At 42.1% G+C, this 60,948-nt stretch overlaps 3 protein-coding genes across 3 annotated transcripts; 2 read left to right on the plus strand and 1 right to left on the minus strand.

Annotated features, from left to right (window-relative positions):
* Positions 1 to 1,206: 1,206 nt before the first annotated feature.
* ZP1 (zona pellucida glycoprotein 1) lies at positions 1,207 to 22,664 on the plus strand. The gene is made up of 12 exons (XM_063316673.1): positions 1,207 to 1,393; positions 3,311 to 3,429; positions 4,991 to 7,940; positions 14,591 to 14,734; positions 17,346 to 17,530; positions 17,634 to 17,731; positions 18,191 to 18,318; positions 18,408 to 18,597; positions 18,903 to 19,053; positions 19,674 to 19,758; positions 21,733 to 21,849; positions 22,448 to 22,664. The coding sequence occupies exons 1-12, from the start codon at positions 1,207 to 1,209 to the stop codon at positions 22,567 to 22,569; spliced, it is 4,476 nt and encodes a 1,491-aa protein (XP_063172743.1). The 3' UTR covers positions 22,570 to 22,664.
* A 5,020-nt stretch (positions 22,665 to 27,684) lies between these two features.
* On the minus strand, positions 27,685 to 42,082 carry PRPF19 (pre-mRNA processing factor 19). The gene is made up of 16 exons (XM_063289166.1): positions 41,889 to 42,082; positions 37,771 to 37,920; positions 36,797 to 36,873; positions 36,064 to 36,205; positions 35,889 to 35,962; positions 35,741 to 35,803; positions 35,313 to 35,354; positions 35,099 to 35,173; positions 31,501 to 31,576; positions 31,132 to 31,241; positions 30,800 to 30,955; positions 30,499 to 30,568; positions 30,259 to 30,344; positions 29,020 to 29,190; positions 28,314 to 28,419; positions 27,685 to 28,144 (listed from the first exon to the last, which is right to left on the minus strand). Exons 1-16 carry the CDS (start codon positions 41,905 to 41,907, stop codon positions 28,047 to 28,049), a joined length of 1,515 nt encoding a protein of 504 aa, XP_063145236.1. The 5' UTR covers positions 41,908 to 42,082; the 3' UTR covers positions 27,685 to 28,046.
* A 1,024-nt stretch (positions 42,083 to 43,106) lies between these two features.
* Positions 43,107 to 52,001, plus strand: TMEM109 (transmembrane protein 109). The gene is made up of 4 exons (XM_063289167.1): positions 43,107 to 43,349; positions 44,671 to 44,939; positions 46,456 to 46,558; positions 50,785 to 52,001. The coding sequence occupies exons 2-4, from the start codon at positions 44,703 to 44,705 to the stop codon at positions 51,204 to 51,206; spliced, it is 762 nt and encodes a 253-aa protein (XP_063145237.1). The 5' UTR covers positions 43,107 to 43,349; positions 44,671 to 44,702; the 3' UTR covers positions 51,207 to 52,001.
* Positions 52,002 to 60,948: the final 8,947 nt, after the last annotated feature.

The raw sequence follows: 60,948 nt of genomic DNA on the forward strand, positions 1-60,948 counted from the left end.
CTATTTTGTTAAAGAAACAATACACTGACTCCATGGTCCAGAAGAACTTAGGTGGCAAAAAATCAGTTATTTTTACACTCATTTATAGTATCTCACACTACCCTACACAGTGAATAAATATTCACTGAAAGGGATATAGTAAAGGACATCCCACCAGTTAGAAAATATAGGCTAAAATACTTATTTCATTTTGGAACTAATAATGTTTTCTCCTTCTAATGTTTGGGCTCTGAGTGGTATTATTTATATAGCTAAAAAGTTACCTCCCATTCACAAAAGGGAGGTATCAGCAGATTGGGTTACTCCAAAATTTGCAGAAAGACAAAAAAGATTTAAGGAAGAGGAAAAACTCAGGGACAAAACCTAAAACAGCCTAATCAGGACTAAGTTTGTGCTCAGGAGGTACAACACTAAATGCTAGGGGAAAAAAGTGGAAAGCTATGGGTGGCAAGAAGCATGGTGTCGAGTATCTTGAACAGGATAATTCTACATTATAACATTGCAGGCTCCTGTTATTAAATTTAAAAAAATTAAACTGTAACCTATGAAAATAGTTAAACTTGCACCTCTCATAACAAATCTCTGGCAGATCTATTTTTCCTGCAGGGTTCCTTTTTTCTTAAACAGCTGTGCTGTGTAATGGAATGAAATTCAGCTGGAGAAGCTATTCCACCCTTATCTTATCTTGCTAAATTTCTATTTGCCATAAAAACTTTGAAGAAAACGAAAGCATGCAGTCTCAAAAAAAAAAAAGGAACAGCATAAGAAAAAAAAAAGAAAACTGCTAAGTGATACAGAACACCTGCTCCTGGAGTGTATGCAAAGCTTATTTGAAGATAGCCCTATTGAATCCAGTGGAATAGGCTTCCAAGTTAGTATGTGTGGGATTGTCTCATGCATAATCAGCAACAGTTCATAACATCACCATTTCTTACCAGCCCAGACCAAGAAAGAGTGAGAGAAAAAAATGGTAGAGAAGTGACTGGATGAATTATATATATGTTTCTCTTTTGGTTGAGTTTTGTTCTTTTGACTCTGCCCCTCGCTTGGCCTCTGCAGATCCCCAGGTGCAGGCACTGCTTGCCGAGTTTTCATTTCAGCCAATCCACCTCCCCCATCGTTCCTTTATAGTTCCAGTTCTCCCTCAGTTCTGTTTTTACCAGCAGTGGCAGCTTGATAGTTATTTGGTTTTTGGCCACTACAACCATGGGGTTGGGTTGTAGTGACTCTCTAGGTTTAGCAATCCTGGTGATTCTGGGGCTATGTCATGGGCAAGCAGACTTCTGGAGAGCTGGCACCTTAGCCATCCAGTATCACTATAACTGCGGAGAGCATGGTGTGCAATTGCTTGTGCTTCCCAGTCACGGCCGAGAGGTCCGCTTTAAAGTTGTGGGTAAGGACAATCTTCTTTTTTCCTCCAAAATACTAAATTGGAGCTGTTCTAACTCTTGATTCTCTTGGAAGAAGAAACTTGGGGCTGTAGGAACTTTATATTTACAACACATAGTAACTCTTTTTAGGGTGCATGTGATGGCTGCTCCTGTATGTTCTGTGCTACTGATCAAGAGGAAACTAGTCAATTTTCTTCCTGGGAGTGAAGAGTTGATGTAAAGTTGACTCAGAATATCTAACTGCCAAGAATAAGCTTTCTACAGATTAGAGCAGATGTAGGATTTCCTAAATATCTCTACTGAGATTGTAGGGGAAGAGCCGTGTTGGTCTAAAGTAGCCAAAAATCAGGAGGAGCCTGGTGACACCTTTTCTGACTAACAAACTTAATTAAAAGGCATAATCTTAAGCCTTTAAAAAAAAAAGTCAGAAAAGATGCTGCTGGAGTCCCCCCTATCTCTAAATACCTTTGTATTTCTCTTCTCTGGTTATGTCTAAAGCTGCATTGATTCAGCATATTATTTACTCCCTCTTGAGATTATGCTTGCCAGTCTTGCTAGCTCCCTTGCCTTTTGATTCCGGTTGCATTCCACTAAGGACTTAAGGCAAGATCTCCACTAAAAACTTATAGGAGTTTATAATTCATCCTGTCATCATCTGTAAGCCATACTGAGGAAATGTTCTCAGAGTGACATGCGTTCTTCCTCTTCTCTCCACCACTTTCATTTTATTCTCAGTTGTTCATTGGCCAGGGTAACCCAGTGAGTACTATGGCTAGAGGGATTTGAACCGACATTGCCCTGGGTCTAATCTGACATACTAATTATCCTACACTCTTTTCTGGAAACAACTGTAATGAAAAGGGCAGGGGAAACACAAGCTAGTGGCAATTCATGATTCACAGTCAATCAGCTTTTCTCTAATGTAATTCTGGATAGATAAATCTAGTGTGAAATTTTTAATAATGGAGGAAATCTGACAAGGAAATTAGAGCACAAGGAAAGATGAGCAACTTATATATATGTATAAGAAGTAATTCTGCAATATTTGGGGAGTGAAATTAGAGGTTTAGAAACGCAAAGCCAGTAAACCTATTCACAAATCATGGCTTTTTAAAAGAAACATCATGATATGACTTGATAAGATTTCTGCAATTTCTTGATATAATTTAATCTAGCACATAATTCAGATCAGTTCACATCCTTCTGGTAGAATTTGTTTTCAAATAAATGCATTCTATAAGAATGTCAGCTCGGAGACTATGTCTTGATTCACATATTGTGTTCAGCTTGGGTTACCTAAATGAGATTTATCAAATAAACTATAATTGGCTGGTTCATACAAATGATGAACTATGATTTACAAATTCTCGTGGCTGGGTTCAGACAATATGTTAGGACCAAACCAAACAAATGTATGACTAGCCCAGCCTCCCAATTCTGGGAGGTAACTTCAACTTCCAGAATTGTCTGGCCCATATGGCTATTGGAGGAAATTCTGTAAATTGCAGTCCAAAGTTTTATTTTTATTTAACTCTACTGTAGAAGAACCTCAGAGATAATTGAATTCATGAAAAGTTTACAATTATAGCAAAAAAAAAAAATCAAAAATGAGGTCCTTTAATCTGCTTCTAGACATATCCTTAGATTTCATGGCAAATGACCAGCTGATGCTATATTATATGGAAATAGCTCTTTGGATGCAAGGTCATTTCGAAATTAGCAACTTAGACCTTCTTCCGATGTCATCCAGCCATTGTTGTGCCAGGATTTATATCACTTCAGTAAGGCTGGGTGAGGTTATAAAAACCTTGTAAGTGACCTAAAGAACACACATCTGCAGAGCCTATTAATGTTGCTTCCTTTGGAATCTTTCTGGATAAATAGTCTGTGATAGTTAATGCATTAACTTACATTAACAGATGAATTTGGGACAGCCTTTGAAGTCTCCAATTGTTCCATCTGTCATCACTGGATCACTTCACATAATGGGACTGTCACTTTCTCTGCTGGCTATAGTGGCTGTCATGTAGTAAAGAAGGTGAGACTTTGCTGGAGAATGCTGGGGAATTGCTGTGTACATATAGTTCCGGATTTCTATTTAGAAGAACTTTTCCCAACCTTTGTCCACCAGATGTTTTGGGCTTAAATTTGCACCAACCAAAGGCAATGTTGGCTGGGAATTATGAGAACTGTCCTCCAAAACTTCTGAAGGGCCCTAGGCTGGCAAAGGCAGAAATATAATTTATGCAGACATCTGGGTTACACCATTCTTTCAGCGAACTCAAGAGTAATGTAGAGGGCATGGGGAATGACTTTGAAGGACAGAAGGAAGAGCTGCTACCAAGCCAATCATCAGACAAACAGGGCTTGAGTCCATTCCAAGAAACTAATTTGAGAAAACTTCTCAGACAAACCCCTTCCTAATTCACACAAAGGTAAAGTGAAGGAGGAGGATTCTGTTACTATATCTGTTCTCATAAAAGTAGTTTTAGACCTATGTAGAATTAGTTTCTTAATCTGGTCTACCTTATAGGGCTAACAGGTAACATACAGGCCCCCATTATTCATATATTATAAAGAGGAATAGGTTGTGTTCCAAAAAGCAGTGGAAGTGAAATTCAGTACTTACAAACTACTCTTGTTTGGGAACCCTGATCATAAAAGATGGGAGAGGTTTCTGCCAATTTTATTGTTAAAACATTTTGTGAAGCATAGCAATTAATCTAAAACCCAAAGAGATTTAGGGTAAAGCTAGGATTTCAACTTGGATCCTTTTTAAGATTAGCTTGCCAGTTAACTTAAGGAAGTTTTGGGTGTGGGACTAATATATTGGCTCTACTTTAACAGCATCAGCTAAGTGACATGGTCATAAAGTAAAATATCACTGATTTACAATGGCAGTTCTGGCTGCAGTTAGCAAATCACTATGGGTCATTGAGCACAATGTCATGTGACCATGACTTGTGACTTTCTGCCAGCTTCCCCATTGACTTTGCTTGTGGAAACAGGCTGTGAAGGTCACAAATGATGATTTTATGACTGCAGGATGCTGCAACCTTCATAAACTAGACCAGTTTGGTCTAGTGGTTAAGGCAATGGGCTAGAAACCAGGAGTCTGAGTTCTAGTCCCGCCTCAGGCATGAAAGCCGGCTGCATGACCTTGAGCTAGTCACACTCTCTCAGCCCAACTCACCTCATGGGGTTGTTGTGGGGAAAATAGGAGGAAGGAGTATTAGGTATGTTCACTGCCTTGAGTTATTTATAAAAATAGTAAAGGGATGTAAAATAAATAAATTAAATAAAAATAAATGGCCTGTTGCAAGTGCCCGAATTGCGATCATGTGGCCATGGGGATGCTGCGACAGCCACAACTTAGAAGACTGGTCATAGGTTTCCTTTTTCAGTGCCGTTGTAACTTTCAGCAGTTGCTGAACAAATGGTCAGTAAGCGATGACCTGTTTCAGTGCTGGACACAAACATTAAAAACTCACATTAGAATAACATGTAGCAACACTGCACATAGCTGCAGTAATATATCTGCCTCTATCTACTAAAAGCTTGTAATTATATTGTAACATACTGGATTATCATTTTTCTAGGATGGTACGCATCACCTGAAGGTCCGTTTAGAGGAACTAACAAGGAACAGAAGAGTTGTTGCTGCCCAGGACATCAACATGATCTGCCCCAAGCCACAGGAGCGTGTCACAACCCCAGAGAACAACATACGTCATGTGCACCAGCCCCAGCCTGGTCTAGTTCACCCACTTCAGTCCAGTCTAGTGCATGCAGTGGTCTCTCAGCTGCAGCCTGGCCAAGTGCACCCAGGGGAGTCCCAACCTGGCCTAGTGTTGCCATTCCAGCCTGGCCAAGTGCACCCAGAGGAGTCCCAACCTGGCCTGCTGCTGCCAGTACAGCCAGGTCTAGTGCATACAGGGAAATCTCAGACTGGCCTACTTCTCCCCCTCCCGCCCAGCCAAGTTCACCCACTCCAGCCAGGCCAAGCATACTCCGGGGTGTATAAACACAACCTAGTTCACCCACTTCACCCAGGACAAGTGCACCCAGTCCAGCCTGGCCAGGTGCGTCCAGGGGAATCCCAAACTGGCCTAGTGCACCCTGTCCACCCCGGCCAGGTGCATCCAGGAGAGTCCCACCCTGGTCTAGTGCGCCCAGTCCACCTCGGCCAGGTACGTCCGGGAGAGTCCCACCCTGGCCTAGTGCGCCCAGTCCAACCTGGCCAGGTGCACCCTGTCCAGCCCGGCCAGATACGTCCGGGAGAGTCCCAACCCGGCCTAGTGCGCCCAGTCCAGCCTGGCCAGGTACGTCCGGGAGAGTCCCAATCCGGCCTAGTGCGCCCTGGACAGCCTGGCCTAGTGCGCCCAGTCCAGCCTGGCCAGGTACGTCCGGGAGAGTCCCAACCCGGCCTAGTGCGCCCTGGACAGCCTGGCCTAGTGCGTCCAGGAGAGTCCCAACCCGGCCTAGTGCGCCCAGTCCACCCCAGCCAGGTACGTCCGGGAGAGTCCCACCCTGCCCTAGTGCGCCCAGTCCAGCCCGGCCAGGTGCTTCCAGGGGAGTCCCAACCCGGCCTAGTGCGCCCAGTCCACCCCAGCCAGGTGGATCCAGGAGAGTCCCACCCTGGCCTAGTGCGCCCAGTCCAGACCAGCCAGGTACGTCCGGGAGAGTCCCAACCCGGCCTAGTGCGCCCAGTCTACCCCAGCCAGGTGCGTCCGGGAGAGTCCCAACCCGGCCTAGTGCGCCCTGGACAGCCTGGCCTAGTGCGCCCAGTCCAGCCCAGCCAGGTGCTTCCAGGAGAGTCCCACCCTAGCCTAGTGCGCCCAGTCTACCCCAGCCAGGTGCATCCAGGAGAGTCCCACCCAGGCCTAGTACGCCCTGTCCAGCCTGGCCAGGTGCGTCCGGGAGAGTCCCAACCCGGCCTAGTGCGCCCAGTCTACCCCATCCAGGTGCGTCCAGGAGAGTCCCGCCCAGTCCAGCCTGGCCAGGTGCGCCCAGTCCAGCCCAGCCAGGTACGTCCAGGAGAGTCCCAACCCGGCCTAGTACGCCCTGTCCAGCCTGGCCAGGTGCTTCCAGGAGAGTCCCACCCTGGCCTAGTGCGCCCAGTCCACCCCAGCCAGGTACGTCCAGGAGAGTCCCAACCCGGCCTAGTACGCCCTGTCCAGCCTGGCCAGGTGCGTCCGGGAGAGTCCCAACCCGGCCTAGTGCGCCCAGTCTACCCCATCCAGGTGCGTCCAGGAGAGTCCCGCCCAGTCCAGCCTGGCCAGGTGCGCCCAGTCCAGCCCAGCCAGGTGCTTCCAGGAGTGTCCCACCCCGGCCTAGTGCACCCAGTCCAGCCTGGCCAGGTGCACCCTGTCCAGCCCGGCCAGGTACATCCAGGAGAGTCCCACCCTGGCCTAGTGCGCCCAGTCCAACCCGGCCAGGTACGTCCAGGAGAGTCCCAACCCGGCCTAGTGCGCCCTGGCCAGCCTGGCCAGGTGCGTCCGGGAGAGTCCCAACCCGGCCTAGTGCGCCCAGTCTACCCCATCCAGGTGCGTCCAGGAGAGTCCCAACCCGGCCTAGTGCGCCCAGTCCAACCCGGCCAGGTGCTTCCAGGGGAGTCCCAACCCGGCCTAGTGCGCCCTGTCCAGCCCGGCCAGGTGCGTCCGGGAGAGTCCCAACCCGGCCTAGTGCGCCCAGTCCACCCCGGCCAGGTGCGTCCGGGAGAGTCCCAACCTGGCCTAGTGCGCCCAGTCCAGCCCAGCCAGGTACGTCCAGGAGAGTCCCAACCCGGCCTAGTGCGCCCTGGCCAGGTACGTCCAGGAGAGTCCCAACCCGGCCTAGTACGCCCTGTCCAGCCCGGCCAGGTGCGTCCGGGAGAGTCCCAACCCGGCCTAGTGCGCCCAGTCTACCCCATCCAGGTGCGTCCAGGAGAGTCCCAACCCGGCCTAGTGCGCCCAGTCCAACCCGGCCAGGTACGTCCAGGAGAGTCCCACCCTGCCCTAGTACGCCCAGTCCAGCCTGGCCAGGTGCGTCCAGGAGAGTCCCACCCTGGCCTAGTGCACCCAGTTCAGCCTGGCCAGGTGTACCCTGTCCAGCCTGGCCTAGTCCATCCAGGGGAGTCCCAACCCGGCCAGGTGCGCCCTGTCCAGCCTGGCCAGGTGCACCCACTTGAACCTGGCTTAGTCCGTCCAGGGGTGTCCCGACCCGGTGTAGTGCACCCTGAACAGGTATACCCAGTGCAGCCCGGTTTTCTGCCTCCCAGGGAATCCCAACCCGGCCTGTTGCGCCCAGTCCAGCCCGGCCAGGTGCGTCCAGGGGAGTCCCAACCCGGCCTAGTGCGCCCACTCCAACCTGGCTTAGTGCGTCCAGTCCAGCCGGGCCTGGTGTATCCAGGCGAGTCCCAACCCGGCCTCCTGCTTCCACTGCAGCCTGGACAAGTGCGTCCAGGGGAGTCACAGCCTGGCCAAATACGCCCACTTCAGCCAAGCCACGTACATCCAGGGGAGCGCTTTCCTGGGCAGATGCATCCAGTGGTGCTCCAATCTAGCGTAGGTATGTGGATTTTTCTTTTTAGTTAAATGCTCATTATTGCCAGTATCATACACATGCAGTATTGAGGATATACAATCACTCCATAAGAATAAATTTGGTTTCTGGGTTTAGGGATGAATGTGCAGATCTTACCATACATATGTATGTTATTTATTCGTTTAGTCGCTTCCGACTCTTTGTGACTTCATGGACCAGCCCATGCCAGAGCTTCCTGTCGGTCGTCAACACCCCCAGCTCCCCCAGGGACGAGTCCGTCACCTCTAGAATATCATCCATCCATCTTGCCCTTGGTCGGCCCCTCTTCCTTTTGCCTTCCACTCTCCCTAGCATCAGCATCTTCTCCAGGGTGTCCTGTCTTCTCATTATGTGGCCAAAGTATTTCAGTTTTGCCTTTAATATCATTCCCTCAAGTGAGCAGTCTGGCTTGATTTCCTGGAGGATGGACTGGTTGGATCTTCTTGCGGTCCAAGGCACTCTCAGAATTTTCCTCCAACACCACAGTTCAAAAGCATCGATCTTCCTTCGCTCAGCCTTCCTTATGGTCCAGCTCTCGCAGCCATATGTTACTACGGGGAACACCATTGCTTTAACTATGCAGGCCTTTGTTGTCAGCGTGATGTCTCTGCTCTTGACTATTTTATCGAGATTTGTCATTGCTCTTCTCCCAAGGATTAAGTGTCTTCTGATTTCCTGACTGCAGTCAGCATCTGCAGTAATCTTCGCACCTAGAAATACAAAGTCTTTCACTGCTTCTACATTTTCTCCCTCTATTTGCCAGTTATCAATCAAGCTGGTTGCCATAATCTTGGTTTTTTTGAGGTTTAGCTGCAAGCCAGCGTTTGCACTTTCTTCTTTCACCATCATAAGGCTCCTCAGTTCCTCTCCGCTTTCAGCCATCAAAGTGGTATCATCTGCATATCTGAGATTGTTAATGTTTCCTCCAGCGATTTTAACTCCAGCCTTGGATTCCTCAAGCCCAGCATGTTGCATGATGTGTTCTGCGTACAAGTTGAATAGGTAGGGTGAGAGTATACAGCCCTGCCGTACTCCTTTCCCAATCTTAAACCAGTCCATTGTTCCGTGGTCTGTTCTTACTGTTGCTACTTGGTCGTTATACAGATTCTTCAGGAGGCATACAAGATGACTTGGTATCCCCATACCACTAAGAACTTGCCACAATTTGTTGTGGTCCACACAGTCAAAGGCTTTAGAATAGTCAATAAAACAGAAATAGATGTTTTTCCGAAACTCCCTGGCTCTTTCCATTATCCATCGGATATTGGCAATTTGGTCCCGAGTCCCTCTGCCTTTTCTAAACCCAGCTTGTACATCTGGCAATTCTCGCTCCATGAATTGCTGAAGTCTACCTTGCAGGATCTTGAGCATTACCTTACTGGCATGTGAAATGAGTGCCACTGTTCAATAGTTTGAACATTCTTTAGTGTTTCCCTTTTTTGGTATGGGGATATAAGTTGATTTTTTCCAATCTGATGGCCATTCTTGTGTTTTCCAAATTTGCTGGCATATAGCATGCGTTACCATTACCTATAGCTATCCCCGATATTGTTATCCTTCCTATACAGGTCTTCCATATATTCTTGCCACCTTTTCTTGATCTCTTCTTCTTCTGTTAGGTCCTTGCCATCTTTGTTTTTGATCATACCCATTTTGGCCTGGAATTTACCTCCAATGTTTCTAATTTTATGGAAGAGGTCTCTTGTCCTTCCTATTCTATTGTGGTCTTCCACTTCCGTGCATTGCTTGTTTAAAAATAATTCCTTATTTCTTCTGGCTAACCTCTGGAATTTTGCATTTAATTGGGCATATCTCCCCCTATCACTGTTGCCTTTTGCCTTCCTTCTTTCTTGGGCTACTTCTAGTGTCTCAGCAGACAGCCATTTTGCCTTCTTGGTTTTCTCTTTCTTTGGGATGTATTTTGTTGCCGCCTCCTGAACAATGTTGCAAACTTCTGTCCAGAGTTCTTCCGGGACCCTATCTACTAAGTCCAGTCCCTTCAATCTATTCTTCACCTCCGCTGCATATTCCTTAGGAATATTAGTGAGCTCATATCTAGCTGATCTGTGGGTCTTCCCTAATCTCTTTAGTCTGATCCTAAATTGTGCAAGAAGAAGTTCGTGATCGGAACTACAGTCAGCTCCAGGTCTTGTTTTTTACTGACTGTATAGATGTCCACCACCTTTGGCTGCAAAGGATGTAGTCAATCTGATTTCGGTGTTGTCCATCTGGTGAAGTCCATGTATAAAGCCGCCTCTTAGGTTGTTGGAAGAGAGTGTTTGTTATGCAGAGTGAGTTGTCTTGGCAAAATTCTATCAGCCTATGTCCTGCTTCGTTTTGTTCTCCCAGGCCATGCTTACCTGTAATTCCAGGTGTCATTTGACTGCCCACCTTAGCATTCCAGTCTCCTGTGATGAAAATAACATCTCTTTTAGGCTTTATACATGGACTTCACCAGTAGGTGCTGCAGATCCTCATAGAACTGCTCTACTTCAGCTTCTTCAGTATCTGTGGTTGGGGCGTATATTTGGATCACTGTGATGTTAAATGGCTTGCTCTGAATTCGAATTGAGATCATTCTGTCATTTTTTGGATTGTATCCAAGCACTGCTTTAGCCACTTTACTATTAATTATGAAGGCTACTCCATTTGTTTTGTGGTCCTCTTGTCCACAGTAGTAGATCTGGTGGTCATTTGATGTGAAGTGGCCCATTCCAGTCCATTTCAGTTCACTGACGCCCAAAATGTCTATCTTTAATCTTGACATCTCACCAATAACAACATCCAATTTGCCCTGGCTCATAGATCTTACATTCCAGGTTCCAATGGTGTGTTGATCCTTAGAACATCGGATTCGCCGTTCACCATCAGCACCGTTGGCCGCTAGCCATCCTTTTGGCTTTGAGCTAGCTGTGTCATCACGTCTGGGGCTAGTTGAACTCCTCTGTTCCTCCCCAGTAGCATTTTGACCATCTTCCGACCTGGGGGTCTCATCTTCCGATGGTATACCAACATATCTCTGGTTGTACTGATCCATTTAGTTTTCACGGCAAGAATACTGGGGTGGGTTGCCATTATCTTCCCCAGGAATCACATTTAGTCTGACCTCTCTGTCATGACCTTCCCGTCTTGGGTGGCCCTTCACGGTTTAGCTCATGGCATCATTGAGGTGCTCAAGCTCCAGCACCATGACAAGGTAACGATCCTTTGCTGAAGATACATATGTATACATACATGTATAAGGGCGGGCCATCTACGGGGAAGACGCCCCCGGTGTTTATTACCGGCGGCGTGTTCCAGCCTACCGTATTCAAACCCAGACCCTGGTCAGCAGACCCATGGAGGCCCTGAGCTTCGGCTACTGCTCTGCAACACCAGATCTGTTAACAACAAGGCCCCCCTCGTCGGCCACTTGATCACAGAGGAGGGGGCCGACCTGGCGTGCATTACTGAAACCTGGTTGGGCCCGGACGGAGGTGTTCCTCTTTCGGAGATGTGCCCTGCCAGATTTCGAGTATGGCACCAGCTGAGACCTCAGGACAGGGGAGGAGGGGTGGCTGTTGTCATCTGAGAATCCCTTGTGGCTTTCAGGGGTCATGCTCCACAAGTGACTGGGTGTGAGACCCTGTTTTTCAAGTTGGGTTCTCGGGAACAGTTGGTGTTGCTAGTGTACCAGCCTCCCTGCTGCATAGCAACCTCCCTGCCTGAGCTGCTGGAGGCCATCTCGGGGTTGGCGGTGGAGTTCCCCAGGCTTATGGTTCTGGGGGACTTCAACCTGCCGTCCCTTGGGCGGGCCTCAGAGGCAGCTTGGGAGTTCATGACCACCATGGAGGCCATGGACCTGATTCAGATTATCCGAGACCCAACTCAGGACAGTGGCCTCACCCCGGACTTAGTTTTCTTGTTGGAGCAACGGCAGTGTGATCTGAGGGGAAAGGTACATCTCTCCCCTTTGTCATGGGCAGATCACGCCCTGGTGAGCCTGAGATTCTCCTATGCCACCCCCCTCCGCAGGGAGGCAGGACCTATTCGATTGGTCCACCCCTGGTGACTAATGGACCTGTCAGGGTTTCAGAGGGAGCTGGGGGTTATACCCAAGGATCATCTGCATGGTCCAGCAGAGGCCCTGGTGGCAGCCTGGAATAGGGAAGCGGCTAGGGCCTTGGACAAGATCGTGCCTGTGTGGCCCCTCTCGTCCCATCAAACCCGATACTCCCTGTGTTTTATGGAGAAGCTCAGGGTTCTGAAGAGGATTAAGAGATGCCTAGAGCACCACTGGAGGAAGACAAAGACCGAACTTGACCAAACACAAGCTAGAGCCGCTATTAAGGCCTACCTTGTGGCGGTAAGAGCAGTGAAACGTCAGTATTTCTCTGCTCTTATTGCATCCGCAGAATGCCACCCAGCGGCCCTGTTTAAGATTACCCGTTCCCTTTTGGGGAAAGAGGATCCAGAGATCCATCTACAGGGCCGAGCTGAGGAGTTTTCTGGGCATCTACAGGATAAAATCACTCAGATCCGTTCCAAGTTGGACTCTGAGCGTGAAGCAGTATCTGGGGAGATGCCCAGGGGACATTCCTACTCTGTTATCTGGGAACGGTTTGAGTCTGTTGAGCCTGAGGAAGTGGACAGGATTCTCCAGACTGTAAACGCCACCACTTGTTGACTAGACCCATGCCCCTCCTGGCTGGTGAAGGCAGCTTGGGAGGAGGGGACATGTGGTTGGGTCCAAGCGATAGGTAAATACTTCCTTGAGAGAGAGGGTATTTCCGGCAGCCTTCAAGGAGGCACTGGTGTGCCCTCTCCTCAAGAAACCATCGCTGGACCCTAGTGTATTGGACAACTTTCGCCCAGTCTCCCACCTCCCCTTTTCGGGGAAAGTGGTTGAGAAAGTGGTGGCACTGCAGCTCCAGAGGATCCTGGATGGAACGGATTATCTAGACTCCTTTCAGTCAGGTTTCAGGCCCGGTTATGGGATGGAAACGGCATTGGTCGCACTTATGGATGATCTCTGGTGGGAGTGGGATGGAGGGAGCGCATCCATCCTAGCTCTTCTTGACCTCTCAGTGGCTTTTGATACCATCGACCATGGTATCCTTTTGGGTCGGCTCAGGGAGCTGGGGGTGGGCGGTGTAGTTCTGTGCTGGTTCACCTCCTTCCTCCAGGGCTGGTCCCAGTCGGCGATAGGGGAGGAGAGATTGGCCCCATGGCTGCCGCTTTGTGGGGTGCCACAGGGATCAGTACTCTCCCCTCTCCTTTTCAACATCTACATGAAACCGCTGGGTGAGATCATCCGTCACCATGGGATGAGGTATCATCAGTATGCTGATGACACTCAATTGTATATCTCCATCCCAGGTGAAGTAAGTGATGCTGTGACCACCCTTTCCGAGTGCCTGGGGGCTGTGGGGGCCTGGATGGGGAAAAACAGGCTTCAACTGAACCCTAGTAAGATGGAGTGGCTGTGGATTAATGGTGCCTCGGGTGCCAGGAATTTGTCATCTTTAGTGCTGGATGGGGTTGCACTGCCCCAGACAGACCCGGTGCGTAACTTGGGGGTCCTCTTGGACTCACGACTCCTGCTCGAGGAGCAGGTGGCAGTCGTGGCCAGGAGGGCCGTTGCTCGACTCCGTGTTGTGCGCCAGTTATGCCCTTTCCTGAACCGAGAGGCCCTTCGAACAGCCACTCATGCCCTGGTCATCTCCCATATAGACTACTGTAATGCACTCTACATGGGGCTACCCTTGAAGAGTATCTGGAAGCTTCAGCTGGTTCAGAATGCAGCCACGCAGACAATCTTGGGCGTTCCAAGATTTGCACACGTAACACCTTTGTTGCGTGAGCTGCACTGGGTCCCAGTTTGCTTCCGGGTCCAATTCAAGGTGTTGGTTATTACCTTTAAAGCCCTGCGTGGCACGGGACCAGGATATCTGAGGGACCGTCTCATCCCTATTACATCAACCCACCCCACCCAGTCATGCAGGAAGGGCATGTCACGGACCCCATCCATAAAGAATTCCATCTAGCAGGGTCTCGGAAGTGTGCCTTCTCTGCTGTAGCTCCCGCCCTTTGGAACATTCTCCCCCCAGAGGTCAGACAGGCCCCCTCGCTCCTGGACTTCTGAAAAAGAGTAAAGACCTGGTTTTGTCAGCAGGCTTGGAATGGGGAGGGGAATAATTACACCTGGGGATGGCTAGCACCCTAAGTGATTGTGAGGGACCTGTTACTTTCACTGACTGATTAAAATCTCTTGCCACTTAGATTTTATTATATTCTTATTTTATTGTGTTGCTGTATTGAAATGGTTATAAATTTCAACTGCATTTTATTGTAAACCTCCCAGAGTCCCCATGAGGTGGAGATGGGCGGTGAATAAATTTATAAATAAATAAATAAATAAAGAATTATTACTGTATATTTATTTTCTAGTTCTAACTTCCATTACTGAATACAAACCCCTTCTAGTTTTCAGCCTCTCATGTATTTCTGGCCTTCTCCCTCCCATTGCTCCTTGAATCACAAGAGCTTGTGATGCTAAGCAAAAACAGAAGTATGCTTATCATGGTATGTTCATCTAGTCACTAAAGACTAATTTTGCCATTTTCTAAACAATGCAATTTCTCTTGCCTTCCCAGGTCGCCCTCTAACTCAGCAGCAATGCCAGGTTTCTTCTGGGAGAATACCCTGTGCAGATGTGCAAGGACCAACAGCTTGTCATCAGACTGGATGTTGTTATGATGCTAGGGATCATGTGACTCCCTGCTACTATGGTAACACAGGTAAAGAGTAAAAATATTCTAATGCCTTTCTGCTAACTGCGCCTGGAATCCAGCCACTGCTGTGCTTCAAAAAGTAAAATGTGTTGCTCACTCTCAGGCAATAAACTAGGAATACCGTAGTTTATTTGCTGAGGCAGTTTATTCCCTGTTCACATTCTTCACAGCATTTTATCAAATAAGAACATTTTCATAAAATTGGGATTTATTTGCAATAGCCCTAGGCTGGCCTTGTGCAAATGTCAGTTTTAAGGTTTTTACATATTTAGGATCTGAACAAACATTGTAGTTGGCCCACTTTGTGACTAATGTATCTAGTACTGTGCTTGATATTTTGCTTACCCAGTACTGTAGCTTAAAATTCCATATAATTTAGTATACCTAATTCTGCAAACCATGTAGAAAAGGAATGGCAAAGCCTAGCTGGATCAATGTACTGTATATAGTAAATCCAAAATGGTAATTATAGCATACATCAACTTCAGGTAGTCCTTGTTTAGTGACTGCCTTGTACAACAACTGTTTGCAGTTACGATGTGATGAAGTAACTTTGCAACCAATCCTTGCAAAATTCTGGAAAGCAAAGGAAAGCTGAAGTAAGATTGTAGGCATAGTTGCAGTTTCACTTAGTGATAATTTTGCTTGATGACTGAGTTGCTGGTCCCAATTCTGATCACTAAATGAGGACTAACTGTATAGAAGCAGCATCATGACCCATAGTAATAAATTGGGGGAGGAGGAGGAGGCAACAAGAGAAGGGTAACATTTCTCATGCTAGTTACCTTCCTCACCTACTTCAGAGTACAAAATGAGCTGTGGTTTAAAATGCTGTTTAGGTGTAATGTTACATATCACCATGGTTCTTAAGGTAGTAGGGTTGGCTTAAATAATCTTACTATGTTTAGTACAAATGTGTTACATGGCCCTTAGGAGAGTCTGAAAAACTTCTGCAAATTTTCAGAGTGAATCAATTTAAACTAATTTAAAACTAGCCATGGAGATACTTATTGGCTAATATTTATGCTATTACCATTGCTCCTATTTATTGCTGATAATTGAGAAAGCCAAAGAATACCAAAAAGAAGTCAGTATGTGGTTTACTGATTATAGAAAGGCCTTTGATTGTGTCAGTCATGTCAAGCTGTGGAATGTCCTTAGAAAGATGGGAATCCCAGAATATCTTTGTCCTTGTGCAAACCCTATATATAAAGAAGTATGGGCAGAACATGGCAAAACAGACTGGCTCTGGGTTAGCAAAGGAGACAAGGCTGTATACTCTCCCCTTGTTTTTTCAACCTATATGCCAAATATATAAAGAGAATCAGGATTGGAAGAAGATGAGGGTGGTTTTAAAACTGGAAGAAGAAAGATCAATAACCTGCACTATGCTGATGACACTACACTGGTAGCTGAAAATTCAAAGGATCTGCATGCTCTAGTAATAAAAGTCAAGGAGCACAGTGAAGAAATGGGACTTAGTTTTAAATATAATGAAGACCAGACTAATGACAACAGGTACATAAAAACAGCCTTAGAACTGACAATGAAGATATTGAAATGGTAGATGGCTTCTGCTTTTTGGGATCAACAATCAACGGTACAGGAACAAGCAGTCATGAAATATACCACAGATGAGCACTTGGTAGAGCAGCCACGAAGGCCTTGGGAAAAAATATTCAAATGCTGTGATGTGTCTATGCCTACCAGAATAGTGCAAGCAATTACACTCTATGGAAGCAAAAGTTGGACTTTGAAGAAGCAGGATGGTAAGAGTACTGACACTCTTGAACTTTGGTGTTGGAGAAGATTCCTGAGAATACCATGGACAGCTAAGAAAACAAACGGATCATTGAACAAATCAACCCAAAGTTCTCACTCAAGGCACAAATGACCAGATTCAAATTATCCTACTTCAGGCACATTATATGAAGATCTAGCTCTCTGGGAAAGGTAGAAAGAAAGAAAAGAAGAGGACAACTAGCAGCAGGGTGGATGGACTCAGTGGCAGTGGTGATAGGTGCACCTTTCGGAAGACCTGAAGGACTAGGTTAGGGACAAGTCATCATGGAGAAAATCTGTGTGATTGCTAAGAGCTGATACCAACTTGATGGGACATAATCACCATCATTCTATTCATTGGCTGTAAAACTGAAGCAAACTTTTATAAATAGACATGACAACTTGCTTTACAATGTTTGAATGTGCAATCTAACTACAACTGAGTGGTTGCTAGCATGGAAGGCTTGAACTAGGCTTAAACTATTTCTGACATGAAGGCTCGAATTAGCTTTCTTCAACTTAGCCCCTCCAGACGTGTTGGGACAACAACTCTCCAAATTCTCAAGAAGCATGGTCAATAACTCTAGAAATTATTCACCTGGTCCTCTGCTGATTACATATTGATAATGGTGAAACTTATTCTACATACACATTATTCTTAATTTGAGTTGAGAAGCTTCAAAGCTTCTGTGAATATGGCAGCTAAGCAATGAGTTTTCTGCTCCCAGTCAGATGAGATGAGAGAACTATCAGTTCTGCCTTTTCCTAAAATAAACCATGTACTAAGAGTTCTTGGTTTGTTCATCTTGTAACCCCTGCATTTTGTGCCTTGCAGTCACTGTTCAATGCCTTCGAGATGGCTACTTCATCTTGGTAGTCTCCAGGGATATGTTGGACTATCCAATCATCCTGGAGAGTGTCAGACTCTCGTATGCCCAAGCAGGTTGCAGACCAGTCAGGAAAACAGAATCTTTCCTGGTCTTCCGCTTCCCTCTCACACAGTGTGGCACCACGGTCCAGGTGAGAATGTAGCCTAGGCAAGTGCTAATTTGTCTGGATCTTGAAGGATCTTTTATATGATTACAAGACCATATAAAAACGAATCTGTATGTTGTCCTTCTAGGTGACTGGTGGCCGACTGATATATGAAAACCAGCTCATTTCTGGCATTGACATCCTAAATGGGCCAGATGGCTCTATAACACGAGATAGCACCTTCATGTATGTTGAGCTCTCCATGTACTGATGAGATGGTTTTAGGAGATGAATCTTGTTAGTCTTCTAGATTAATTTTTTTCTACAGATTAGATTTTGGACTTCTTTAGCTTTTGGTTTATGTAGCTATTTTTCCAGACTATTGACCATATTAGCTGAGTATAATGGGAATAGAAATCCAATTCCCCACTTTTGGCATAGATTGGTTGCAGGTTGCCTTTAAGGTGCATAATTTTGCTAACTAAGCTCATCTTCCATAGCTCTTCTTTTCAAAGTTTCCAATGCTTATGTGTGGCTTGACTCACATTTGCTTAGACTGCCATAAAAGTTCATGTCATAACAGGGGTTTGGTAAGTTATAGAAGCCTCAAAAAAGGATAGCTGTCTACTAAAGCTAAGATTAATTTTGAACATTCTACTCAAAGCAAATGATTACAGGAAAACCTCTTCTGTCTTGTATATGTAGGATTCATGCTCGTTGTATCTACAATGCTACTGATTTCCTGCCACTTCAGGTTGAAGTCTTTTCACCTCCCAGCCCAGCTCCAATTTTCCAAGTGGGACCTCTTCGGCTTGAGCTGCGTATTGCCACAGGTACAAGTGCCTTAATATCTGATACCAAGACTTCTGTGCATCTCCTCACCCTGAAAACCATGGAGATGTATTTTGCCTCTTATCCCCAGATTCGAGTTATACCTCATACTACTCAGATATAGAGTATCCGATTGTGAAGATCCTGAGAGAGCCTGTGCATGTAGAGATTCGCATCCTGCAGAGAATGGACCCATCCCTAGTTCTGGTTCTGCATGAGTGCTGGGCTACCCCAAGTTCAAATCCCCTTGAGCAATTACAGTGGCCAATCCTAGTAGATGGGTGAGTAAATAAAGAAAATGTTAATTCTCATAGCATTTTGTGGTTTCATTCTCCTCTTCAATGGCAATGTTTTATTTATCGTACTTAAAAGAGTTATATGGCCACCCAACTAAATCAAAGTAACTGTGTGGCTTACAGAAAATTTACAAAACCACAATACACAAACCAATAAATAATGAAATAATAAAATGGAAATCCAAACAGAAATGACACCATCACCCAACTGGGGCTTCAACACATCATGACCCCAAGGCTTGGAGAAAGAGCCAGGTCTTGACAGCCTTTCTAATGCCTCTTGTTCCCAGGTGCCCGTTTGAAGGAGACAACTATAGAACCCAGCTGCTACCCATGGGGCCTGCTACGTCAGAATTTCCCTTTCCTAACCACTATCAGCGTTTCATCATTTACACATTCACATTTCTGGATTCTGCCCCTCAAAAGGGGCTAGATGGTTTGGTAAGAATACAAGCAAAATAATTCTTACTGTATTCAGCTTTTCCAATGAAATTACCTTCTAAGGGAATGGGGGACAATGTGTACAGTACGCTACTGAATGGGAAGAAAAAAATCTAGTAACTACTTTTCTAAGAAAATGATGTGGTCAGGCTTTTACTACTAGTACAGATCACACATGTTGCTAAGGAGCAGGTCCAAAACAAGTCTCTGGAGGGCACTAACCTGGCTTTTTAATGGGAATTCTGGGATGAGACAAGTATATTTACTTGTAGTCATCTTTTATTACAAATCCCTTTAAGAAATCTTGTTTTTTGAATACTTCTGTCTAATAAGCTGCTTGTGGAAGCTGTGCATATCTTGTATCTAAAGAGGTGGACAAAATATGTAATACCTTACTGTTTGGGCACTGCTTATTGCTTGCTAATTTGGGTAAATAAGGCTGAAGTTGGCCTATTTAGCAAGGCATTAATGAGTACTCTCTGGGAAATACACCTCAATGGAAGTTGTAACCTTGTATCAGTTGAAATTAACTCTGCAGTACTTTCTAATAAAAGTAGACCTGGCAAGATTGAGGCTGGTCTACTCCTCTGTTAACAGACTTGATGTTGTATCTTTTCTAGGTGTACCTCTTCTGCAGCGTATCTGTTTGCCATCCGTCCCATCTTGATTCCTGCAGGGTTGCATGTCAGATGCCAGTGGCTTCAAGTAAGTTAGAATGGCCTACAGAGGTGTTCATGAGGCACATGATATGTAAAATAGTTAACAAAATATATCTTGGAATACGTAACTTGGAAATAGTGAGTAAAAGGCTTGGCACTAAAGAATTGCACCAAGAAAGCAAACATGGTCCAGGGGTTTTTGTAACCATTTTCAATAGTTTAGTATTACCCACAGACTTGACTAGCTCATTGCTTACCCATAAAGTCAAAATTTTGTATGAGCAAGGAAGATCATGTCCAGCTCACGAGACGCAATTGTCGCATTCTACTCTGCCTTGGTCAGGCCCAACTTAGAATACTGGGTCCAGTTCTGGACCCTGCAGTCTAAAATAGACATTGACACACTGGAACAAGTTCAGAGGATGACTATTAAGATGGTAAGGATACTGAAACAACAGCCTTATGAGGAATAGTTAAAGGAGGTGGGTATGTTTTGCCTGCTGAAGAGACGACTGAGGGGAGATATGGTAGCAGTCTTCAGATATACCAAAGGTAGTCATATGGTGGAGGGAGTAGACTTATTCTCTGTCACCCCAGAGGCAGAGTGCAGTACAAGAATTAGAGGGACACAGATTCAGGTGGTTAGATATTAGGAGGAATTTCCTGATGGTAATGACGATTCAGAACCAGTGGAATATGTTTCCTCATGATGTGGTATGTTGCCCTTCACTGGAGGTTTCCAAACAGAGGCTTCATAGTCATCTGTCCAAAATCTTTTAGCAGTACTTCCATTGATCAAGGAGTTGGACTTGGTAACTTTTGAAGGCCCTTCCAACACTGATTCTGTGCATTTTAAGTTAAAAATCCCATGTACACTATAGTCATTAACAGAAGTATAACACATGTGAAACAAAATGGATTAAAAATTGTAAACTATCTATTTGTATCAATATGGGATTAATTCAGTCCTTATGTTTGTTATTAAATCTACAGCCTATAGAAACATGTTTATCTTTTCATTTTTAGAATATTTATTTGTCATATTTCTTTACTGCCCATCTCGTAACAATGACTCTGGGCGGTTTACAAACAGTTAAAAATAGAGAAACAACATATTGTTAAAATAAAACAATATAAATATATAAATACATAAGTGCAAAATATAAAATATAAAATTCAAGATGGCAAGTAAAAATGTTATCACTGGCCCCATCAAGGTGCCAACCACCCCCAAGATTGGCTATCTCCCCTCCTGCCCCAAGCAAGGTGGCACAACCAGGTCTTAATATAAATATTAAAAATATAGAGAATGATCACAAACTCATATCTGGAACCCACTTTGTAGTCTACTCCTTTCTGTTTACATAAGATTATTTGCTGAGCCCCAGGCTCATTTGAGCCAAAGTTTTTCATAAAATGACCAATTCCATATTTTAGGAATATAATTTGATATCCCATTTAATTAATACTAGCATTCATTCTGTTTTCTAATTCCATATAAAATTATTGGTTTCACTTCAAGTGCTGCATCTTTTAAGAATCCTAAGGTTCTAGGAACTTCTGAGGCTGCAAAAGTACCTAGGCCATACATCAATATGTTTCAAGTGTTATATTGCCAAGTGGATGTTGTAGGTAAATCATATTCAAAACACAATCTCTCAAACTCTTTAAAAAATTGATTTTCAATTATTGTGGTTTTATATGACCTCCAATTACTATGAAGAGATTTTTATTCATTCATTCATTCAGCTTGTGAAGCTGCCCATTCACGACTCTGGGTGGCTCACATAATTAAAACACACACACACTAAGCAAAATACAGATCTCAATAAAACAGTAAGCCCATTAAAACCAAATTAAAATTTGGTCCTTTGGACTTTTCAGTTCTTTTTCTTCTTCACCAATCCCCTAATTTTTTTTAGAACTTTCCCTTCTGTAGTTAGATGTAAATACATTGGACCCTGCTGGGACTTAATCATTTGTATGTGTGTTACTGGAGATCTCGCCCTCTGTCTTTTAGGAGGCCGTCGGTTTCTGAAGAAGGAGAATGAGACAGAATCCTTGGACTTAGTAAGCACTTATGGAGGTGTAATTTTTCAAGAGAGTATTCATGAGAAGCAAGTCAAGTGGGAGAGTGGTAAGTAGCTGCAATAATGAGGAGCCAATGAGGGGCCAGGAATTAAAATGGAATCTTTAATATACTTGATATTTTCCTTAAAGCACTAATCTTGGGTCACTACATTCCTTGGTAAAGTGAATGCTTGATATGGATGGCCATTTAAATCAGAATATTTATAAGTGGATTGGTAAATGGTCATCAACTGACAATTATTGATCTTAATACTCCAAAATGTGGTGACAGTCCTGATACCTGTCATGAAGCTGTTATATTATTATCACAGGAGAAATCCCAGCTATGAGCATCCCCTTCTCCCTCATTCTTTTTACCCCAAGCTGGTGCAATGCTGGTAGAATTTGCTAATAATTTGAACCTCGAACCACTGTATATCCTATCATGGAATATGTTACGTGAAGATTTAGTAGGAGAGCTTTTGTAAGAAATGTGGACATTATCGTGTGGCCTATTTTATGCAGTGCCTACTACTGCTGTGGCCCCTACAGAATAATCATAATGCAGCAAGGAAAATGTTTTTCAGTGGCTTGGTCGAGTGGTGGCTGATTCATGAGATGGCAATATGGGAATTATACTGTAAGCAGTCTTCTCTCATCCACAGACATGATCTCCAGTGAAGACCTGGCTCTGGTGCTCTTGGTGGTGCTACCTATCATTGGGATTATCTTATTTGTTGCTGTGCTGATGCTCTGGAAGAAAAGAAGCAGGATGGCAAAGCTTTAATGTTGTTGGGCAGAAAATGTGTAAATAAAACTATACCCAGTGGCTTATAAAGGATCTCTTGACATTCCACTTCTTCATTGATTAGACAGAAAACCTGCCATCTCTGGATGTCACACATCTCCACATTGCTAGTTACGAATGCAAGAAACCCATTTTTGATATCACAGTTTAGGTTTTGTTCCTCTTTTATCATATGGATCCTTTGTTTGGAAACTCTGCCCTTACACAAATACTTGTACTATACATACTAAGAGACAATCTGATTATAATACAGATTTCTATGTGATGCTCTCTAAACTTATTGCCAGTGCCTCAGTTTTGCTTCAAGAGGAGGGATGAAACTAAAAGCACCAGCTATACTAAAGCATGTAAGAGAGATTCTAGAAAACTTTTCTATTATTAACTGGTTTCTGAAAAAGTCCAAATAAAGACAGAATGAGTTATTGCTGGTTATAACTCATGTAAGTTGTTACATGAGTTGCAGGTTTGGAAACATGCCCCCGAGACCATGTGCATGATCGCAATAAGGAAGGAATGGGAGCAGCATCTGTTTAGGGAAAGATTTCCCAGTCATAAAGCAACGCTTGCTTTCCCGTATTTTCCAGCTCTCCCATTTTTTTGTCTTTCAAAACACCTTCCCAACTGCATCACCAGAAGTGGGTGGCAAACCACAGATTTTGCTTTATCTTTTCTACCATTAATATTACATGTTGATTCTTAGATCTCTTTGGAACTTACTTCGGTTCTAAATACTGTATTCATAACTTACAGCAGAGATGGCCCTCTGTTCTTGGAAGCCCCCTTTGTCTACAGGATTACATTTTGGTTTCGGGGAGTTGAAGTCCACAGCTCTTCATGTTGCCAAGATTGAGAAACACTGATCAAGAGAGATAGCTGATGTTGACAACCCACATCCCAGCCCTGGGTGTGAGGGTGCTTCCTGAGATGGAGGTCTTGCCTGGCCTCATGAAGGTGCCAGTTTTGCTGGCAGTGCAATGCCAGTGGGATAACTGTCTCCGCTACCTCAGCAAATGTCTAGGGGCAGGCAGGCTTCATAGTGCAGCTTGCACTGTTCTCCACCACAAACTAGCATTGATGGTGCTGCTTTTCTCCTGGCCAATCTCTCTTAACTGACATTTGATGAATGCGATTTTTCTTAGGCTGAGAGCAAACAATTTTATTTCTGCCCCACTCTCCCACAGACAAGGTGTAACAATTGGCAGACAAATGGACTGTGGACAAAAACATCAAGCTCGTGATACACGTAAAAAATGGGCAGAACTTCAGCTTTAATCGCCCTGTTGTGGCCACCATCTTGACATTTTTGACCATACTCTGCAGACACCCCTGTAGACAAAGCACATATTTATGGTCCTGGCCTGAGTGAAACAGGTTGTCTAAAAGGGGAAGGGAGGGAAAATATTTGTAGATCAACTGCCAACTCAAGGCCACATTCTCAGATGCTTATGGGGTCAGTTTCACTTGAATTGCCTGTTAATGTTTTCTACTACAGATTGTTACTATGGTAACTAATCATTTTGGCTGGGTGAAGAGGTTGAATTTAATTGTCCCCTTTTCAGTTAATTTTTGCACCTGGGGGGAAGAACTTGCCTAGACTTGTTTTAGTTTCAGTTTCCCTTCTGTGTAGGCATGTAGAGAGTTAAGCAGCTCTCACTGAGAGCCTGTAAGAATGCAGAAGCTTTTAAATATGTTTGCTTTCTGTAAATAAAAATTATTTTTATAGAAATGCCTGGTGTGACTTTTCTGATCTCTCCTGGGCCAAAGGCTTTCCTAGCAATCTGCCAACGTTGCCCAATATATGAAAGGTACATAAAATCACTTGAAGATATTTCAGATCTCTGCCTTTCTAACAGGGAAAGGAAAAGGAAAGAAACAGCAAGATGGACATTTAACGGTTTCTATGAAACTTAACTATTGAAAAGGAAACTTTTGGGCTTCCTTTTCAGTCTGAATCTTGCAGTTTCAGCACAACCCCTCAGCTATTCTGAGCATCTCCCTGAAGGGCAAAATTGTTCAGCAGTTTGCCTAACTTGCATATAAATCTCCAGTCAGAGTGCTGTTGGTTTTTGAGAAAAATAGCTAAACTCAGTTTGGCTTACTGTAAGAAAATGAAAGAAACAAAAATTACATAGTGTAGCCATGAGGCAGGGCCTATAGGTGTTAGAGAGATATACATTGTTGTTCCTTGTTGCTGTTTCCCTTGGACAGTATGATCATAGTAAAAATTTGCTTCTTTCAGTTTTGCCACACAACTATACATGCTATGTGAGCACAGCAAGTTGTTAATAGCTGTTTTCTCAGCAAGATCTGTTGTCTAATACCAAAATGCACGTAAGTGTCTTTTGTTTACCTCTTTTGTGTACTACTCTCAAATCTTGTTATTTGATAAGCTGAAGATAAAGGTATTTCTGTATGAAACGTCCTTTTCTTCAGGACCGGTCCTGCTATTAAGCAAAGTAAGATCCTGCCTCTGAAGAAATCCATCATGGCCTAAGATAAGATTTCTTCTGCTGAATGAGTTAAAGTGTGTGAGTATCAGTAGGATATATTACCATTAAATAAGACTTTCTTTAATAAAATTAAGTTGTACTGAACTTAGGTGTCAGTTTCACACCTGAGATATTCATTATCCCACTCTAAAGATCCTGCATTGCATGACCGATTACTTGGCCTGCTCCATGGGCATACTTTTCTCAATTTGTAATGGTAGGTGAGTGGGTGGGCTGGCTGCAGTCAAATGATGTGTCCAAAACAAACAGACAAAAACCTGATAGTGGATGAAAATACAAAACAATGTAAGTGGAATTTCATCATTTTATGCTGTATAGAGAAGTGGGGGATACAGCACCTGAATGAAACCTAGGCTGTCCCATGCACATCAAAATGTTGTGTTGAATGGGATGCACATGTTGGCTATGACTCCAAAATCAATCTCTCGGGAGACTGATTTAGCATTCATATTTATTTAATTTTTTTCCTGCCTTTATTATTTTTATAAATAACTCAAAGTGAGTCTAAATTGAATTCCATTATCATACTAATTAAGTCCCTGCAAAGGACTTCATGGTGGAGATAAGGAAGGTAAAGCTATGGATAAAGCTATAGTTTAAACTGCCCAGAGTCCCTCTCCTGGGGGAGATGGGCTGTAATTAAATTTGAATAATAAATAAATAAATAATAAAATAAAATAAAATAAATTGAGGAAAGTGCCCATTACAGTTGCTAATGACTGGGATCTCCCTTGGTAGTGGGTAGAGACCTAAGGATGATACTGAGAGTTTTTCAAAAACCAGGCTTGAAAGCAGTCTTGAGATGGGACAAGATACCAGGAGGACATTAATGAAAGAGATTGGTCATCTGTCTTTGGCTGGCCCCAATCCCCACTTAACAACGGAGTAATACCATCTGGGTACAAAGATCTTTTGTACAGCTGCTTGCAGCAGATCACTTGATATTTAAATGGATGTTGTATGAATAGAATTCCTCAAGCAGCGAAGTGAAGTAACGTAGATAAGATTGCAGTTAATAGAACTCTGCAATGCTTTAGAAAGCATAGGGTTGCTCACGTAACATCTGTTGGCAACTCCTTAACACAGGCATATCTATCCCTGGGACCGCATGGCAGATTCTTGGTGAAAGAGGTTCTTTGTTGGCTAAAGAGTCCCCATGCCACATTATCAACAGTGCATGAGAAAATACCTGCTTGTCAGTAGAGAGAATGCAGGTGATAATGCAGCCCCTTCTAATAACCTTATAAATGTGTAACATTTTTGAAACGCCCTAGGCTGTTTTCATGAGACTTAAGCTTTTAAAAAAGTTTTCTGGAGAAGTTAATGTACTCTTGCTTTGATCTGTTGTTTTAGCTACTGTCTTGCAGTCACTGTTCAAGGTCTTTGAGCTAGCTTTTCATAAGCCACCTCACTATCAAGTATTTTTGTCTTCCAGTTCATTCTCCAAGAGTATGGTACAGGTAAAGGCGTAGTCCCAAGTTTTCAGTGCAGAAGTTGTAAAAAGTCTTCCATCTAGCCTGAGTAAATGGGATGTCAAGCTTATGGGTGAATATGGCTGTCTCTGGCACTGGTATCTAAAATATACTAGGTGTTTTAATGTCCTGTGACAATTCCTCTGGGAAAGTTCCCAGAAGTATGTTTTACTTGAAGAAAACTCTGTGCTGTGGCTATGCTAACATAACACACATGCAAGGATTAATTTAACCAGTTTGCTCAGTTATTTCAATCTTCTCGGTTAACACAGTGATCTGTAAATTAACCACACAAGCTGGATTCTAAAATGTGGTTAACTACTTTATGGCCTGTGTTTTACACCAATATAACCAAGTGCTGCTTAAAACATAATGTTTATACAGAATAAAATGTACAAGTTTATATATTTAGGGCAGAATGAAATGAAATGAAATGAAATGAAATGAAATGAAATGAAATGAAGGTAATTGGAACATAAGAGGCCCAGAGGAAATGGCTGCTCAAAACCACTCTGATATCCAGACATAGAAAGGTGCCTTATGCAAATCAGGTCCTGACCCACCTAGCTTACTACGGTCTATACTATTTTTTTTTAATCCATTCAGTCATATCCGATTCTTGGAGACTGCCTGGACAAGTCCCTGCAGTTTTCTTGGCAAGGTTTTTTTATAAGTGGTTTGCCCTTGCCTCCTTCCTAGGGCTGAGAGAGATTGGCTCAAGGTCACCCAGCTGGCTTCGTGCCTAAGGCGGGACTAGAACTCAGAGTCTCCTCGTTTCTAGCTTGATGTCTTAACCAACTGGCTCTATACTAGTAACACAAGTGCCAAATTTCACTTTTCAAAGCACTGTGCATGCTCCCTATTTGAGGTTGCATTTCAAGTATCCCATTTCAATGAATGGTAACCAGAATGTTCTGCCTTTAGAATGTGCTGATAAATTGGATACTAGATATTCAAATTTAAGCTATTTGTCATCGAAATTGCTGAACTGTGATACCTTCTCATCTGTGAGAAGTTCAAATGTTGCTATGCATATACATTCATGAAAGATACAGCCACCCTGTGCATGTTGGCAAAATATAGTTCAACATAAGATACCACTCAAACCACAGTTATAGTTGAATATTCTTTTTTAATGAAACTAGAGAGCAGCATACAAAAAACTGCACATCTCCCCATCCCTTTCTTCATCCTCATCCCTGCCACTATCCCTACTAGATAGGCAGCAGAGGATGGGTTTTGACTCAATATTGTTACAATCACAGCACAGATCAAGCTGGAAAAACAAATACAGAAAGGAAAACAAATCCATTTGGTACAGGGGGCAACTTTCCATGCTACAGAAAACTGACATAAAAAGCTATAATGTACCCTATTTTTCATCCCCCACCCACCCAACACCCCATGTTTACCCCATATTTTTTCACTACAGCAAAGAATAAGATCCACCTCCTTCACATCCTGGAAACAGAAGCTACAGGCTGTAGAATTTCAGGCTTCTGTCCATGCCTGTGGAAGCAAGGAACTTAGCATGGTGCCCAAAGGCTACTCCTGTTGTCAGCCCACTATGCTCTGTAGAAAGAAGACAGGAAGTCAGACAAGAATTTTTTCACTGTATGTTTCTCACTTCAAAAAAACAAACAGCAGCAGAAACAGCCCAAGTACAGATGCAAAAGACAGTGCAAAACCCAGTATAGTACAGTGCCTCTAGAGAATGATACCAAAGCCAACAATCTCATACCTGTGAAGTGGAGAACTTCTGTCCATTGCTTACAGATGAACACTTGGACATCAGTACCACCCAGGGCCAGATAGGTACCACTCTGATCGAAGATGAGAGACTTCACCTAAAGAGGAAAGGCACTGAAAATAAGCTTCTAGAACCAAAGCATGATATATTCATATAGTTTGGGTCTGGGATCTCTCTGAGACCATCTACTTTGATTAGAATCTGTCCACCCAATAAGAACAAGCAGAGAGAGCATGCTGTGGATTCCCCCCTTTAAAAGAAATGGGATCCCTGAAATGACCTTCTCTGCTATGGCTACTATCTGAAACAGTCCGCCTCCCAAAGTCAGGATGGTGCCTTCCCTATTAATATTCAGGAAGGCAGTTGAAATACTGCCCTTCTGCAGAGCCTTTGCAGCATAAATGTTAGGCTACGTCACGACTGAACCAGCCAGTGGTTGTATGGGAAGCGTTGACTGTATTTGTTATGGTTTGGATTGTTTTTGAACTGTACTACAACCAAAGTCTATAGTGTGAGGCAGCACACAAGTCAAAAGAAAGCAGGTTCTCATATAGATGCAACAAGCTTCATCCCACCCCAGTGAAGAGATTCCAAAGCTTTGAAAGCAGGAAGAACTGTGTCAGAAGAGATTTCAGTGGCTATTCTAAAATAAAGACGGGTCAAAAATATAGACCTGACAAAATAAGACTAGGCACACCTCAAAGTTATTATCCAGCTGCAGTGTCTTGAAATTCTTCAGCTTACGAAGGTCCCAGAGTTTGACTGAGGAGTCATCCGCAGCAGTGGCCAAGTAGTAGCCATTCTCGGAGAAGGCAATGCTGGTAATAGGACCAGAGTGTCCAGGGAAGTTTGCTACGTTAGTCCGTTCCTGAGGAAGGCAAGTCAGTTAGTGCTATTAGAACAGTGTAGTACCCTCCAAAATAATGCAGCTTGTGTCTTTTCACTGCCTTCACCATGAACAGAAATGTTAGGTTTCATTCTTCATTCAATAATATTCCTGTATGACGTTTTGAGTTCAGCTCAACATAGCATTAAAAGCAATACCTAGGAGAATAGATACTTCACAGACCAGGTTCCAAGAGAGAATTAAAAACGCTTTGAAAGAAGAAAAAAGTGAGCCTTTAGTACATCAACAAAGTGCTTCCATGTGCTTTAGCTGACACATCATGACAACTAAAAAAATGGTTTTTCCTTTAAAAACTGATATGCCACGTTTCAAAGCAAAAGTTTTCCCAGAACAGTTTACATAACCACTTAGATTATATCTCAAAACTTTTTATTGAAAACAATAGTAAATATATATAAACATAATTGTTGCAAGTATCTTTTGATGCAGAACGGTGATTATAGCTCCTGAAGGTAGGGCTTGTTTGGAGCCATCTCCATCTTTGAATCTGCCTCTTCTCAGGAGGAGGAACATTTGACATAGCCCTCGTTCTTCTTCTCCCCCAATGAAGAAGCCAAACAGAGTTCCACTTTCTTGTAATATTAACATGAGAACTGTCTATTTAATGGTATATAACAGGACCATGCCTACTTATTCACAAGAGCATTAACCAACAATCTACATAGTCAGTTTGTATTTCAATTCATTGAGATTAATTATTGGAGTGTTCCAAACAGTATGCATTGCAAGGCTTCAGAACATAAAGTACCTTTGAGATAAAATATAATGCTGAACTTGAAGCAGCAGATAATCATACTTTGCAGAATGTATTAGTAGACTTCTGGGCTATTCTAAATCTCCAAGCACTAGATAGGATACAGATAGTATCTCTTGCGTATTCCCTGTTCACCTTGCTGTCATTTCTCATTCAAAACCTCTAAAAGGATAAGGATACTTTAGAATATGCACGGCCAGTGTCAGCAAATCCTTAATAATCAGGCTTGCCAAGTAAGACTTTCCTACCCTGTCATATTACAAGCCAATCCTTACCTTTAAATCCCAGATCTTAATCTGGGAGTCCATTGTTCCTGTCCCAAAAATAAGACCATCAGGATGGAACTGAGCACAGGTGAGAGCTGCAGGAAAAGAATACTGGATCATCATGCAGCTGAGAAAAGCTCCAACCAGCTTCCTCCCTCCCATATATCCAACACTTTCAATTGCAGACTTCACGCACTCAAGCACATCTCACAGAATACTAAATTCAGATTCTAAATGCAAAATCCATACCACAGCCAGAAGTCTCATCTGTGACCTTGGTGAGAACACGGCCAGTCTGGATGTCAGAGAAAGCCCAATACTATAAAAAGCAAATGTTGAAGTTTTGTATAAGCAGTTGGTTCCAGAAGATCACGTTGTTTACAGTTATGTTGAATTCCTGTTTTTTAAAATCTGATCTATAATTTTATTTTTAATTGTGATGTAAAACTGTTTTATTGCTATTTTATCTGTTATGGAGACATTGGAAAAATATTTTTAAAAGCAGGATATAAATAGGTGGGCTAAAAGATACCTCTGGATTCACTCTCACCTGGTCATCAGAAGAGCTCAGAAGATAATCACCAGTTGCATGAAGACTCAGCCCTGTGACAGCACTCTCATGAGCTCGCACAACCTGCACACAGGAAGTGCCAGGGACTGACCAAATCCGGATAGTGGCATCTGGAGATGCTGAGAACACCAGTTCCTGGAGGGCAAAGAGAAGTCATGTCCTCAAATATTAGTTCTGTAAGACTATGTGTAAACCTGATTCACCCAATAAATGTATGAGAGAACCTCAAGAGAGAGCACACGGTTGCCCATGGTGGTATAAATATAATCAGCATGAAGTTCTCTTGCTTGCGGAAAATCTAGAGCCCTTACCTGGGATGGGTGGAACACTACGCTGGTGACCTTCTTTGTGTGACCTTTCAGAGTCGCCAGGATCTGTTCTGAGCTCTTGTCAAAGACAACGACATTTTTATCAGCCCCACCTGCAAACAAGAGAAAACTGAGAAACCTGAGCAGCTCAGCAAGAGGATCTATTAACAGAAAGCATCCTTCAGTGGTTGTCTTAAAAGAGATATTAGTGGTGTAATATTACAATAATATTACAATTGTAGCCTCACGGAAACAGACTTCAGGAATAGGAAATATGGGTTCTAAGCTACTGCCCTTTCAAATATAAGCATGGAGCAAAAACAAAAAAACAGCACTCTGGGGGAAAAAAAGGAGGCAGAAGCCTTAACATACCTGTGAGGATCCTGTTGGTGTCAGAAGGACACAGGTCAAGAGCAAGGATGCCAGGGATACTGGCACTGTGTAATCCCTGTTTAACAACATGAAGTACTGGAATTAGCATTCCACACCCTCTCATTTTATTCACTGACTAGCAGGCAACATAGGAGGAAGCTTTTACAAAAGCTAGGGGTGCGCGCATGCGTGTGTGTGTGTGTAGTCCATATTTTTGTTTGTTGATGCTCCTAAAAACTAAGCAGTTTTTATCGTGGCAAGAATCTGGGGTAAATGTCCCACTGCAGGGTTGCAACATTAGCAGAAAAAGCAAAAAGGGAATCCAGTATCAATAACAAGGCAAAATAATTGCCCAGTATAATGAAATAGGGGAAGCAAGATTGAAATTACAAGCAAGAAAATAACAGTAATATGTGGAGTCCTTGGTGCTCTCTGAGCCTTGTTGTTTTCTTGCAGACGTTTCATTGCCAGACTAGGCAACATCTTCAGTGCAAAGAGGGAGTTTGATGGAGTAATCCCTGTTTAACAACATGAAGTACTGGAATTAGCATTCCACAAACTCCCTCTTTGCACTGAAGATGGCATCACCGTAGCACATAAACCAACTAAAACTCTCCAAAACATATTAAGCAACCCAAAAGACCCAAAAGCCCAAGAAGAAAAAACAGGAGTTATTTACAACATACAATGCAAAGACCGTAACAGTCACTATGCAGGACAGACAGGCAGAAGACTAGTAGAGCGCATCCACGAACACCAGCTAGCAGTCAGAAGACACGATGAGAACTCCTTAATCTCACAACACATGGAGAGACTCAACCATACTTTCAACTGGGAAACTGTGAGCATCCTAAACCAAGCCAAATCCAAAACGCCAGAGAATTCCTGGAAGCCTGGCACCCAGACCAAGCAGCCATCAACAGACACATAGAGGTAAACAACATTTACATACCATTCAAAAGGGACAATAGAAAAGCCAAAAGACCAGGAGACTCCCTTGCCAGCAATCAACACCCAGATATGCAAAAAGCAACACTAGGATTAACACCAGATGAACCATCAAACAGCACAATACTCCCGAATCAAGGAACTATTAACTCAGGCAATCAACCAAGCAGCAAACAACAGCCCAATCAAAGAACTCCCAAGGAGAGAACAACACCCCCACCAACACAAGCAGGGCAAGCCACGGTATATAAACTGAGAGCAAGGCCCACTCCCTCTTTGCACTGAAGATGTTGCCTAGTCTGGCAATGAAACATCTGCAAGAAAACAACAAGGCTCAGAGAGCACCAAGGACTCCACAGTTCAACCTGAGCTACAAGTATTTGCTTTGATTGATAACAATAATATGTCACTGGATTTTGGTAGTAAAGACCAAGATGTACTGCTATGTTGGGGATGCAGAGGAAGCATGAGCATACTAAGAATTCTGTATTTTTGAAGCTGGCAAAAGGCCCAAGAGTATATAATCTCTCAGACGATTCCAGAGCACAGCAATATCTAAAATGTAGAGAATGGTTATTGATTTAGATGGGCTCCCATCAGGCTGCAAGGAGGAAATCAATCAGCATTCTTAAGGAAATTTAGGAATCTTCTGGATTCTTAGGATAATCTGCTCAATCAATCATATATTTACCACATGTGATTCTTGACTTCTGGTGGGGACATGGTGGACTGAACAGCTGCACCTGTGGGCTCAGCAGGCAGAACTGACAATGCGGCAGTTTTTCAGGCTCAGGCAGGTTTTTCCTGAAGCCCAGGAGTGTTTTTCCGGAAAAGGAAAACACCTTGAATCATCCCACCTGTCCTCCGGACACCTGCTTGCAGTCAGAAGATCGCAAACAGTGTTCACACTCGACTGGTAAGAGCTAGGAGGATGGAACATCACCATTTCCAAGCTGTGTGGTAGCCTTAAAGGGACACTAAGACCAGCCACCCCATTTCTAAATCACCCAGTTTGTATTTCTTTTAAGTACATGTACCCTAAGACAGGCTTTCTACAGCAAGGAAAAGTGGTGCTTATCTCTTGGTGCTTATTTTTACTTTTGGGATCAATTTTTTTAAAAATCCTTTTAAAGTTTTGGACTTTGTTTTCCATCCAAATATTAAGGAGGATTGGGAGTAAATAATTGTCTCCCTGTTATTAATTTTGTACTAAATTTGAAGATATTAGCATTTTCCTACATGTTGAATCAGCTGTTTTGAACTTTTAGTTTTCTGCTTCTACTTTCCCTGGGGAATTGTCTGCATATCTCAGTTTCGCTTATGTAAACACATTCCGGAATTCTTTCATATCTTTGACTTTCGCTGGTTAAGATCCTAGGGGGTGCCATAATCTACTACTTGAGACATGGAGGATTTTAAACAGACTTTCTCTGACTTCCAACAAGATTTTAAACAGATCTGATTCCTACCAAGTTTTTATGCAAGGCATTCAGGACATTGTGGAAAATATGACGTTGAAAATGTGTAATCTGGTTGGGGATGTCATGGATGAAACTGAGGAATTTAAGAGTGACCGAATGTCTATTCTAAGAATGAGATCAGGATTTCTGTTGAAATGCCGGATGAAGATTGGAGTCAAGTTGAAGAAATTAGAGGGAGATATCGAGTTGCAAGCTATACGTGAAATTGGTCTTCTGATGGAACGCCATGGAAGAGAAGGGGTTATTATGTATGGGAGGCTTCCTGAAGAGAGGTCAGAGTTTTTGAGGGGGGGCAGTTGGGCTGTCCGATTTTTTTTTTAAGAAAAAAGCACTATGCGCATTGTGGGGATATGTAAACACTCTAGTTTATTTTGAAGTGGGATAAGGGTTTAAGAATATTTATCTGGATTGCTTTTAGGGTTTGGCTAATTTCATTTATCTTTAACGATTTGGATTAAAATTATTAAGGTATAATAAAAAATAATGAATGTCTGGTTTGGGATTTAATATGATTATGATTAAAATTGTTGTATTATCAAGTACAATGGCAGACAATTTATATGTCTTTTAGTCTGATCTTTATTATAGTAGTCAGGAATGTATAGAATAGTAGTAGGAAGGAAATAATTAAATGTTATCTTTGGGGGTGGAAGTTGATTAGGAGATTTATATATTTTTTTTTCTTTTAATATAAGGGGAGGGAGCAACTAAGGGATTGATTATGGAAAATTGTTGTATATCCTTAGATATAAGAGTAGAACCAGTTTGGTCCAGTGGTTAAGGCAACAGGCTAGAAACCAGGAGTCTGTGAGTTCTAGTCCCGCCTTGGGCATGAAAGCCAGCTGGGTGACTTTGGGCCAGTCACTCTCTCTCAGCCCAACCCACCTCACAGGGTTGTTGTTGTGGGGAAAATAGGAGGAGGAAGGAGTATTTGGTATGTTCACCGCCTTGAGTTATTTATAAAAATAATAAAGGCAGGATATAAAATAAATAAAATAAATCCTTGCTGTTAAAAGTTGGAAGTCACCTCTTTTTGTAATTTTGAAAATTTTTCTCTTGTGTTCCTACACTTTTTTAGTTTTTTAGTTTTTTCTTTGTAGTTTTTTTTCTGTAGCTTTTATCTTTGCTTGAAACTTAATAAAATTCTTATTAAAAAATCATATATTTACCACATGTGAAGCCACCTGCCGGTATCTACTAAGTTCTTCTGGTTTCACCAGCTCCTCTGGCACAGTCTTCCCTCTCTACCATAAGAAGAAAACAAAATTCATCAACCAGAAACAAAGAATTGGATCTTTCGGTTCTTCTCCTAACAGAATTTCTATGCACATCCCAGAATCACCCCAGATTCCCCAGTCCAGTTTAGTAAAAAAGGGCACTTGCCTTTTTACGCTCCGTGGTCAGCACTGTGGCTTTGTCTTGAAGCTACAAGATAGAAAAGCATTAGAAAAATTAGGGTCCAGTATGGCATAATAGTGTGTCAAGAGGCAGGAGGTAGTATCAGACATTGCAGCTTTAATAAAACTTTAACACAAAAAGTTTGTGTTTCAAGCATAAAATGTTAACCATCTTTTGAGAATGAAATGGACTGCTTCAAACATTTTCAAAGGGTTCCAAAATCCCTATAACAGGCAATTTCGTGCCTGAAATTGGATGTTTTGCAAATTGGGGACTCATAGTGGTTCAGAGCAAAACTTTTTGCACATCCCTACTACAGAAGTGGCACAATCATTTCCACAAACTTAACAGCTCAGGTAGATGTATTATAACTGTTTATCTGTAGCAAGTCCTGAGCCCAAAATATTTCTTACTTTCTGGATAATCTCTGGGGTCATTCCTGCCAACTCTCCTAGATCCATTGGTTCACCAGCACCCTGAAAAAAAAGAGCAAATACAGCATTTTAGTCCAGAGGAAGAAGATACAGTATGAACAGAATTATGAAATTATGTGGAACTTACCACAGCATTAGGTTGTGAAGAGGGTACAGCTTGGGGAACAATGAGGCCAGCCTGGGGTTTCAGAGTTGCCAAAGCTGTGAAGAAAGAGATGATTTGGCAAGTTTAACATAGTTGGCATAATGGGGTCTCTTCTTGGGCACCATCATCAAAGACAAATAAACCTTCTGAGCTTTACCTTCTCTTGCAGCAGTGACCTCTTTGGTGAGACGGGCAATGACACGGCAGGCAGCATCGTGTTGATAGAGTGCATGAGAAAGTTCCTGGCGGGTAGTCTGAAGCTGCTGGCGCAGAGTGAAACTGTGCAGCATGACCGCATCCTGAAGGAAGTAATTTAGTACATTAATATTGTACATAAAGATAGCCAAGCATGATGGCTTAGTGAGTAACTGTGAACACACGGTATGACAATACGTGCAACCCATCAATTTCTGCCTTGATCTTCCCACTCTTGTGAACAGGAAAAACAAGGTGAAAATGGATCGTTTTTCATGCCAGTTGAAACCAGCGTATCAATTTTCACGAATCCTGTTTTCTATAAGGACAAAATCTAATTGCAGATACTACATGAGTTGCAGAACTAAAGCAAGATTAAATAGAGACTTGCTCACAATAAAGTAAGAATTCTGGATTACTATATGAAAATACAGGTTGAAGAAGCCTGTGATTTCACCAAACACTGGAGGAGTTTCTTGGACATTTAGCCAGAGCAGCCAGTCTGCTGATTTTTCTGTTCTTTTCCTATTCCAATCCAACAAATTCTTACTTGCTTCTATTCTAAAAAGGACAGAAAGCTCTTCACATCTGAAACAAGGGAGGAATAACCTATGATACAGACAGGATAATTTTAGTGCCATAATCCCAATGAATATAACTCCAACACCTAATATGGAAAAAATATATATATTTACCCATTCATCTTGTAGTGCCTTCAGAATAGCTGGAATGCTAGTAGCAGAAGGAGGCTTAGGCCGAATTGGGTGGGCAACTGTGAATGCAATATATACAAACATTAAGTATAGAGAACCCCCAATATTTACCCTCACAAGCCTTTAAACCATGGCTAGGAAATTTTTGTCAACTTTAATTTTAGTTAATTATTTTTTGGCTTTTTTGGGGGGTAGTAATAAATCCCCTCATGTTCCAACTTTTTTCTTTATCAACAGAACATATTATGGCACTAACACTTTTCAGCAACCTAGCTCCATTTACAGAAGAATACTGTAGTTTTTTGTGGGGAGGATAAACAGAAGGAAAGGAAAGCAAGTGCTCAGATGGACCGAATGGAGGTTGGGGAAGCAGCAGAGAAGGAAGGAAACTGAGCAAGGAGACAATAAGGAGGTAGAGGACAAAGAAAGGAGGAGGTAAGCCGCTGGGGGTGGGGTTGAAGACCGTGGATCACACTGGAAAAGCCAAGAGGCTGCACTTCATGCCTTGCCATTTTAAAATCCAGGGAGCCCTGAAAAAAGTTGCAGACGGTGCATCTGTCTGATAAAAGTCTGACCATAGCTCTTAAAGTAATTAAAGATGGATACCCATGTTCAGACAAACTAGATGGAAAGAGCAACATGGAGATAATGGATGAAGTACAAAGTGAGAAAATACGAACACAAACATAGGTGGGACTTCTGACTAGGGAGAAGTGCTGGATGCACATTTCAGTCAAGATTTATGCATGTAGTTCTGCTTTGAAATACTAGTTGTTCTGAATGCATCTGTTGAGCAATCCTGTCTTTAATTTTACCTGGCCCTGATGTTTTGGAATCACTTCACATCTTTCTATCAGCTAACAAACATTTTCAAGAGTTCCATACAAGGTCGTAAGAGATGAGTCAGATCAGACATTCTGCATTCAACAAACTCTAATTCTCCTGATCTTCCTTACCTTTGATATCTATCAGCTGTTCTTCAGACAGTGGCTGGTTGTTCACTGGATCAGTCCCATTCTCTGCAATATACTTTTCAATCAGTCTTCGCTCATAAACATGGTTTGAGACTGGAGACACACAAGGATGCTCTGGTACCTCATTAGAAACTGCAAGAAAAAGGTGAAGGTAAGAAAAGAATTTCCTGGATTAGGTAATTTACAAACAAGAGGATCAATCTTGACAGACATGTCCTCTATCAAATAATATTAATAAGCAACTTACTATTCTTATTTAAAATATGAATAATACAATGTAACAAACTGTGCTATTTTATAACCAATTTGCAATGAACACACATTCGAAAAAGCTTTCAACCAGACAAAATAAAATACCTATAAAAAGCTGTGCTTAAAGACTTCTGAATGCCTATTAAACAAAGACTTGTTGTGTATAATATACTACAAGTAAATAATGTTTATTATGGCCAAAATACACGAATAGCAAAGTGCAGATATAATTAAAAGTTTGGCATAAAACAGTTTAACAGGTAAAATAAGTTGACAGTATTACATAAAACATTTTAAAACATTTAAAACCTCAAAAAATCTTATTAATTTATTAATAAAGACCATGTTTTTCTAGTCAAAATTAAAAATTTTGGCTGTCACCACCGTAATTTTAGAAATTTTATCTGACAGTAAAATTTTAACATATTAAAAAATATATCTTCCTAGCCTCATATTTAAAATATGTGAGATTATATCCTGCCAAAAATTCTTGCAAAAATCACAGTGCAGTAAAATATGATCCACAGTTTCAAGGCCAGTACATTTACAGGGACAACATCTTTGAGAGATGGGAATCTTGACCAGTAAAGCTGCTGGAATAAGGGAATCAGATGTTTAGAAATCCGTCCCAAGGCAATATTCTGGATGCAACATAGCTGAAGTCCCCAAGTGTTGTTCAAAGCTTGAACACCTTACATTTGCAGGTGGGATATAATTAAAATATGTTACTATTATCAAACAGGACACTCTGAAAAATGGCACAGTTTGTGCATTAACTTCAGTTATGCAAATGCATTTCTGGCTACTACTGAAGTCTAGACATCCATATTCAGGTCTGAATCCAGGATTACATGGAAACTGCAAACCTGAAGAGCATAATCCTATTTAACATAGATTGAATGCCTAATGCTCAATCTATATTTTGACTGATCAGGAACATCTTTGTTTTGTGTTGATTAAGCCTCAATGAATAGCAAGATTCTTTTGATTTCACTGGAAAGAAGAGACAGGATTTGGTGTCACCGGTACATTGGTGGCACTGGTTCCCCAAATTCCAGATGTCAGTAGTTTGATGCATATGTTAAATAGCATGGCGGACAAGCTGGGATGCTGAGGAAAGCCATAAAGCTATGCTGAAGGTACCAAACAGGAGTCTAAATCCAGACGCATCATAGAACAGTGACCAACTTCCATCCAAACAAAGCTCTTTTGACAGATACTAGTACTGAAAGTCATCAAGAGAATATATATGAGCACATTCCCCCCAACCTAGTTCTTAACATAAAGAATGAAGGTAACTAAAATCAAGTCCCTTATTAGGCCCAAAATGGATCTAGTTTATTGATATATTCCAGAAATCCGAAGAGCTTTATGTAGATATTTTCCCCTTTGTGGAAAGTCTAAGATTAAATGGAAGACATGGAAGTTTTAAACTAGATTAGTGATGGGGAATGAAACAAACAGTATGTATTTCAGGCTAAAGAATCTAAATAAAAAACTGACATCTATTTTATGTCCAATAATGTGCCAATGAATCTTTAAATGGGGTTATGAAAACCTTAAAAACATTAGTTCATTTTTATGTGTTCAATGTCTGCAGCTTCTCCTAGTTTTATTTTTAGGCTACAGTATAGATTTTCCCCTTACCAAAAAATGTGTTCTGTAAACCAAATACAACTTCTGGCTTTGGGTATAAAGATATATAGAAATAACAGCAGGACCTTCAACATTTACCTTCACAAGATGGTTACAATCAGTTAACATTTAACTAGAATATCAAGTCCAAAAAGAAGACAAGTAAAATGTTGTTGATTTAATAATATCTAAAAAAACCTACTGTTGGAAATATATGTCATCTATGCAAACGAGACTCACAAACATTTCTTAAAGCCTTAAGATGCAAATGCAATGTATGCCCATATCACTGAATCTGTAATTTATATAATTATAAATACAGTCAAATAAACTGAGAATATAACCGGAAGAAAAATGTACAAACTTTCAGTTTAACAGGTTAAAGAAAAAACTTCAAAAAGAAACTAAGGGATGAAATGTGAGAGACAAATGCTAATTTATTCTCTGAAGAAATAAAATGAACTGATATTGAATGTGGGATACCTGGTTGATAGCAGTTATTTGTGAAAAAGATCTCAGGACTTAGTTAATCATAAGCTAAATATGAGCAAGCAAATATGTAGTTGCCAAAAAACTGAATGCAGGGTTAGACTGTTTTGATGGTAGTTTCAAATTAGTTCTATTACATTCTGATTCAGCCAGACCTCAAATACTGTGTCCATTTCTGGGCCCCAACTCTTACTAAAGATTCGAAGTAAACGGCACAGGTACACAGAAGGGCAACAAGGAAATCAGAGGACTGGAAATGCTTATGAGAGACTGAAGGAATTAGATATGTTTAGCTCTGAGGGAAAAAATGACTGAAGGGAATAAGATAATACTGTTCAAGTACCTGAAGTGATTTAATACAGAAGAGTATGTTAACCGCCTTGAGTTATTTAGAAAAATAATAAAGGCGGGATAGAAAATTAAAAAAAAAAATCTGATGCCCATCATTCTAAAATGCAGGACACTGAATAATGGTCTTAAATTACAGAAAGGCAGATTCTAGTTGAGCAGATGAACAGTGGAACTAATTACCTAGAGAGATACTGGCTCTTTTTCACTGGATGGGTACTAGCTGGGGCTGATTAGTGATTTGTTATGGCTACTTTAATTTGCATTCCTGCACTGAGCAGGTGGTTAGCCTTGATGGCCTCAATAGCTACTTCCAATGCTATGTGGACTTAGCATGTGTACAGTTCATCATAACTGAACTCAGCTACTGCTTCTAGCAGACCCCATTATTTACAAACAATCTGATCAATTCAAAAGAACTCCATAGAGATATACAGTTAAGAAGTATAAGCCTTATCTTCACCTGGTATACTGTTCAAAGACCAAGCACAAGACTCTTTTTATAATAAGATAGTAAAATTCTAAAGTTGAATGGAAATTCAAAATTTAGAATAATTGATTATCAAATACAATACCATCAAGAGAATATTGAAGCCAATGCAGTCTTGCCCACAAATGTAAGTCTATAAGTACTATGCTTCAAGATATGTTATTAAAAAGGTATTTTTAATGGAAACACACTTGGGGTAAAATAACTCCAATAAAATCCCTGTATTAGATTCAAAATGCTAGAGTTTAAATGACATTAAGAAAGCTAATCAAAAACTAATGTTTACTCAAAGTGAAGAAAAACATACATCAGATCATGAGTTCCATGGCTTATCAGACATGTTTAGAATCATGGAACTGGAAGGGACCATTTAGACCATGGAGTTCAACCCTGTGTCCATGCTAGAATCCAATTCAAAGCATAAGTGACAGAAAGCTGTTCAGTATCTGCTTGAACGAATCTAGTGAAGGGAGCCCACCTATATCTCAATAGGTAATTGGTTCTCCTGTCAAGCTGTTATTACTGTGAGGAAGTTTTTTTTTTCCCTAATTTTTAAACGTAATCTTGAATTCGTTATTTGGTGTCCTGCCTTCTGGAGTGCGAGAGAAAAGGCCTTGGCTTTCTTTTCTGTGACAGCCTCTCAGGTCATACCTGCCTGCTTGCAGTACAGGACAGTGATCGTAATTCTATCTTACTGATTGTAAAGATTATAAAAAGATTACAGTCCCTCAGATACATCACTATTCGAAATTGTCATATAAATACTAATGCTGCTGCTGTTCAAAGAGGAACCCCTCTCTCGAGCCTTCCGTCTCCCCCATGTGAGGCCGTGGCTGCGCGCAGGCGAGAGGAAGAACGAGAGCGAAGGAGAAAGCGGATCACTCACTGGAGCATATGAGGGACATGGCGCGAACCTCCTCGGTATAATCCTTATGGCTGCTTCCGGGCCACGAGACCGAGGAGAAAGATTCCGCTTCCGGTAGTCCGGTTCTGCTTTTTTAAACTCTATCACACGCCAGGCCACGGATCGAGCGGGAACCTCCAGCACCGGCCGGAAACGGAATTCCCTCCACTTACTCATGCACTTCAAAGGCACAACCCCGCCGCATGGCCTAACGGTCCGGCGAAGACAACCTACTTCCGGATCCGGAGGACCCTGGAGGAGCGATAAACTACCATTCCCAGCATGCACTTGTCGGGCATGACGTGATTGTTGTTTATTCGTTCAGTCGCTTCCGACTCTTCGTGACTTCATGAACCAGTCCACGCCAGAGGTTCTTGTCGGTCGTCAACACCCGCAGCTCTGGAAATATAGTTAAAAAATAGATTTATTCAGCGTTAGTAACGGAATGGAAACAATGGAGGATGCAAAAAAAAAATTAGCATACCTACCTGATGTATCTGTTCAGACTTAGAAAGCAGCAATAAGAAAATACTTTTCACATGAACTTAAGCTGACTTCGAAAGACTTGGAAACTTACCCTTCGCGATGTTTTGTTACTGAGTAAATACGATTATACTGAGCCAAGTTGTCCATGCTTACAACAAATTCTCGATTCCTCGATTGTTTTTTTATGGAGAACTCTCCTCGGCTCAGGAGAGAGAGGCCGACGGGTGCAGTGAAAATCCAGAGACTGGCTGTGGCAGAAGTCTAAAAACTGAAGCGCGCCAGCAAGCCCAATTCTTAGGTAGAAAATGCCATAAATAGTTTAATATTTATACGGAAAGGAGACAACAATATTTCGGAGACTGACAACGGAATCTTTTTCAACTTTCATCACCGCCATGGGTTGATTATCCTTAGGAACAGTTTAGGAGAGAAGTCTTTTATTGTTGTGAGGGTATAGAGTGCATAGTTTAGTTTTTATGTTTCTCTTTTTTTTTTTTATTTACTACAGATGCTTTATGCTACTTCAATCATTCCGATACCATGGACTATTATAATCGTCACAATCAAATACAATATTCATATAATAATAAAAGGAACCATCATATACCGAATAAAATAATCACAAGCTATTGACTCGTAGAACCCGCTACCCACCCCTCGGGCAAGTTTTCACTTTCTATATCAAGAGGAAAGGCAGTCCATAGGAAAAGGGTTCCCGCAGGTAAGCGTAAGAGAGATTGCCTATATTATATTTATATCTTCCAAAATAAACAATTAAAGGAGTACAATTCTGAGCATGCTCCTGGCTAGGATTTAAAGCGCCTTCCTACGCTCCTTGGACTGCATTTCCCAGAAGTAGCTGGACTTTTTGAATTTCCCCCGAGGGAGAGGGGAAAAAAAAATTGTGCCTGCAGTTGGAGCTGTCATTCCGCTCCTTTTCTTCGGGCTCGGGACAAGGTTAAGCATTCACTCAACTTTACTCCGCGTTGTTGTCAAGCCCCAAAATTGCGGATCGCCTCGCAATTCCCTCCTGCGCGGAATCTTCCATTAAAGCAACTCACCTGAAGTTTTAGGATGGAGGAGCAGCTGCACGCCTTCACACAACCTGGTGTGATAGTGGCGACCTTTTGTCACGCGCTCCCCGAGAAGACTGTTGAGGAAAATTTCGTGCCGATAGTGGTTAAGCCGAGAGATGGACTTAGAAAAAGTTTCAGTTCTTGTTCAACTTGTTGGAAAAACGGTGGCGGTGGAAATGGCGTGCATTATACACACGGGTCCTGAGATTGCTTATGTTTCTTACATTTCTGGAGACAAGCTGTGTGGCAGACCTACCAAGAGTGTAAATTAGATGAATTTGGCTTGTAACTGTCTCCTTGTTTTGACTAGTATTTTTCAAATAAACGTGCCTTAGGTAGTTTGCCTACGGTAGGTATTTGTAGAGCTCTAGCAAGCAGATTTTAGACTTCTGAGATCTGGTTCCTTTTCTGGGAGAATCTGGAAAGTCTGGCTACTGAGGCTTGAAGCAAAGCAAGGATTTGTTTGGGGGAACATTGGTTGCAGAGTGGGTTTCTTCTGAGCTGAACCATGGAATTTCTTGTGAATACCAGAACCAAACTTTTACATCCTTTCCATTCTTAATTTTCTATCAAGCATGTGTGTGGTTTTTTGGGGGTGGGGGTAGATGCTGTAATTATGGAGCAGTAGAAAATGAAAATGCAAGCAGCATTTGCATTTATCACCAGTTATGCAATTTCACCTTCTAAGCAAGAAGTAGTAGCCTATATTATCTACACCTTAGTTACACCATACTGGCTATTGTAAAGCACTCTGTGGAACTAATCTTGAAAAATAGCTGGAAGTTCCAGTTGGTGTAAACAGTTGCAACTTGGTTGCTGTCTAGTGTTATGATACCTATACTGAATGATTGTGGCTAGTGGCTGATTGGTTACTGGGCACAGTTGAAGGCATTAATTTTTAACCTCTAAGCAGCGTAGGACCTAACTATCCAAAGCATCTCCTGTTACAAACCTGTCTGGGTATGAAGATCTGGATCTTCCCATTTTAAGCACTATCACCTTAAGTATATATTTGAGGAAAAAAGGGTATAAATTAAGTAAATAATTACTGATAATAAAAAATATGCCTGCGATTTCTTGGTAAAACTGCATTTAATTCCAGATAAGCTAGAATTTGTTGTTCAATATCCACAGTGTGACAGGTTCTTCCCATGGAGAGAAATATACCTTAAGGAATCTGCTCTTTTGAATTATACTTGCAGAAAGGCTAGGTGTGAAGACAAGAATTGGAAAGATGACCAGAGGAAAACTTACCTTATGGAGTTGCTGCAAGATGATGCTCACCTCATCCTTGGGCATCATTGTGTTGCTCTCTCTCATACACGTGTGTGTATCCAGTGCCCAATACCACCAGAGTTCATTTTGGCAAAAGAAGTGTGTGGAACCTGACTTTTTATCCGAAGTGACTCATACTGTAAGGAAGACACTGGAGAATTTGATTGGCAAACAGAACTTTCTGATGCTGAATGAGGTATGATAGAAGTGCTGTCCTTGTTTTTATGTATGTGTGGAAAATAAGTAACAAAGGCATACCTATGAACTGAGTGACAGAGTTTGGGAAAACATACAGTTATATAGTTTTTCCAGGGAATTATCCAGAGATAGAATATTCAGTCATGCTGTATAAACAAATAAAAACTTTATCTATGGAACGCTAGCAGATAACCTTCCTTTTGATTTTCTAGTTTTCTCAGTTTTTCATAGGAAGAAATATTCCAGCATACTATTTCCCCCTCCCGCTCCCCCTCCCCCTCCCGCTCCCCCTCCCATTTCTTTGAAGTGTTTTCCCCCCGTATTTCCTTTACAAGTGTCCATCAACTCTTCAGAACACATTTTGAGGGTGCATAGCACTCTGGAAGTGGAAGACAAATCTCCCTCTCTCCATCTTACTGCTAGAAGCCTTTTTATCTATCCATCCATTTATGGTGCCTTTGAGTCAGTCTTCACCCCTGGCAACTATCTGGACAAGTCCCTTCAGTTTTCTTGGGAAGATTCCAGAAGTGGTTTCTTCTATATTCAAAGGGATTCTAAATAGCAGATGAAAGAAAGTATAAATTGATTGTTTTTCCTTGCATGAATAATGGTTTTAAATCCTATAAATTTAGGTTATAATATAAACCATTTTCTTAATAAAGTCAAGTTTAAATCTTTGGTTTTTTTAAAGAACATACTCAGCTAAGTTTTAAAACCTCAGACTCCTGATGATGCTAACATACATTTCCAATTCAGTATAAGCTATTCCAAACTTCAGAAATAATGTCATTGCTGGTGATCCCATTTTGTGTGAATTGCATGAAAAGATTTTCCCATAATCTTAAGAGTGGTATCACAAAAGCCTCTTGGCTTCCCTGACCCTGCCACGTTGAAAATGAAATGGAGTTTGCAGGAGAGAAACCAATGCAGATGGAGCTCTATGGGAGCAAGGTCCCAATTTTACAGAAGCCTCTGAGTGTGGAGGTTTGTACTTGCAGTCATTCCTCTTTCACAGACACTTTCAGTGCATAGATGGGGGGAGGATGAGACTGGAGGTGAAGGCATTACTTTGCAAATAAACGTGTGAAGGAGGTTCATACCTATTCTAAGTATGCTGCCGAGGACAGAAGGCTCATCCTGGAAAAGTTTACTTCTATTTCATTGTCCAATGACTCTGATATTTTTAGTCACTATATCTTCAAATCTGCTACTATATCAGCCAGACAGCTCTTAGTAGTGTATAATTCCTAACTCTTCTTACAGTTGGGAGTGCAGGTGCTTTTATGCTTTCCATTTGATTTACAGTTTTAGTCAGCAGTTAAATCTGCATCTTATTATGGCTCGATTTAATCCCCGCTCATTTCAGCACTGGAGGGAGCTACAGTCATACCATCTGTTGTGTAGCCCAGGTGAAAAACTATATCCTTTATGGAAAATTGACTTGTATTTTAAGATTTGATAAGAATATGTAATAATAAGGAGAGGAATTATCTGTGTGTCTGGTCTCCTTGCAGAACATCTCTTCCCTGTTTTGGTTGGTTTCCTCTGGAATCTCATCAGCCTTACTTGTCGTGGCTCAAATTGCAGAGCAGTTTCTTACATCCTTTGGAATGGCTGGTAAGTGACCAGGTTATTGGGATAGTGGGGGGAAAAGATGCAAGCAAACAGAAGAGGCTAAGTATCAGAGGACACAGTCCTTTTCTTACTTAGTTACCCTTTAATGTTTTGTGGGGTTGTCTTCCAAGTAAGCAAAGGAAGGATTGCAATATTAAATGTTTGCCTAAACTGGGTCACTATTGAGCGGGAATCAGCATGTCAGAGCCTGAATAAGCATGTAAAGAAGAGCCCTGCTTGGTTGCAGCAAAGGCCAGTTTGGTTCCTAGTTTTTTTAAATCTTGGACTAGCAATATAGCATGGCTATTGTTGTTCATATTCATTCAGGAGGTTATCTCATTAGTCTATCCAAAGAGGTGAAGCTGAACTCCTGGTGATCAGGCCCACCCATGTGGTTTTCTTGGTGACAAGGTGGAAGCTGCTCTTCATGAGCTTCTTTTGAGATACTACTCATCCTCCTGATAGCCTTCCCTCCAACAGTTTGATCCTGGGTAGTTTTCTGAGATAAACCAAAGCTGAGGCACTTAACTCTTCTACTAAATATACCTAAATCATAAGCCATTTTGGAGAGCTTTTGGTGTGGCCCAGCCACACCACTGCGAAATCCTATACCTCTCTCTGACTGCCAAATTTTTCTGCCTTTCTACTAAGCTGGGAGAAGGAAAAGCTTTTTTTTTTTTTCTCCCTGTTGTCTTCCTTGCTGCCATCATTATTCTTTTCTTTTGGCAGATGTATTGTACTGCCAACCAGTTGTATGGTTGAGAATGTTACATTGGTGTCTTTTTGCCTGCAGCACAAGTGCACTTTGTCCTAAGTCTTTGGGGGGTGGGGGGTGTTTTCCAATATGAAAGGTCCACTGGGTTCAGCTGAGTCAGTTTCCAAGTACAGGGTGCTCAGTGTGCAGTCTTATGTCTCTTTCCCAAACTGCATTTTTTAAGAGAGTGCCAAGATATGTATGTATCTAAGAATATATTTAAATATGGACGTTTCTATTGCACAAGCAATACTTCTACCCAGATGAGCGAAATCAAAGGTAACTTTGCTGACATTTCTATATCCTAGAAAAGGCATAGTTTTGGACTGTTACAAATGAGCACAGTTGCTCATAATTTGATGCTTTTTGGCTCTTCCTTTCCTCAGGAATAACAAAGCACACCCAGGTATCTTCATCCATGATTTGCTTAGCCTTACATCAGAGTTATGGTCCGTGATTTGTTGCTCCATAACAAGCCCGAGTCTGAAGTTAAGAACAAACTTTGGCTTCCTATTCTCATGTACTAGCAGACCTTAGATTTATGTTACAGTTGAGATTTTGTTATGAGGTTAGGTTTATAATATACTTGTATTGGAATTAGGTCAAGTTAGAGTTTGGGTTCATTAAGTTTTTTTGGTTAAAATTAGTGCCAGGATAAGTGTCTGAAAGCACTGTTTTGATGTAGTCTTAGATTTAGATTACAGTTGAGTATTTTTTAGAGGCTCAGAGTACAGTATATATTTGCATTGGAGTTATGGTGAACTTGGGGTTTGGGGTAATTGATGTTTAAGGTTACATCTAGAGTCAGTGTTAGTTTAAGGGCCACAGTTAGGGTTAGCATTTTTATGGTTAGCAGTAATCTTAGCATTCCTCATCAAGTCCTGCTATGTTGCCCCTTTGTGGTGGTGGGAGAATGTTTCTGGGAGGGATGAGCAAAAAACACTGGGAGTATAAACCAGGTGTATATTCTCCCAGGAGGGTCACCCAATGCATGAAGGTCATGCCAGCTGCCCAGGCTATCCAGGGGATTTCAATGTCCTGAATGAGGAGTCTGGAGGCTGGGACTGGATGGGGAGGAACAGACTCACAATCCTGACAAGACCAAGTCGCCTTGGTTTCGGATGGGGTTGCACTTTCACATTAAAGACCGCTGTGCAACCTGGGGATTGTCCCAAACTTAAAGCTGGGAGTTGGGCACCCTCTAAATCCAAATAAATAAGCAGACACCTATATTGGGATGTTGCTGGAGGCAGATGGAAACTTTAGTGACAACAACGAAGGTGTAATTCCATATTACAGTATGTAGGAGAAGGCAATAGTAATTCATTCCTGTATTTTAACAAGGAATCACATGGATAGGTAATATAAAGTGATTGATAATATAGTGCTGGAAGATGGGCTCCTCAGGCTGGATGCCACTCAACATGCTAATGAGGAACAGCACACAGAAATTGGTTATATTTTTGGGGACAAGAAGGGAAAGAGTTCCGTTACAACAGCAAAGGGGCTGACTGAAACAGATTGTGAACTGCTCATGTGCAAGTTTCAAGTCAAGCTAAAGTGGAAGAACAAAGTCAACTTGTTTCTATGATGTGTTCTTGAATGTAAACTCATCATTTTCAAGGAGAACATCAGGAATCTCTTTGAAGTCCTGGACCTCATTGATAGGGAACCAGAGAAGCTGTGGAATGAAATAAAGTAAGTTGTTGGGGTAAGTGTGAAAAGAAGCTGCGGAAGACCAAAAAGCAGAAGAAATCAAACTGAATGTCAAAACAGTGGAAATTGACAAGAGACAAGAAGTCAAAGCCAAGAAGGACAATACTGTATCTCAGAACAAACTTAGCAAAGCATTTCAGAGAGCTGTTAGAAGATACAAAAATCAGTATTACAACAACATCTGTGAAGAGATTAAATATGGATATAGACATGCAAAAACAAGGCAAGTCTTGATCTCTAAACTCAGAAGGAGGTTCCAACCATTAACTGGTATACTTACTGTGCCATTAGTTTTAACTATAGTCCTTGATGATTCAGAACTCTAATCTTAACACTAGCTTAATCTTACCCCTAATGGAAATGTGTGCTGTAAAACACAGAACAATACTGCTAATGTAGGCTTAAACTCAACCCTGACAATATTGAGTTACTATGGCCATTTGGAACCTCTGGGCTGGGGATGTTTCATCTTTAATCTGAATGGGATTACACTTTTTTCTTTTGGGACTGGTGTGCAAGTTGGGGGTCTTCCTGGACTCTCAGCTCCTGCTCAAGGAGCAAGTAGAAACCATGGCTAAGAAAGCCTTTGCACAAATCCATCTTGTGTGCCAATTGCATCCTTAACTGGACCAGGAGTTGCTTCAGGCAGTCATTCATAATTTGGTTACCTCACATACGAACTACTGCAATGTATTCTACATGGGGCTGCTCTTGGAAACTATTTGGAAGTTGCAGCTGGTTCAGAATGTGGTAGCCCAGGCAATTATGGGCATATCTTACCAAGCCTGTGTAACACCTTTCTTCCTTGAACTGCACTGGTTGCCAGTAGGCTTCAGGATACGATTCAAGGTGCTGGTGATAAACCCTCCAAGGCATAGTGTCTAGTTATCTAGAGACCATCTGTCTTTGGTGACTTCTGCCCAGCCTTTGTGATTGGACAGAGTTGGCATGCTGAAGATCCCATCCATTAAGCAGTGTCATCTGATGGGACCTAGGAAGTGTACTTTCTCTGTTGCAGCACTGCCCCCCCACCCCCCAAGATTTATCTGGCTCCCACCCTGGCCATGTTCAGAAGAGCTCTAAAAACGTGGTTCTTTTTCCAGGCTTTTGTTTAGAGTAGGAGGTGGGTCCTGTGTGCTTGATTGCCTTTTAATGGTTGTTTGTCTTCCAATGTTTAAAAGTGTATTGTACAATTATTTTTACTGTATGCCACCCAGATATGTGGTAGAACTGTAACCCCCATTAAGTTTCAAAAATAAATTCACATAAATCTAAGACTTGTTCAGACATGAGGTTAATCACACCATGGACTGAAATTTCCTTGGGTGTTTAAGTGACAATGCTGAGAGGGAAGCCAACAGATGCCCCACCCTCCTTGTTCACAATGAGCCAAAATCTTCAGAATCAACACAAAGCTTAATGGGCAGACAAAGACGTGCTCTCATAAAATGTGCCAAAGCGCCCACCAGCCTCTCTGTGCATACTGGAATTAAGCCACACCATGAGGTAAGAAAGGAGGAGCTTGTTTGAGCTGTCATGCTTACACACGAGTGAGTGAGTGCAGTTCTTCTTTGAAAGAGAGTAGATAGCTAGTAGGCATGTTTCTTTCCTGCATATGATAACACTTCTTCCCAACCTACCATAGATGTAGACCATCCTGGCTGAAACTTGTCTTAATTTACCTGGGGGTGCCATGTGGGAAAGGCTGGTATAGTTCTATGCTGGACTGAATATATTGCTTTTTTCTTTTGTGTTTCAGGAGATGAATTAACTCAGTTTCTGAAGCTGAGCCCTGATGAGGTGCAGATGCTGCTGCTCTGGAGCCTGGCTGCCCTGATCAGCTATTGGGTGCTCTCGCTGCTCTTGAGTCTGTTGCTCGCTATTTTGAGCCGCATCATGTGGGGCCTCAAGTGTGTTCTCTTCGGATGCTGCTTTGTATTTGTTGTGTTTACTGTGTCTGACCTTTCAGTACAGGTTTCGCTTCTGTTGGCCTTGCTCACTATTTATGTCTTGCTGGGTTGGCTGTGTGCGTCCCATCGCTCTGGCGCAGAGCTGGAAGCTAGATTGTACAGGTTGGAGCGCCAACTGGAGAAACTGCAGCACCAGCAGAGGCAGAATCCCAGACACCCGAAAGAATACGTTTCAGGCAGGGGGCTTACCATGTTTACACATCTTCCCTAAGATGCAACTACGTTTCCCCTTTTCTTTATCCCTTACATGACTTCTTTTCAGGCTGTGGATGTGCCTGGGTATCTTTTTACCCAGTACTATTTAGGAGCATGGAAGTCCTCCCTAAGAAGATGATTGCACCTGACATCCTATTGCTTCTCAGCTGGTAGTAACATGTTGAAAATCTCCTCTACTTTTGTCTTCAGTTATTTTCCATGCCGCTTTTTAGACCCCGTCTTCCCCAGTTTTTCATTTGACTCGTGGCAGCCTGTTTGCTTCTTTAAAGGCAATGGGCCTGCTAATGAAAAATGCTGATTTCTTAAAAGCAAAGGATTTCATGTCTGGGGATAAGAGAACGGGAATTTGCACAGTTCACACAGGGGTCCTTGGGCATGACTATCCCATCCCAAGCTAGCATGCTTGTATTTATAAAGCTCAGTGCCTTTGTGAAAGTTAAGAATGATTGCTGTGTTTGTGATGATCCTCACAGCAGATCAGGACCTTGTGCATGTTGAAGTTGTTTTAATACTCTCATGCCAAAGATGCCTTTTAAAAGCAAGGTTTCACCATTTTCTTATGCATGCCACTTCTATGTGAGAAAATTTAAAGAGGGTTATGACAAGTGGTATTCACCTGCTGACCCGAATAGAGCTAAGCCATAGGCAAGCAACCAAGGGAATGTACACAGGCCTTCCCTCCAGACTGAATTTATGCTGCAAGCAAGCGGAACCATAAATCCAGACTCAAGACTTCTTTGTTTGGGAACAGAGGCCTGTTGCTTTGTGCTGTTAGTTGCATATTGTTTGCCGATATATAGATATATATAGGCAAACAATATGTGACTAACAGCACAAAGCAACAGGCCTCTGTTTTTTTTTATATACACACACACACACACACACACTCCAATTTTAAATGAATATTTTGTTACCTTTTTCCAAATAAAGCCTATCAAATTGCATCCCCTTGGCTTTGGCTGCTTTTTCAGGTTATCTTTTTCTTTGTTGTTTATTCGTTTAGTCGCTTCCGACTCTTCGTGACTTCATGGACCAGCCCACGCCAGAGCTTCCTGTCGGTCGTCAACACCCCCAGCTCCCCCAGGGACGAGTCCGTCACCTCTAGAATATCATCCATCCATCTTGCCCTTGGTCGGCCCCTCTTCCTTTTGCCTTCCACTCTCCCTAGCATCAGCATCTTCTCCAGGGTGTCCTGTCTTCTCATTATGTGGCCAAAGTATTTCAGTTTTGCCTTTAATATCATTCCCTCAAGTGAGCAGTCTGGCTTTATTTCCTGGAGGATGGACTGGTTGGATCTTCTTGCAGTCCAAGGCACTCTCAGAATTTTCCTCCACCACCACAGTTCAAAAGCATCGATCTTCCTTCGCTCAGCCTTCCTTATGGTCCAGCTCTCGCAGCCATATGTTACTACAGGGAACACCATTGCTTTAACTATGCGGGCCTTTGTTGTCAGTGTGATGTCTCTGCTCTTAACTATTTTATCGAGATTTGTCATTGCTCTTCTTCCAAGGATTAAGCGTCTTCTGATTTCCTGACTGCAGTCAGCATCTGCAGTAATCTTTGCACCTAGGAATACAAAGTCTTTCACTGCTTCTACATTTTCTCCCTCTATTTGCCAGTTATCAATCAAGCTGGTTGCCATAATCTTGGTTTTTTTGAGGTTTAGCTGCAAACCAGCTTTTGCACTTTCTTCTTTCACCTTCATCATAAGGCTCCTCCGTTCCTCTTCACTTTCAGCCATCAAAGTGGTATCATCTGCATATCTGAGATTGTTAATGTTTCTTCCAGAGATTTTAACTCCAGCCTTGGATTCCTCAAGGCCAGCTTGTCGCATGATGTGTTCTGCATACAAGTTGAATAGGTAGGGTGACAGTATACAGCCCTGCCGTACTCCTTTCCCAATCTTAAACCAGTCTGTTGTTCCGTGGTCTGTTCTTACTGTTGCTACTTGGTCGTTATACAGATTCTTCAGGAGGCATACAAGATGACTTGGTATCCCCATACCACTAAGAACTTGCCACAATTTGTTATGGTCCACACAGTCAAAGGCTTTAGAATAGTCAATAAAACAGAAATAGATGTTTTTCTGAAACTCCCTGGCTTTTTCCATTATCCAGCGGATATTGGCAATTTGGTCTCTAGTTCCTCTGCCTTTTCTAAACCCAGCTTGTATGTCTGGCAATTCTCGCTCCATGAACTGCTGAAGTCTACCTTGCAGGATCTTGAGCATTACCTTACTGGCATGTGAAATGAGTGCCACTGTTCGATAGTTTGAACATTCTTTAGTGTTTCCCTTTTTTGGTATGGGGATATAAGTTGATTTTTTCCAGTCTGATGGCCATTCTTGTGTTTTCCAAATTTGCTGGCATATAGCATGCATTACCTTGACAGCATCATCTTGCAAGATTTTGAACAGTTCAGCTGGGATGCCGTCGTCTCCTGTTGCCTTGTTATTAGCAATGCTTCTTAAGGCCCACTCAACCTCACTCTTCAGGATGTCTGGCTCTAGCTCACCGACCACACTGTCAAAGCTATCCCCGATATTGTTATCCTTCCTATACAGGTTTTCTGTATATTCTTGCCACCTTTTCTTGATCTCTTCTTCTTCTGTTAGGTCCTTGCCATCTTTGTTTTTGATCATACCCATTTTGGCCTGGAATTTACCTCCAATGTTTCTAATTTTCTGGAAGAGGTCTCTTGTCCTTCCTATTCTATTGTCTTCTTCCACTTCCGCGCATTGCTTGTTTAAAAATAATTCCTTATCTCTTCTGGCTAACCTCTGGAATTTTGCATTTAATTGGGCATATCTCCCCCTATCACTGTTGCCTTTTGCTTTCCTTCTTTCTTGGGCTACTTCTAGTGTCTCAGCAGTCAGCCATTTTGCCTTCTTGGTTTTCTCTTTCTTTGGGATGTATTTTGTTGCCGCCTCCTGAACAATGCTGCCAACTTCTGTCCAGAGTTCTTCCGGGACCCTATCTACTAAGTCCAGTCCCTTAAATCGATTCTTCACCTCCACTGCATATTCCTTAGGAATATTAGTGAGCTCATATCTAGCTGATCTGTGGGTCTTCCCTAATCTCTTTAGTCTGATCCTAAATTGTGCAAGAAGAAGTTCGTGATCTGAACTACAGTCAGCTCCAGGCCTTGTTTTTACCGACTGTACAGATGTCCGCCACCTTTGGCTGCAAAGGATGTAATCAATCTGATTTCGGTGTTGTCCATCTGGTGAAGTCCATGTATAAAGCCGTCTCTTAGGTTGTTGGAAGAGAGTGTTTGTTATGCAGAGTGAATTGTCTTGGCAAAATTCTATCAGCCTGTGTCCTGCTTCGTTTTGTTCTCCCAGGCCATACTTACCTGTAATTCGAGGTGTCATTTGACTGCCCACCTTAGCATTCCAGTCTCCTGTGATGAAAATAACATCTCTTTTAGGCGTGTTGTCCAGTAGGTGCTGCAGATCCTCATAGAACTGCTCTACTTCAGCTTCTTCAGCATTTGTGGTTGGGGCGTATATTTGGATCACTGTGATGTTAGATGGCTTGCCCTGAATTCGAATTGAGATCATTCTATCATTTTTTGGGTTGTATCCAAGCACTGCTTTAGCCACTTTACTATTAATTATGAAGGCTACTCCATTTCTTCTGTGGTCCTCTTGTCCGCAGTAGTAGATCTGGTGGTCATTTGATGTGAAGTGGCCCATTCCAGTCCATTTCAGTTCACTGACGCCCAGAATGTCTATCTTTAATCTTGACATCTCACCAATAACCACATCCAATTTGCCCTGGCTCATAGATCTTACATTCCAGGTTCCGATGGTGTGTTGATCCTTAGAACATCGGATTCGCCGTTCACCACCAGCACCGTTGGCCGCTAGCCGTCCTTTCGGCTTTGAGCTAGCTGCGTCATCACGTCTGGGGCTAGTTGAGCTCATCCTCTGTTCCTCCCCAGTAGCATTTTGACCATCTTCCGACCTGGGGGTCTCATCTTCCGATGGTATACCGACATATCTCTGGTTGTACTGATCCATTTAGTTTTCACGGCAAGAATACTGAGGTGGGTTGCCATTACCTTCCCCAGGGATCGCATTTAGTCTGACCTCTCTGTCATGACCTTCCCGTCTTGGGTGGCCCTTCACGGTTTAGCTCATGGCATCATTGAGGTGCTCAAGCTCCAGCACCACGACAAGGTAACGATCCTTATCTTTTTCTAAAGGGAGGAAATAGGCATGTAAGCTGGATGCAGAGGGGTTGTGGATGGACAGGCCATGTTAGTCTCTCCTCAGTTGCAGAATCTTGTAGAGGGAACTTCTGAGGGTGGGAGAAGAGAATGGTTTCTGGCTTGACTTGACAAAGCAACATTTTTTTCAACCATTAGTGCTAAGCATACTGCACGTGCAGTCTTGCAGTCTCGTTCTATGAAACGTTCAAGGGAGCTTATTTTTAAGTAGCTCTACAAAGAATTTCAGCTTTATTCTAATACTAGCATGTAACTTTTCACTAAGTCCGTGCCATTGTGTAATGTAGGCTAAAGGTTTGTGGGCTGTCTGTAATAAATCTGTCTTTTCAACATATCCCCAAACCTATGTTTACCATCATTTTCACTGCATGGGAAAAAATGCATTTTCTTTGGAGAAGGTGTTGGACAAGAGGATATGTAGGTGGTAAGCATTCTACTATCTTTTGATTTTACAGTGCAATATGATGTGGGCCTGGGGAATGAACAGACTTCAGCAGTCTCTCTGTCCTTTGCAGCTTTGTTCACAGGTCATTGAAGTGTGCACTTGGATCTTCTACCTGAGCCATTTATTTATTTATTTGGCAATCTGGTGTCCTCCAAATGTGTTGGACTGAGATTCTCACAATCTCCAGCCAACTTTGCTGATAGCAACTGGTATACAGCCCAACTGGAAGTCTCCAGCTTAGGGAAGACTTATATCAAGCTTTCCAACTGTATTCATAAAAGCCATGTCACCACTTAACACTAAACCACAGCATAAATATGCCTTGGCAATACTGCTTTTTTACTGTATTGTGGCAGCATGCTTATATTTACAGCCCATATGTGAGACGGACTTACATTGTCAGCTGTATTGGTGTTGAAAAATTATCCCTAACCCCCTTTCCAATTCCATCCAACCTCAAGGTGTACAAAATCTGTATGGCTTTATTACCCATTATCTGGGTTGGAAGGACCCAAGTGATGGGGAGCAGACTCAGTAGAGGTAGGATAAGGAGTGGGAATGGGTACTGCAAATTTCAAGCCAGTATAGTTTTCTTCCAGCTCAAGGATAGATGGATAGGACTTCAACTGAGCAGCAGGGGGAAGACTCTTGAGTATCTTTATTCCTTGTCTGGATTAAAGAAAACGTGTTTTGGGGTGAGAAATATAGTTGGTAGCTTCTGCCATTCTCTGATGAGCAAGAGGAGAGGATCACTAGAGCGAACCGTTTCCACATCCAAAAATGCAGGAGTTTATTTGATGAAAACTTCAGATGGTTAAAAACTCCTGGCCCAGAAACAGAGCTCATTTATCTTGATGGTGCTTTATTCCAAGAAGCTAATACAGGATTCATTCTAGCCATTCACAGTTTTGTCTTGGCAAGCCAAAGATACTAATTGTTCTATTGTGTTCATTTTGCAAGCCAGCCTCATTCACTGTTAACCAACTACTCCTTTGTCATGGTGGTTTTTTATTAATATAAAGTTTTGCTTACAGACTGCTTTTAAAAGTCTGTTTCTAGTCATTCCAATGCAAATAGGGCATAGTGGTGATCAAACCACATTCTTAGGCTTGTTACATTTTTTTCTGCAATTCATATTAGAAAACCTACTGCAACCTGCTTATACAGCTGCACCTCTGGGCCTTGAAAACCTAATTTGTCATACAAGCTCCAACAGGAATGCTGTCAAGAAGCAGAGGCTGCTTCTCCCTGCCTGTATCTGGGCCCATTGCCCCAGGCCAGGCAGCTCAGCTTTTGGCTGTTGAGGAGCAGAACTCTCCCTTAGCAAGAAATTGTTTATTCCTGTCCAAATTCAGATCTCTGCTTCTCATTATTCTCCTAACTCTAATGGGACCAGATCTATCTCCTCGTCAAGTAATCACCAACTGCTGGAGGAACAATTTCAAAATTAATTAATTAGAGGTCAGAGAAAAAATCCAAAAGGTCTTTTCCAAACTTCAAACCAAAAAACAAAATAGCAATGCTTTTTAAAAATGGCATCTAGTGCTAGTGTAGCACTTCCAGATACATCACATGTATGGTTTCTTATAGTCTTTACAAAAAACAGTAAATAAAACAAGAATTATGCTTTCTATATTTCAGGAGGATATAGGCTGAAAATGAGAATGAGACTCTGGATGCCATTTAGTGAGATCATGGCAGATATGAATATTAACTGGGGACTTCCAGATTTGTATCTCAGTCTCTAGGCTACTACACCCCAGCACACCAATTCTCTATCAAGTGTCATATGATCAGAAACATAGGATATTTATCTCCCTTTTTTAAGTATAGGGGTTTATGTCCATGCCATCTATAGATCAATTTAATAATCAGGCAGCAAGCAAATGTTACGATCTATCTAAAGATACCACTGCATCTCATAAATGGGGAGATAGGAGAAGTGATACTTACAGTACCTAAATGGTCAGTTATGTAGTTTCACTGCAGTTCCACATCAGTCATGTTGACCTCTTTGAGAATAATGATGTGAGTAATGAAAAAAAAAGTTTGGCTTATATTACTGTAAGAATGGGGTGAGATTGGACTCATGTCATAGAAGGCAACAGCTTAGCCAACCTAGTAATATTGAACTGTAGCCCCAATCCTATGAAGATTAAATGTGCCTCCTCTAAAGATGGAGCTGTGAGTGGGAGATAGTCACCAGATGGAAGCAGGGCTTGTTCTGCTTGGCAGTTACAGGTAGATCGCTTATTTTCGTCACCGGACTGAGTGTTGAAGAACATCTCCCATACATAAATTTCATGTATTAAACATTCATGTTCTTCCTGTGGAGTTCTTGGTGCTCTTTGAGCTTGGTTGTTTGCTTACAGACATTTCATTACCCAACTAGGTAACTTCATCTGATGAAGTTACCTAGCTGGGTAATGAAACATCAGCAAGCAAACAAGCTCAGAGAGCACCAAGAACTCTAGAGTTTAACTCTGAGCTACAGATATTCTCTTCTACTGGATTCATGTTCTTCCATTATTTTATTTATTTATTTATTTATCAAATTTCACCACCACCCATCTCCCCCTGACAGAGGTTTTTTATCAGGACAACTGCTTGATTTCTTAAAATAAATAATGTTTAAACAACCTTTTTCTTAAAGTTGGTTTGGGACTAAAGCTCCCAGAGTTCCTAGCCAACATGCTGGCTGAAATGCTAAATCAAGCTCAACCCTTTATTACTCAGATATTTAAGCTGTAATCATTGGAATCCAATTTATCTCCACATTTGTTCCTTACCGACTAACATTCTCTGTCATTTATGATAACCAGCCAGTTGGGTCATATGAAACTATTATCTGATTAGGGTGTGAAATGTCATAGTTACAAATTCCATTTCTAAATGGATTCCAAATGAAACTGCAACAATAACATGCCAAAAACATAGATAACCTCTGTCGTAGGTTCTATTTTTATAAGGGGTGATGGCAATCAGGCAGAGACTAGGCTGTTATCACAAGAAGTTTGTTGTATGAATATATATACAAAATTGTCAGGATGTTCGCTTGCTAAATACTGCAGTTTCTTATTTGTGTCAATATTAGCCGCCCAGAGTCGTCATGTGTGAGATGGGTGGCAGAGAAATTTGATAAATAAATAAATAAATATTAAGCATCATCCTTTACATTTGTTCTTTTCTATCATTTTTGAACTTAATTCCTTTTAGTTAGCTTTCAATTTTTAATCTTGAAATTTCTCTGCATTTAACAGACTTTTTCTCTTCCCAAACATTAAATTATCCTCTTCACTCCTCCTGATCTCACTTGTCTCTAATTATTTATCTTTGTTAATGATTTCTTGTGTCTTGTATGACTCAACATTTCTTTATTGCTTTTACAACTTCTTGTTTCTTTTTCTCTTCCTTTCTCTTTCTTCCCCTAAAGTAACTTTTTTTCTGCTTTTTCTACCTTCTTCCTCCAAGAATCTGGGTTTGAGGTTCATTCTCACAATATAATATTTTATTATGGGTCACAGAGCCACCAAGGGTATCCAAATAAAAACAGTAAGATATGATGGAATAGTCTGCTCTACATCAATCCAAAATTGATTTGCAATTAGTAAAGCATGAATTCTGTAGGCTGCAAAGGCAAACTTAGCAACAGCTTGTGTTATCTTAGTGTCTTTGTTTGCCAGAAGGAGATTTACATGAAATTCATCTGGTCATTGGGGAATGGCCTAATGAAGGATGTTAAGAGCTCACTATGTTACAACAGAGTACAGTAACACAGGGGCAGGCCAATGATTTGATATTCCCAGACTGACAGAGACAAGTTCGTTCTGAATAAGGGGGATTCTAAAACTTGCCCTCCAGGATAGCTGAGGGCAGGTATCAAACCACAGCAGAATAAAAGCATCATGAAATGTCTTAACTGTTCAGTAAGATGGTTAAGAAACAACCAGTTTAGAGTAGAACTCATTGTATTCCAGCTGGTACGTTGCTGTTTCAGTTTGCAATTCTGCATCCAGGCTCCCTTGTCTAAGAAATGCCATAGCATGTCCTTGTCCCAGTGTCAGTGATGCCTCTGGTACAACACCTGATTTCTGAACTCCACCTCCAATTTGCTGTTTTCAGGTGGATTGGAACTGTCTAACAAAGTAAGAGAGGTCAAGATAAGAGGTGTGTGTGTGGGGGGGTTCCTCTGTGGGGTTTCTTCTACCAAGAACCTACACAGGTGTGTCCACAAGGTCACCTGGTGCTGAGCTCAGTTTGAGGGAGACTTCACCAGTAAAATAGCATGCAAATGATTTGATCTCAGCAGAACACTCCATCATACTGAGTAGTTTCCTTTGAACCACTTGGCCTGATGAAGCATTCTGGAGATCTTAAAAGTTTGCACATTATTTTGTAGAACTTTGGTTAGGATCACCAGGTGGCAGCCAAGAGACAGAGAAAACTCTTAACTCTTTGATGCCACTTAGTGGTTCTCCAGATTTTTGCAACCCAAATCTGGTAGCCCTAATTTTGGTTGGACCTAATAAACTTTGGCGCATCTATGGATACTCTTATTTTCTTCTCCCTCAAGGATCAACACAGCTTTCAGGTTTCCTCCCATTCTCCCTCTCTCCCTCCCTTCAACAAAATGTTAATAATCTAGCTTGTATTGTATATTTAATTCACAATTCAGGAGACATAAGCTAGTTGAGATCAATGGGCTTTGGCATGCTTCAAGCAGTAGTATGAGAAGGCCAATGTCCCACAGTGCTTGTCCTCCCATTGGCAGAGTGAGGTAGATGCCTTAGCTGGGGAAGGGTAGATGAATGGGTCAGGGCTCCGAAGTGTTCCAGAATGGGTGCCACAGGGTCTACTCAGCCCCCTCTAAGTTACCCAGCTGCTCTCTGTCTGGCTTTTGTACAGGAGAAAGGAGGCAGCAGATGTTCTCAGGGCTAGCCTTGGCAGCCTCTATGTTTTTATTGTATCTAAGAGGATAGGAGTAAAGTTGTCAGTCAATATTTAATAAATCAAGAAGTAACAATTGGGGGGGGGGCTGGGGAATAGCAAAGAGATACAT

Source organism: Candoia aspera, chromosome 1, assembly GCF_035149785.1.
Source record: "Candoia aspera isolate rCanAsp1 chromosome 1, rCanAsp1.hap2, whole genome shotgun sequence".
Taxonomy (NCBI): Eukaryota; Metazoa; Chordata; class Lepidosauria; order Squamata; family Boidae; genus Candoia; species Candoia aspera.

Coding starts and splice junctions, on each gene's coding strand:
- ZP1 (XM_063316673.1), top strand. CDS start 1,207: ATGGGGTTGGGTTGTAGTGACTCTCTAGGTTTAGCAATCCTGGTGATT. Junction 7,941..14,590: donor GGTGCTCCAATCTAGCGTAG/GTATGTGGATTT, acceptor TTGCCTTCCCAG/GTCGCCCTCTAACTCAGCAG. Junction 14,735..17,345: donor CTGCTACTATGGTAACACAG/GTAAAGAGTAAA, acceptor TGTGCCTTGCAG/TCACTGTTCAATGCCTTCGA.
- PRPF19 (XM_063289166.1), bottom strand. Junction 35,174..35,312: donor TGACCACGGAGCGTAAAAAG/GCAAGTGCCCTT, acceptor TTCTTATGGTAG/AGAGGGAAGACTGTGCCAGA. Junction 29,191..30,258: donor TTAAGATCTGGGATTTAAAG/GTAAGGATTGGC, acceptor TGCCTTCCTCAG/GAACGGACTAACGTAGCAAA.
- TMEM109 (XM_063289167.1), top strand. CDS start 44,703: ATGACCAGAGGAAAACTTACCTTATGGAGTTGCTGCAAGATGATGCTC. Junction 44,940..46,455: donor ACTTTCTGATGCTGAATGAG/GTATGATAGAAG, acceptor GTCTCCTTGCAG/AACATCTCTTCCCTGTTTTG. Junction 46,559..50,784: donor TACATCCTTTGGAATGGCTG/GTAAGTGACCAG, acceptor TTTGTGTTTCAG/GAGATGAATTAACTCAGTTT.